General features: G+C 37.8%; 2 protein-coding genes across 2 annotated transcripts; one reads left to right on the forward strand and one right to left on the reverse strand.

The window, feature by feature from the left end:
- Window positions 1–17,395: 17,395 nt before the first annotated feature.
- On the reverse strand, window positions 17,396–29,412 carry wdr3 (WD repeat domain 3). Its single transcript, XM_039652901.2, has 27 exons — window positions 29,254–29,412; window positions 28,072–28,258; window positions 27,769–27,978; window positions 27,571–27,689; window positions 26,430–26,508; window positions 26,139–26,234; window positions 25,888–25,983; window positions 25,683–25,784; window positions 24,756–24,853; window positions 24,541–24,642; window positions 24,226–24,456; window positions 24,044–24,137; window positions 23,386–23,487; window positions 23,177–23,262; window positions 22,949–23,087; window positions 20,595–20,651; window positions 20,393–20,493; window positions 20,015–20,126; window positions 19,597–19,731; window positions 19,213–19,263; window positions 19,070–19,135; window positions 18,899–18,991; window positions 18,682–18,732; window positions 18,291–18,334; window positions 18,046–18,174; window positions 17,815–17,908; window positions 17,396–17,711 (listed from the first exon to the last, which is right to left on the reverse strand). The coding sequence occupies exons 2-27, from the start codon at window positions 28,243–28,245 to the stop codon at window positions 17,556–17,558; spliced, it is 2,817 nt and encodes a 938-aa protein (XP_039508835.2). The 5' UTR covers window positions 28,246–28,258; window positions 29,254–29,412; the 3' UTR covers window positions 17,396–17,555.
- Window positions 29,413–29,904: 492 nt separating this feature from the next.
- Window positions 29,905–51,377, forward strand: gdap2 (ganglioside induced differentiation associated protein 2). Its single transcript, XM_039652586.2, has 14 exons — window positions 29,905–30,148; window positions 31,295–31,518; window positions 33,597–33,736; window positions 33,915–34,068; window positions 34,228–34,316; window positions 34,418–34,494; window positions 34,771–34,930; window positions 39,626–39,776; window positions 40,325–40,401; window positions 41,550–41,626; window positions 42,074–42,213; window positions 43,725–43,779; window positions 44,525–44,668; window positions 50,154–51,377. The coding sequence occupies exons 2-14, from the start codon at window positions 31,322–31,324 to the stop codon at window positions 50,193–50,195; spliced, it is 1,503 nt and encodes a 500-aa protein (XP_039508520.1). The 5' UTR covers window positions 29,905–30,148; window positions 31,295–31,321; the 3' UTR covers window positions 50,196–51,377.
- The last annotated feature ends 9,571 nt before the right edge of the window (window positions 51,378–60,948 follow it).

Raw genomic sequence — 60,948 nt, forward strand, 5'->3', positions numbered from 1 at the left:
GGATTCTGATAGAGGGCCATGAGACTTAGACCTGAGTGCAAAAATGGAGGCTCTAGCCCCTTCCAGAGCTGAGATATCGAAACTCAAAAATTCGGCCCGAAAAAAAAAACGACAGTGGTACCCCTTACGTTTTTTTTTTTCGGGCGAAAAATTAAGTTTCTCCAATCTTCCCAAAACTCTGGATTCTGATTTAGGGCCATAAGACTTACACCTGAGTGCAAAAATGGAGGCTCTAGCCCCTTCCAGAGCAGAGATATCGAAACTCAAAAATTCGGCCCGAAAAAAAAAACGACAGTGGTACCCCTTTCGTTTTTTTTTTTCGGGTGAAAAATTAAGTTTCTCCAATCTTCTCAAAACTCTGGATTCTGATAGAGGGCCATGAGACTTTAACCTGAGTGCAAAAATGGAGGCTCTAGACTCTTCCAGACCTGAGATATCGAAACTCAAAAATTCGACCCGAAAAAAAAAATGACAGTGGTAACCCTTTCGTTTTTTTTGGGGGGGCGAAAAATTAAGTTTCTCCAATCTTCTCAAAACTCTGGATTCTGATAGAAGGCCATGAGACTTTAACCTGAGTGCAAAAATGGAGGCTCTAGACCCTTCCAGAGCTGAGATATCGAAACTCAAAAATTCGACCCGAAAAAAAAAAAAAAAACGACGGTGGTACCCCTTTCGTGTTTTTTTTTCGGGCGAAAAATTAAGTTTCTCCAATCTTCTCAAAACTCTGGATTCTGATAGAGGGCCATGAGACTTTAACCTGAGTGCAAAAATGGAGGCTCTAGACCCTTCCAGAGCTGAGATATCGAAACTCAAAAATTCGACCCGAAAAAAAAAAACGACAGTGGTACCCCTTTCGTTTTTTTTTTTTTTTTTTGGGCGAAAAATTAAGTTTCTCCAATCTTCTCAAAACTGTGGATTCTGATAGAGGGCCATGAGACTTTAACCTGAGTGCAAAAATGGAGGCTCTAGACCCGTCCAGAGCTGAGATATCGAAACTCAAAAATTCGACCCGAAAAAAAAAAAACGACAGTGGTACCGCTTTCGTTTTTTTTTTTTTCGGGCGAAAAATTAAGTTTCTCCAATCTTCTCAAAACTCTGGATTCTGATAGAGGGCCATGAGACTTTAACCTGAGTGCAAAAATGGAGGCTCTAGACCCTTCCAGAGCTGAAATATCGAAACTCAAAAATTTGAACCGAAAAAAAAAAAAAAACGACAGTGGTACCCCTTTCGTTTTTTTTTTTTGGGGGGCGAAAAATTAAGTTTCTCCAATCTTCTCAAAACTCTGGATTCTGATAGAGGGCCATGAGACTTTAACCTGAGTGCAAAAATGGAGGCTCTAGACCCTTCCAGAGCTGAGATATCGAAACTCAAAAATTCGACCCGAAAAAAAAAAAAGACAGTGGTACCCCTTTCGTTTTGTTTTTTTTCGGGTGAAAAATTAAGTTTCTCCAATCTTCTCAAAACGCTGGATTCTGATAGAGGGCCATGAGACTTTAACCTGAGTGCAAAAATGGAGGCTCCAGACCCTTCCAGAGCTGAGATATCGAAACTCAAAAATTCGACCCGAAAAAAAAAAAAAAAAACGACAGTGGTACCCCTTTCGTTTTTTGTTTTTTTTTCGGGCGAAAAATTAAGTTTCTCCAATCTTCTCAAAACTCTGGATTCTGTTAGAGGGCCATAAGACTTAGACCTGAGTGCAAAAATGGAGGCTCTAGCCCCTTCCAGAGCAGAGATATTGAAACTCAAAAATTCGGCCCGAAAAAAAAACGACAGTGGTACCCCTTACGTTTTTTTTTTCGGGCGAAAAATTAAGTTTCTCCAATCTTCCCAAAACTCTGGATTCTGATAAAGGGCCATGAGACTTAGACCTGAGTGCAAAAATGGAGGCTCTAGCCCCTTCCAGAGCTGAGATATCGAAACTCAAAGATTCGGCCCAAAAAAAAAACGACAGTGGTACCCCTTGCGTTTTTTTTTTTCGGGTGAAAAATTAAGTTTCTCCAACCTTCCCAAAACTCTGGATTCTGATAGAGGGCCATGAGACTTAGACCTGAGTGCAAAAATGGAGGCTCTAGCCCCTTCCAGAGCTGAGATATCGAAACTCAAAAATTCGGCCCGAAAAAAAAAAACGACAGTGGTACCCCTTACGTTTTTTTTTTCGGGTGAAAAATTAAGTTTCTCCAACCTTCCCAAAACTCTGGATTCTGATAGAGGGCCATGAGACTTAGACCTGAGTGCAAAAAATGGAGGCTCTAGCCCTTTCCAGAGCTGAGATATCGAAACTCAAAAATTCAGCCCGAAAAAAAAAACGACAGTGGTACCCCTTACGTTTTTTTTTTTTTTGGGCGAAAAATTAAGTTTCTCCAATCTTCCCAAAACTCTGGATTCTGATAGAGGGCCATGAGACTTAGACCTGAGTGCAAAAATGGAGGCTCTAGCCCCTTCCAGAGCTGAGATATCGAAACTCAAAAATTCGGCCCGAAAAAAAAACGACAGTGGTACCCCTTACGTTTTTTTTCAGGCGAAAAATTAAGTTTCTCCAATCTTCCCAAAACTCTGGATTCTGATAGAGGGCCATGAGACTTAGACCTGAGTGCAAAAATGGAGGCTCTAGCCCCTTCCAGAGCTGAGATATCGAAACTCAAAAATTCGGCCAAAAAAAAAAACGACAGTGGTACCCCTTACGTTTTTTTTTTTCGGGCGAAAAATTAAGTTTCTCCAATCTTCCCAAAACTCTGGATTCTGATAGAGGGCCATGAGACTTACACCTGAGTGCAAAAATGGAGGCTCTAGCCCCTTCCAGAGCTGAGATATCGAAACTCAAAAATTCGGCCCAAAAAAAAACGACAGTGGTACCCCTTGCGTTTTTTTTTTTTCGGGTGAAAAATTAAGTTTCTCCATCCTTCCCAAAACTCTGGATTCTGATAGAGGGCCATGAGACTTAGACCTGAGTGCAAAAATGGAGGCTCTAGCCCCTTCCAGAGCTGAGATATCGAAACTCAAAAATTCGGCCCGAAAAAAAAAACGACAGTGGTACCCCTTACGTTTTTTTTTTCGGGTGAAAAATTAAGTTTCTCCAACCTTCCCAAAACTCTGGATTCTGATAGAGGGCCATGAGACTTAGACCTGAGTGCAAAAATGGAGGCTCTAGCCCTTTCCAGAGCTGAGATATCGAAACTCAAAAATTCAGCCCGAAAAAAAAAAACGACAGTGGTACCCCTTACGTTTTTTTTTTTTGGGCAAAAAATTAAGTTTCTCCAATCTTCCCAAAACTCTGGATTCTGATAGAGGGCCATGAGACTTAGACCTGAGTGCAAAAATGGAGGCTCTAGCCCCTTCCAGAGCTGAGATATCGAAACTCAAAAATTCGGCCCGAAAAAAAAACGACAGTGGTACCCCTTACGTTTTTTTTTCAGGCGAAAAATTAAGTTTCTCCAATCTTCCCAAAACTCTGGATTCTGATAGAGGGCCATGAGACTTAGACCTGAGTGCAAAAATGGAGGCTCTAGTCCCTTCCAGAGCTGAGATATCGAAACTCAAAAATTCGGCCCGAAAAAAAAACGACAGTGGTACCCCTTACGTTTTTTTTTTCGGGCGAAAAATTAAGTATCTCCAATCTTCCCAAAACTCTGGATTCTGATTTAGGGCCATAAGACTTAGACCTGAGTGCAAAAATGGAGGCTCTAGCCCCTTCCAGAGCTGAGATATCGAAACTCAAAAATTCGGCCAAAAAAAAAAACGACAGTGGTACCCCTTACGTTTTTTTTTTTCAGGCGAAAAATTAAGTTTCTCCAATCTTCCCAAAACTCTGGATTCTGATAGAGGGCCATGAGACTTACACCTGAGTGCAAAAATGGAGGCTCTAGCCCCTTCCAGAGCTGAGATATCGAAACTCAAAAATTCGGCCCGAAAAAAAAACGACAGTGGTACCCCTTTCGTTTTTTTTTTTGGGGCGAAAAATTAAGTTTCTCCAATCTTCTCAAAACTCTGGATTCTGATAGAGGGCCATGAGACTTTAACCTGAGTGCAAAAATGGAGGCTCTAGACCCTTCCAGAGCTGAGATATCGAAACTCAAAAATTCGGCCCGAAAAAAAAACGACAGTGGTACCCCTTACGTTTTTTTTTCAGGCGAAAAATTAAGTTTCTCCAATCTTCCCAAAACTCTGGATTCTGATAGAGGGCCATGAGACTTAGACCTGAGTGCAAAAATGGAGGCTCTAGTCCCTTCCAGAGCTGAGATATCGAAACTCAAAAATTCGGCCCGAAAAAAAAACGACAGTGGTACCCCTTACGTTTTTTTTTTCGGGCGAAAAATTAAGTATCTCCAATCTTCCCAAAACTCTGGATTCTGATTTAGGGCCATAAGACTTAGACCTGAGTGCAAAAATGGAGGCTCTAGCCCCTTCCAGAGCTGAGATATCGAAACTCAAAAATTCGGCCAAAAAAAAAAAACGACAGTGGTACCCCTTACGTTTTTTTTTTTCAGGCGAAAAATTAAGTTTCTCCAATCTTCCCAAAACTCTGGATTCTGATAGAGGGCCATGAGACTTACACCTGAGTGCAAAAATGGAGGCTCTAGCCCCTTCCAGAGCTGAGATATCGAAACTCAAAAATTCGGCCCGAAAAAAAAACGACAGTGGTACCCCTTTCGTTTTTTTTTTGGGGGCGAAAAATTAAGTTTCTCCAATCTTCTCAAAACTCTGGATTCTGATAGAGGGCCATGAGACTTTAACCTGAGTGCAAAAATGGAGGCTCTAGACCCTTCCAGAGCTGAGATATCGAAACTCAAAAATTCGACCCGAAAAAAAAAAACGACAGTGGTACCCCTTTCGTTTTTTTTTTTTTTTTCGGGCGAAAAATTAAGTTTCTCCAATCTTCTCAAAACTCTGGATTCTGATAAAGGGCCATGAGACTTTAACCTGAGTGCAAAAATGGAGGCTCTAGACCCTTCCAGAGCTAAGATATCAAAACTCAAAAATTCGACCCGAAAAAAAAAAAACCACAGTGGTACCCCTTTCGTGTTTTTTTTTTTTTCGGGCGAAAAATTAAGTTTCTCCAATCTTCCCAAAACTCTGGATTCTGATAGAGGGCCATAAGACTTAGACCTGAGTGCAAAAATGGAGGCTCTAGCCCCTTCCAGAGCTGAGATATCGAAACTCAAAAATTCGGCCCGAAAAAAAAACGACAGTGGTACCCCTTACGTTTTTTTTTCAGGCGAAAAATTAAGTTTCTCCAATCTTCCCAAAACTCTGGATTCTGATAGAGGGCCATGAGACTTAGACCTGAGTGCAAAAATGGAGGCTCTAGTCCCTTCCAGAGCTGAGATATCGAAACTCAAAAATTCGGCCCGAAAAAAAAACGACAGTGGTACCCCTTACGTTTTTTTTTTCGGGCGAAAAATTAAGTATCTCCAATCTTCCCAAAACTCTGGATTTTGATTTAGGGCCATAAGACTTAGACCTGAGTGCAAAAATGGAGGCTCTAGCCCCTTCCAGAGCTGAGATATCGAAACTCAAAAATTCGGCCAAAAAAAAAAACGACAGTGGTACCCCTTACGTTTTTTTTTTCAGGCGAAAAATTAAGTTTCTCCAATCTTCCCAAAACTCTGGATTCTGATAGAGGGCCATGAGACTTACACCTGAGTGCAAAAATGGAGGCTCTAGCCCCTTCCAGAGCTGAGATATCGAAACTCAAAAATTCGGCCCGAAAAAAAAACGACAGTGGTACCCCTTTCGTTTTTTTTTTTGGGGCGAAAAATTAAGTTTCTCCAATCTTCTCAAAACTCTGGATTCTGATAGAGGGCCATGAGACTTTAACCTGAGTGCAAAAATGGAGGCTCTAGACCCTTCCAGAGCTGAGATATCGAAACTCAAAAATTCGACCCAAAAAAAAAAAACGACAGTGGTACCCCTTTCGTTTTTTTTTTTTCGGGCGAAATATTAAGTTTCTCCAATCTTTCTCAAAACTCTGGATTCTGATAAAGGGCCATGAGACTTTAACCTGAGTGCAAAAATGGAGGCTCTAGACCCTTCCAGAGCTGAGATATCAAAACTCAAAAATTCGACCCGAAAAAAAAAAAACCACAGTGGTACCCCTTTCGTGTTTTTTTTTTTTTCGGGCGAAAAATTAAGTTTCTCCAATCTTCTCAAAACTCTGGATTCTGATAGAGGGCCATGAGACTTTAACCTGAGTGCAAAAATGGAGGCTCTAGACCCTTCCAGAGCTTAGATATCGAAACTCAAAAATTCGACCCGAAAAAAAAAACGACAGTGGTATCCCTTTCGTTTTTTTTTTTTTTTCGGGCGAAAAATTAAGTTTCTCCAATCTTCTCAAAACTCTGGATTCTGATAAAGGGCCATGAGACTTTAACCTGAGTGCAAAAATGGAGGCTCTAGACCCTTCCAGAGCTGAGATATCGAAACTCAAAAATTCAACCCGAAAAAAAAAATCGACAGTGGTACCCCTTTCGTTTTTTTTGTTTTTGGGCGAAAAATTAATTTTCTCCAATCTTCTCAAAGTTCTGGATTCTGATAGGGGGCCATGAGACTTTAACCTGAGTGCAAAAATGGAGGCTCTAGACCCTTCCAGAGCTGAGATATCGAAACACAAAAATTCGACCCTGCAAAAAAAAACGACAGTGGTACCCCTTTCGTTTTTTCTGGTTTTTTTTTCGGGCGAAAAATTAAGTTTCTCCTATCTTCTCAAAACTCTGGATTCTGATAGAGGGCCATTAGACTTTAACCTGAGTGCAAAAATGGAGGCTCTAGACCCTTCCAGAGCTGAGATATCGAAACTCAAAAATTCGACCCGAAAAAAAAAAAAATGACAGTGGTACCCCTTTCGTCTTTTTTTTTTTTTTGGGCGAAAAATTAAGTTTCTCCAATCTTCTCAAAGTTCTGGATTCTGATAGAGGGCCATGAGACTTTAACCTGAGTGCAAAAATGGAGGCTCTAGACCCTTCCAGAGCTGAAATATCGAAACTCAAAAATTCGACCCGAAAAAAAATAAAAACGACAGTGGTACCCCTTTCGTTTTTAGTTTTTTTTTCAGGCGAAAAATTAAGTTTCTCCAATCTTCTCAAAGTTCTGGATTCTGATAGAGGGCCATGAGACTTTAACCTGAGTGCAAAAATGGAGGCTTTAGCCCCTTCCAGAGCTGAGATATCGAAACTCAAAAATTCGGCCCGAAATAAAAACGACAGTGGTACCCCTTACGTTTTTTTTTTCGGGCGAAAAATTAAGTTTCTCCAATCTTCCCAAAACTCTGGATTCTGATAGAAGGCCATGAGATTTACACCTGAGTGCAAAAATGGAGGCTCTAGTCCCTTCCAGAGCTGAAATATCGAAACTCAAAAATTCGACCCGAAAAAAAATAAAAACGACAGTGGTACCCCTTTCGTTTTTTGTTTTTTTTTCAGGCGAAAAATTAAGTTTCTCCAATCTTCCCAAAACTCTGGATTCTGATAGAGGGCCATGAGACTTAGACCTGAGTGCAAAAATGGAGGCTTTAGCCCCTTCCAGAGCTGAGATATCGAAACTCAAAAATTCGGCCCGAAATAAAAACGACAGTGGTACCCCTTACGTTTTTTTTTTCGGGCGAAAAATTAAGTTTCTCCAATCTTCCCAAAACTCTGGATTCTGATAGAAGGCCATGAGATTTACACCTGAGTGCAAAAATGGAGGCTCTAGTCCCTTCCAGAGCTGAGATATCGAAACTCAAAAATTCGGCCCGAAAAAAAAACGACAGTGGTACCCCTTTCGTTTTTTTTTTTTGGGGCGAAAAATTAAGTTTCTCCAATCTTCTCAAAACTCTGGATTCTGATAGAGGGCCATGAGACTTTAAACTGAGTGCAAAAATGGAGGCTCTAGACCCTTCCAGAGCTGAGATATCGAAACTCAAAAATTCGACCCGAAAAAAAAAAACGACAGTGGTACCCCTTTCGTTTTTTTTTTTTTTTCGGGCGAAAAATTAAGTTTCTCCAATCTTCTCAAAACTCTGGATTCTGATAAAGGGCCATGAGACTTTAACCTGAGTGCAAAAATGGAGGCTCTAGACCCTTCCAGAGCTGAGATATTAAAACTCAAAAATTCGACCCGAAAAAAAAAACGACAGTGGTACCCCTTTCGTGTTTTTTTTTTTCGGGCGAAAAATTAAGTTTCTCCAATCTTCTCAAAACTCTGGATTCTGATAAAGGGCCATGAGACTTTAACCTGAGTGCAAAAATGGAGGCTCTAGACCCTTCCAGAGCTGAGATATCGAAACTCAAAAATTCGACCCGAAAAAAAAAAACGACAGTGGTACCCCTTTCGTTTTTTTTTTTCGGGCGAAAAATTACGTTTCTCCAATCTTCTCAAAACTCTGGATTCTGATAAAGGGCCATGAGACTTTAACCTGAGTGCAAAAATGGAGGCTCTAGACCCTTCCAGAGCTGAGATATCGAAACTCAAAAATTCGACCCGAAAAAAAAAAAACGACAGTGGTACCCCTTTCGTTTTTTTTGTTTTTGGGCGAAAAATTAAGTTTCTCCAATCTTCTCAAAGTTCTGGATTCTGATAGAGGGCCATGAGACTTTAACCTGAGTGCAAAAATGGAGGCTCTAGACCCTTCCAGAGCTGAGATATCGAAACACAAAAATTCGACCCGAAAAAAAAAAACGACAGTGGTACCCCTTTCGTTTTTTCTGTTTTTTTTTGGGCGAAAAATTAAGTTTCTCCAATCTTCTCAAAACTCTGGATTCTGATAGAGGGCCATTAGACTTTAACCTGAGTGCAAAAATGGAGGCTCGAGACCCTTCCAGAGCTGAGATATCGAAACTCAAAAATTCGACCCGAAAAAAAAAACGACAGTGGTACCCCTTTCGTTTTTGTTTTTTTTTTGGGCGAAAAATTAAGTTTCTCCAATCTTCTCAAAGTTCTGGATTCTGATAGGGGGCCATGAGACTTTAACCTGAGTGCAAAAATGGAGGCTCCAGACCCTTCCAGAGCTGAGATATCGAAACTCAAAAATTCGACCCGAAAAAAAAAAAAAAAACGACAGTGGTACCCCTTTCGTTTTTTGTTTTTTTTTCAGGCGAAAAATTAAGTTTCTCCAATCTTCTCAAAGTTCTGGATTCTGATAGAGGGCCATGAGACTTTAACCTGAGTGCAAAAATGGAGAATCTAGCCCCTTCCAGAGCTGAGATATCGAAACTCAAAAATTCGGCCCGAAAAAAAACCGACAGTGGTACCCCTTACGTTTTTTTTTTTCGGGCGAAAAATTAAGTTTCTCCAATCTTCCCAAAACTCTGGATTCTGATAGAAGGCCATGAGATTTACACCTGAGTGCAAAAATGGAGGCTCTAGTCCCTTCCAGAGCTGAGATATCGAAACTCAAAAATTCGGCCCGAAAAAAAACCGACAGTGGTACCCCTTACGTTTTTTTTTTCGGGCGAAAAATTAAGTTTCTCCAATCTTCCCAAAACTCTGGATTCTGATAGAGGGCCATGAGACTTACACCTGATTGCGAAAATGGAGGCTCTAGCCCCTTCCAGAGCTGAGATATCGAAACTCAAAAATTCGGCCCAAAAAAAAAAACGACAGTGGTACCCTTTACGTTTTTTTTTTTCCGGGCGAAAAATTAAGTTTCTCCAATCTTCCCAAAACTCTGGATTCTGATAGAGGGCCATGAAACTTAGACCTGAGTGCGAAAATGGAGGCTTTAGCCCCTTCCAGAGCTGAGATATCGAAACTCAAAAATTCGGCCCGAAATAAAAACGACAGTGGTACCCCTTATGTTTTTTTTTTCGGGCGAAAAATTAAGTTTCTCCAATCTTCCCAAAACTCTGGATTCTGATAGAAGGCCATGAGATTTACACCTGAGTGCAAAAATGGAGGCTCTAGTCCCTTCCAGAGCTGAGATATCGAAACTCAAAAATTCGGCCCGAAAAAAAACCGACAGTGGTACCCCTTACGTTTTTTTTTTCGGGCGAAAAATTAAGTTTCTCCAATCTTCCCAAAACTCTGGATTCTGATAGAGGGCCATGAGACTTACACCTGATTGCGAAAATGGAGGCTCTAGCCCCTTCCAGAGCTGAGATATCGAAACTCAAAAATTCGGCCCAAAAAAAAAAAACGACAGTGGTACCCTTTACGTTTTTTTTTTCCCGGGCGAAAAATTAAGTTTCTCCAATCTTCCCAAAACTCTGGATTCTGATAGAGGGCCATGAGACTTAGACCTGAGTGCAAAAATGGAGGCTCTAGCCCCTTCCAGAGCTGAGATATCGAAACTCAAAAATTCGGCCCGAAAAAAAAACGACAGTGGTACCCCTTTCGTTTTTTTTTTTTTGGGGCGAAAAATTAAGTTTCTCCAATCTTCTCAAAACTCTGGATTCTGATAGAGGGCCATGAGACTTTAAACTGAGTGCAAAAATGGAGGCTCTAGACCCTTCCAGAGCTGAGATATCGAAACTCAAAAATTCGACCCGAAAAAAAAAAACGACAGTGGTACCCCTTTCGTTTTTTTTTTTTTTTCGGGCGAAAAATTAAGTTTCTCCAATCTTCTCAAAACTCTGGATTCTGATAAAGGGCCATGAGACTTTAACCTGAGTGCAAAAATGGAGGCTCTAGACCCTTCCAGAGCTGAGATATCAAAACTCAAAAATTCGACCCGAAAAAAAAAACGACAGTGGTACCCCTTTCGTGTTTTTTTTTTTTCGGGCGAAAAATTAAGTTTCTCCAATCTTCTCAAAACTCTGGATTCTGATAGAGGGCCATGAGACTTACACCTGATTGCGAAAATGGAGGCTCTAGCCCCTTCCAGAGCTGAGATATCGAAACTCAAAAATTCGGCCCAAAAAAAAAAAACGACAGTGGTACCCTTTACGTTTTTTTTTTTCCGGGCGAAAAATTAAGTTTCTCCAATCTTCCCAAAACTCTGGATTCTGAAAGAAGGCCATGAGATTTACACCTGAGTGCAAAAATGGAGGCTCTAGTCCCTTCCAGAGCTGAGATATCGAAACTCAAAAATTCGGCCTGAAAAAAAAACGACAGTGGTACCCCTTACGGTTTTTTTTTCGGGCGAAAAATTAAGTTTCTCCAATCTTCCCAAAACTCTGGATTCTGATAGAGGGCCATGAGACTTACACCTGATTGCGAAAATGGAGGCTCTAGCCCCTTCCAGAGCTGAGATATCGAAACTCAAAAATTCGGCCCAAAAAAAAAAACGACAGTGGTACCCTTTACGTTTTTTTTTTCCCGGGCGAAAAATTAAGTTTCTCCAATCTTCCCAAAACTCTGGATTCTGATAGAGGGCCATGAGACTTAGACCTGAGTGCAAAAATGGAGGCTCTAGCCCCTTCCAGAGCTGAGATATCGAAACTCAAAAATTCGGCCCGAAAAAAAAAACGACAGTGGTACCCCTTACGTTTTTTTTTTTCGGGCGAAAAATTAAGTTTCTCCAATCTTCTCAAAACTCTGGATTCTGATAGAGGGCCATGAGACTTAGACCTGAGTGCAAAAATGGAGGCTCTAGCCCCTTCCAGAGCTGAGGTATCGAAACTCAAACATTTGGCCCGTAAAAAAAAACGACAGTGGTACCCCTTACGTTTTTTTTTTCGGGCGAAAAATTAAGTTTCTCCAATCTTCCCAAAACTCTGGATTCAGATAGAGGGCCATGAGACTTACACCTGAGTGCAAAAATGGAGACTCTAGCGCCTTCCAGAGCTGAGATATCGAAACTCAAAAATTCGGCCTGAAAAAAAAAACGACAGTGGTACCCCTTACGTTTTTTTTTTTTACGGGCGAAAAATTAAGTTTCTCCAATCTTCCCAAAACTCTGGATTCTGATAGAGGGCCATGAGACTTAGACCTGAGTGCAAAAATGGAGGCTCTAGCCCTTTCCAAAGCTGAGATATCGAAACTCAAAAATTCGGCCCGAAAAATAAAAACGACAGTGGTACCCCTTACGTTTTTTTTTTTGGGCGAAAAATTAAGTTTCTCTAATCTTCCCAAAACTCTGGATTCTGATAGAGGGCCATGAGACTTAGACCTGAGTGCAAAAATGGAGGCTCTAGCCCCTTCCAGAGCTGAGATATCGAAACTCAAAAATTCGGCCCGAAAAAAAAACGACAGTGGTACCCCTTACGTTTTTTTTTTCGGGCGAAAAATTAAGTTTCTCCAATCTTCCCAAAACTCTGGATTCTGATAGAGGGCCATGAGACTTAGACCTGAGTGCAAAAATGGAGGCTCTAGCCCCTTCCAGAGCTGAGATATCGAAACTCAAAAATTCGGCCCGAAAAAAAAAACGACAGTGGTACCCCTTACGTTTTTTTTTTTCGGGCGAAAAATTAAGTTTCTCCAATCTTCCCAAAACTCTGGATTCTGATTTAGGGCCATAAGACTTACACCTGAGTGCAAAAATGGAGGCTCTAGCCCCTTCCAGAGCAGAGATATCGAAACTCAAAAATTCGGCCCGAAAAAAAAAACGACAGTGGTACCCCTTTCGTTTTTTTTTTTCGGGTGAAAAATTAAGTTTCTCCAATCTTCTCAAAACTCTGGATTCTGATAGAGGGCCATGAGACTTTAACCTGAGTGCAAAAATGGAGGCTCTAGACTCTTCCAGACCTGAGATATCGAAACTCAAAAATTCGACCCGAAAAAAAAAATGACAGTGGTAACCCTTTCGTTTTTTTTGGGGGGGCGAAAAATTAAGTTTCTCCAATCTTCTCAAAACTCTGGATTCTGATAGAAGGCCATGAGACTTTAACCTGAGTGCAAAAATGGAGGCTCTAGACCCTTCCAGAGCTGAGATATCGAAACTCAAAAATTCGACCCGAAAAAAAAAAAAAAAAACGACGGTGGTACCCCTTTCGTGTTTTTTTTTCGGGCGAAAAATTAAGTTTCTCCAATCTTCTCAAAACTCTGGATTCTGATAGAGGGCCATGAGACTTTAACCTGAGTGCAAAAATGGAGGCTCTAGACCCTTCCAGAGCTGAGATATCGAAACTCAAAAATTCGACCCGAAAAAAAAAAACGACAGTGGTACCCCTTTCGTTTTTTTTTTTTTTTTTTGGGCGAAAAATTAAGTTTCTCCAATCTTCTCAAAACTGTGGATTCTGATAGAGGGCCATGAGACTTTAACCTGAGTGCAAAAATGGAGGCTCTAGACCCGTCCAGAGCTGAGATATCGAAACTCAAAAATTCGACCCGAAAAAAAAAAAACGACAGTGGTACCGCTTTCGTTTTTTTTTTTTTTCGGGCGAAAAATTAAGTTTCTCCAATCTTCTCAAAACTCTGGATTCTGATAGAGGGCCATGAGACTTTAACCTGAGTGCAAAAATGGAGGCTCTAGACCCTTCCAGAGCTGAAATATCGAAACTCAAAAATTTGAACCGAAAAAAAAAAAAACGACAGTGGTACCCCTTTCGTTTTTTTTTTTTGGGGGGCGAAAAATTAAGTTTCTCCAATCTTCTCAAAACTCTGGATTCTGATAGAGGGCCATGAGACTTTAACCTGAGTGCAAAAATGGAGGCTCTAGACCCTTCCAGAGCTGAGATATCGAAACTCAAAAATTCGACCCGAAAAAAAAAAAAGACAGTGGTACCCCTTTCGTTTTGTTTTTTTTCGGGTGAAAAATTAAGTTTCTCCAATCTTCTCAAAACGCTGGATTCTGATAGAGGGCCATGAGACTTTAACCTGAGTGCAAAAATGGAGGCTCCAGACCCTTCCAGAGCTGAGATATCGAAACTCAAAAATTCGACCCGAAAAAAAAAAAAAAAAAAACGACAGTGGTACCCCTTTCGTTTTTTGTTTTTTTTTCGGGCGAAAAATTAAGTTTCTCCAATCTTCTCAAAACTCTGGATTCTGATAGAGGGCCATGAGACTTTAACCTGAGTGCAAAAATGGAGGCTCTAGACCCTTCCAGAGATGAGATATCGAAACTCAAAAATTCTACCCGAAAAAAAAAAACGACAGTGGTCACCCTTTCGTTTTTTTTTTTTTTTTTGGGGCGAAAAATTAAGTTTCTCCAATCTACTCAAAACTCTGGATTCTGATAGAGGGCCATGAGACTTTAACCTGAGTGCAAAAATCGAGGCTCTAGACCCTTCCAGAGCTGAGATATCGAAACTCAAAAATTCGACCCGAAAAAAAAAAAAAAAACGACAGTGGTACCCCTTTCGTTTTTTTTTTTTTCGGGCGAAAAATTAAGTTTCACCAATCTTCTCAAAACTCTGGATTGTGATATAGGGCCACGAGACTTTAACCTGAGTGCAAAAATGGAGGCTCTAGACCCTTCCAGAGCTGAGATATCGAAACTCAAAAATTCTACCCGAAAAAAAAAAACGACAGTGGTACCCCTTTCGTTTTGTTTTTTTTTTGGGGGCGAAAAATTAAGTTTCTCCAATCTACTCAAAACTCTGGATTCTGATAGAGGGCCATGAGACTTTAACCTGAGTGCAAAAATCGAGGCTCTAGACCCTTCCAGAGCTGAGATATCGAAACTCAAAAATTCGACCCGAAAAAAAAAAAAAACGACAGTGGTACCCCTTTCGTTTTTTTTTTTTTCGGGCGAAAAATTAAGTTTCACCAATCTTCTCAAAACTCTGGATTGTGATATAGGGCCACGAGACTTTAACCTGAGTGCAAAAATGGAGGCTCTAGACCCTTCCAGAGCTGAGATATCGAAACTCAAAAATTCTACCCGAAAAAAAAAAAAACGACAGTGGTACCCCTTTCGTTTTGTTTTTTTTTTTTTTTGGGCGAAAAATTAAGTTTCTCCAATCTTCTCAAAACTCTGGATTCTGATAGAGGGCCATGAGACTTTAACCTGAGTGCAAAAATGGAGGCTGACTAAATGTCACGTTTTTAATGAAGCAGCCTATAAAATGTCTATTTTTCCGGTGTCCTGTGTCTGTTGGCTCCTCGTTTAAGCAAAAGGTACGCTAAAAACAACGTATTACATCGACGTTAAACCACGTTAACCGTGTTAACCATAACCTTTTAAATACTCGACCTGCTTAGCAACGGGAAGAAACTCCTTCAGTGCCCAACCCATATCAGGACAAGACGTGAATGCCAGCTGGGACTGATAGAAGAAAAAAGGTGAGAGAGTGAATAAAATGTGAGTAAGGTAGACAGACAGAAAAAAATATGTGTATTTACTGCATTGGAAAAGCAATGCTGCCACCCAGTGGTCATTCACGTTAAATTAATAAAACATAAACCATTTAAATGTTAACATTCCCAACCGTTTTTCCTTGAAGCACTGATTACTGAAAGGTACCAGCCAAACACATACACGTCTCATACTTATTTTCCTTCTTTCCCCCTCTCTTCACACTCAGCAATCCTACTGTGAATGCTTAAACCATAAATACAATGTTGCCCTGCTCTGTTGTTATATATATATATATATATATATATATATATATATATATATATATATATATATATATATATATATATATATATATATATATATATATAATGGTTATCTCTAATGTTTTTGTACATTTACACTGTTATTGTGTATTTGTGTTGTACTGTTTGTAATGTTTACATATAAAGAGATATACCTGTACATCAGAATAACTCAAAACAGTCACCCACTCATTTTTTATTTTTTTTTAACTCTGATGATTATTTTCATTAAGGAGTGATACATTCACTGATCTCCAGTCGAAGTAATATAGAAGAAAAACATGTTATGAGGTGAAAGGAGGGCAGTAGTCAGTCAGATGACTCAAGGATTGGGGAATTGTGGAGATGTCAGGAACATTTCATACACACTCTTTCCATGCTGTGGATGTTATGGGTGCTCTGTTATTGCTATGAAAAATATTAACCACAATATAAAACTAAATTATTTCTGGACTCACATATATAGAAATTGGTTCAGGCCTAGACCACTATTATTCTGTTGTGCTCCCAACTAAAGCAGGAGGTAAAAGGTTATGAGTTCAGACATCTGAGAGAGGGCCTGATACCTCCAACATGCTAAATATAGCATTACACACACACGCACACACACACACACACATGTATATATATATATAGTGTGTGTGTGTTTAAATGAATGTGCTTTTCCATAAAACCACGGATGTGTTTGATTAGTATGTCCTCTTCGATGAAGATTAGGCCTAACACATGACAGAACATGTTCTCGGGCATTTAACTTTAAACTTTTTCGGAGGAATTTTTAATATTGGTAGGTGTGACATTTATAGCTTTGAGACCCAGACCGGTCCCATAAAATGCTGCAAGCCTTTTTACGGCTTTATAAATATACACTTCATTTGCTTTTTTCATTACTGTTAGATTGAACAAGTCTGAAAAATGGTGCTTTGAGGGATTTGTTTCAGACACTGATGATTAGGATGTTAACACACAGCAGGAGCGTGAGGTGTGAGAGGTGGGTGAAAATCACTGTTAAGACCGAGGAGCACTAAATAATAGTGAACTTTGTTGCTAAAACCAGCCACATCAGTTTCCAGGTGGTGAATTATGAATCCCACATACGCATGAGCTTGTAACTGTAAATTCAGGCCAGGTTATGAGCTCAGTAAAGTCAGTTTGGATCTCCCACCAGATTAAGAAAAACGCCACAGCCTAGCCAATACAAAAAGATTGAACCAATTTAATTATTTCTTCACTATTGACAGTTCTTGTGTTTTTATAAGTTTGCAGTGGTCAGTGAAAGTGAGAAACTGTAAAATGATGACTCACTTCCTTATCTTTTTCACCACATTATGCATAAAAGAAAACATATGGGCATTAATGTTGGGTGAATCAGGTTAATCCGGGACAGAGGTAATGTGGAGCACATAAAACGATATACCCATCACAATACAAAAAGTTCACCAAAAATGTCCCACAATACCATAATTTAATCTTGACCTCAACAATGGGCTATATGCACGCATAAATTCCGCATTTGACGCAAGGATGCTCGTCCATTTCCGGTTATGGAGATTAAAGCGGAGGAAAACCGAGGAAAACGAGGCATCCCTAATGCTTCACCGGAAATACCGCCATTGCAGTCATATAAGGAACTATCATGATTCATATGTGGTCCTTGCCTTTGTAACACATCCTTTATGAAATGAACTGAATGCCAGTACATCATATCATGTGCATGAAAGTTTTCACAAAATAAAACAGCTGTGAAACACCTCATTTTGTTCTGTAGCTTCTCCTTGTTGGTGCTGCTGCACTTTTGAGTTGCAGCACTAGCATTGACCCACCAGTAAGAAACCTCACTTTAAACCTTGCATTGTGCAATTGTTGTTGTTTTTTTAATTATTATCCTGTAAAAACCTCTAAAATCCTAAAACCAGGTTACATTAACAATGCTGTTTAGCATTTTCTTAGCTAATATAACAAAACTAAGATTATTTTAAAGAACACAACAGCCTCTGTGAATTAATTTGCAGAGAAATTCAACTTTATGGACTTTAGTTAAGCAGGTACAAATGACATTTGAACTTATAAAAACATTAGCAAGATGTTTCTTCAGAATTGTAAAAGCACAAAGCAATGCATTCTGTTATAACAGTAGAAAAATGTCAGCTTTGTCATTGTTTCATGTGATTGTAAGAACGGCTCTTTCACGTTTCCTCCTCTTTCTCCTCTTCTCTATAAAACGCTCTGTGGCATCAGCAAAGAACATCACGTCCTCTTTGCTCTCCATTTCACGCTGCAGGAACTGAAGACCAGCGCTGTTGAAACCCAGGACATCCTGAAAACACGGACAAGCAAGAACACACATGCTTAAACAATCTGAGAGGTGTGTCAGGGTTGCTAAATTCATCATGTTCACTGGCACTGAAAGCGGGACTTACCCTGATCTCTCGCACTTTAGAGATTGTGTTGGCCCGTAACTCATCAATAACTGACAGCAGCATCTGATTGCTGGTGATCTGACCAAAATTGACTCTAGGAAAATGAGAGAACAGTTAGTCAGGAGCAAAATCAAATGGGCCTGTTAATTGAGAAGACAAATCAACATGAATAAACGTAAATTAAATTTAAATAAACAGTAATGTGTTAATGCAATATCTACGGATGAGTACCTGAGCAGGAAGAAGAGGCAGCGGCACACTAGCTCCACCTCCAGGCCCTGCTTTACGTAACCGTTGAAAAGCTGCAGCAGATCCGGGACATAGGGAAACGGCAGCACCAGCAGAGACAACTCCAGCTCACTATTAACACAGAGAGATCAAGAGAATAACAGACTGACCCATAAAACATAACAGATGGGAAGATGCATGTGTTTTGAGTTAGAGTGCTTTTGCCTGGGCTGGTGAAGAGCTCTTACCTGGACCGAACCTTCTTCATCACTTCCAGAACATATCGAGAGGGCTGCAGAAATAAATGGAAATCATGGAAAATATGAGTGATGAACCTTGCATTTTAAGAACATTTTCAATTTAAAAATAATAATAGCTTTTATTGTGATGTATTATTAAAAACAACCCACTGATATCAAAATCATATTATTAAAATTATGTTATGGTCAACAACCGATAAATATATCATATTAAAATCTTTTATGTATGATTTTAGTTTTTGCAAGTGAATTCAGACATCACAACATTCAACAGTGTTATCAAATTATCCAATACATAACTTTTCAAAAATGATGCATATATATTGTGGACCTCTTATTATTAACCAAAATATGATAACCAAACAAAACACACACTCACAGAGATATTTCCAAAAGCCAAAAGGATGGGGTTCATTTTAGGGGGTGGTAACTGCAAAAAAGCAAAAATCAAACTAGTAATTCACCTGCATCGTTGGATTAAAATCCATATTTTATGGTATTTAACAAGTTCCAGTCCTAATCATGTGCAGAATAAAAGAGAACTTAAATTCAAATTAATGTAATTTAAGTGTGCTTTTCTCTAGAACACATCATACCTCCTTCCCTGCTGCTTCACAAGCGGCTCTGTGCTCCTCCAGCTTTTTACTTTCCTCTCTATAGAGCTCAACGGCCTCCATTATTCGCTCAGCCTATAGAAACAGAACACGAGTGTCATTTCTCCATTACTGAATTTAAAGAAGAGGAGCTGTACAGTTCTGCAGACTTACAGCTTTCACTGTCTCAATGGTTTTCTTCCCAGCAGGCTCTGCTTCTCCTTTAGTTTCTCCAGGAACCTGCAAGATACATAAGGAAACACTGAGACCTGGCAGAAACTTAGGTGACAGAACTGATCTCAAGCAGAGCCACTTACCACAGGTTCACCACCTTTAGCCAACGACTCCTCGTATTCTGCTTCCCTCTCCTGAGGAGAAAAATAGTAGACAAGTCAGCGAATATATTCTAATGTTATGTACAGTTTTTTTATGTACAGTTTTTTTTACAGATATACTTTTAATGATGATATACTTGGGTTTTTTGGGAGAATGAAAATGCCAATAAAGTTTCTTCTGCTGTGCGGTAGGCATGTGCCGGTATCAAATTTTCATGCTGCGTTTTATTGATTGAGCTTTTATCACGGTATACAGTATTATCACAATATTGTATATTAATGCACTTGAAGCTGACAGAAGTCTACCAGAGCTGTAAAGGTAGATCTTAAGATCATTATTTAATTCCATAACAACCAAGCACTCACCATTTCCTTCTCCTCCTCAAGGATGATGGGCTCCCTCGTTCTCTCCCACAGCCTCATGGACTTGTCATGAGACGAGGAGACGATGTGGTCTCCATTGGGGCTGATGGCCAAGCACCAGACCTCACGATGATGACCCTGAAGAACATATGCAGGGGGTCACGGGTATGAGAGGCTACAACAGTAATAATACAACAGTTCCAATACATCTTTGTCTGTGATTACATTGATTATGGCTTAAGCAAAAGCAGACTGCAGCTTACGTAATGCAATCAGCCTCTGCGGCATATTGACCAGACTCTTATTATAAATCTAATCCTTTCAATATAACAGCAACTTCCACCTCAGTGACCTTTGGAAAACTCATTTCGGCTATGGAAAAATGCCTATTGAACGCTGTCCAACTATCAGAGAAGGTCACCTCCAACGTCTGGATGTGCTCAAACTTGTCAGCGTCCCACTGCTTGATCCTTCTGTCCTTTCCCGCAGTGAAGAACAGATGGGTTTTAGGGACAAACTGAAGAAACATGACACTATAGAAGAAAAAACAACAGGGAAAAAACAGTGAATGAAAAATAATGACCATCAAGGCTGATGTCATCCAGCGACTACAGCTGGAGAGGTGTCAACAGCATAGGCAGGTGACACCTGACCGAACACTAAAATCATTGCAGTTGTCAACAACTGGTATCACTAATATATACTTTCACTAATATAACTGAACACCATATAGGTAATATGACAGGGAACCGACTGTGCCAGCAATGTGTCACTATACAAGCTGCAGAGTTTTTATTACCTGTCGTCATGGGCAAACATAGAGCGATGACAGTCTCCGAAATCCAAACCCCAGATCTTCACGTTTCTGTCTGCTGAGCCAGTGGCTATTAAAGAGCTGTCCTGCAAAACACGCACAGCAAGCCACAAACAACATTTGAGCACAATTACGCCATCCGTCAAAATGACTTGCGGGATTGTGTAGTGTTGGTCAGTGCACTCACATGAGAAATGTCCAGGCACAGAACGGGCAGCTTGTGTCCATACAGCGACAGGAAGAACTAGAAGTTGAGACAGAGGGAAAATATCTTATTAAGCACAGCTCACATCCTCTAACGGTCTTGTTATTTTGGTTAGAGTTGCTGAACACTATGCATAATGACATCATATTACATTAGTAGCCTTTGGTTAGTTTATATTATGCTGACATTTCTAAGATACTGTGGCCACATTAACAGTTGGTAGTATGCATGTAGAATTGGAATTCAATTGCCTTTACTCAAAACAAAGGTGAATTGAATTGCAATTGAGTTGGGTAAAAAGGGAAATGACAACGACTGATTCCGACTCTATGGTCAATCAAATTAAGTTCATTTTATTAAATATTTTATTTATGAGATATAAATTAAAATGAAAAGACATTTTAAACATCTTTTTCCACACGAGAATGAAGCATAGATGAATGAGGTAGTGGTATAAAGCAATCATTTACTTTGAAAAAAAAAACAATACAGAAACATTTTAAAATAATTGCTTTTTAATTTAAATAAGCATTTTATAGAAGTGTGTGATATAATTATAATAATATAATATAAATATAAAATAAAATTGTATCTATACATCTATCAATTTATCTATTCATCCATCAATTAATACATCAGGCTTAATCCTAATCCTTTCGGATCCCCCAAGGTGGATGTTAATATATATTAGGGCTGCAACTAACGATTATTTTGATAATCGATTAATCGGACGATTATTTTTTCGATTAATCGATTAATCGGATAAAAAATTATATTCCATTTTTTTGTTTATTATAACAAAATAAAACCCTAAAAACCACACTCTTTTGTGTGTTAAACAATCTACTTAATACAGACAACTTCATTATAAAGAGAAACAACAAATAAAATATATATATATGACCATAACCTATGACAAAAATGCTATTGTAAACTAGATTAGTGGATAACTCAGCAAAACTTAGAAGTATCACAAGTGCACAATAATTTTATAAAATCTGAACATTTAGTGAAAAAAAAAACATTCCTTAGTGGGGAACAAATAAGAGACAATAAGTGTAGCACTAACAATGGTAAAACGTACACATTGCTCTTTGTATTGTTGTTATACATTCATGAAAAACATCGTAAAAATCAGATGCACAAGTTCAACTGTTTTAAATGTAAAGCACAGCTGTTTAGTGAGGAAGCAAAATATAATAGATAGGACAGAACAAGAAAGGCTATTAATAAGCTTTCATTGCGCAAAAGTATTATGACATGATCATGAAAGAGCTGCACAAAGTGCTTATGCTCATCGCGAGCGCTGAATGAACACGGAGTCACAGGGCGGCGCGCAGTTCTTCAGTGTCCGCCGCATTAAGCACCAAGGAAAGAGAAAGACATATTGACTGTGTATTACACCGTATCTATGCAATAGTTTATTGAGACTTTTCTTTTAACAGTTTTAAATTTCAGTTAGGCTACTGTGCACGTGAAGAACAATTATACTGCGCCGACTCTATAGTGTTGTGATCTAACAGACACTCAGTAGAAAGTGATCAAGTTACAGCAATAAAAGTCTAGCAAGATAGAAAAACCATCATAGACCTTTATCTACGGATCAATTATAATAATAACATTGAATCATCTTGGAAAGAGATCATCATGTGTTAACTGTTGTAACGCGACGGGCTGTTTGAACACCGAATAGAGAATGACTGACAGCCGCAGTGGAGGGAAAAGCTTAGGTTAACTTGAATTTAATGACTTAAATATACATTTCTATCTCACATTATACTATAGTATGGCTTCATAAAGTATACACGATTAACGTAGGTCACCTATTTTGGTTTCAAAACGGCGAATTTACCGAAAGGTGAATGATTTTCGTGTATGCTGCATATTGATAGCGGTTTCCTGATGCCCGCAAATTAGTTCAAACTCACGGAATCAAGAGCGCGCATGCGAGACAGAAGATAATGTGCTCCAAACCGTCCGTGTTGCGCGCGCGAGACAGGGAAGAGCGGCGAGGGAGAGAGACTGCGTGTGTGCCTCATGAAGCGCATGTAAGAAGCGCATGTTCCATGTAAACAATCCCCGTGACGTAATCAGACCAACTAATCGATAATGACATTCGTTGACAACGATTTTCATAATCGATTATAATCGATTTTATCGATTAATTGTTGCAGCCCTAATATATATCTTTACTGATGGTGAAATATCCCTCAGTAGATGTAATTCAACTTTAACAGCAGCCTTTTTTTACTGTTCAATCGTACAAATTTAACACACGAGATGCCACATTTTGCTGTGAAGTATCGTAGTGTTATAATGGTGTTCTTGTGGTTTACCTTTAGTGTGTCTGTGTAAAAGATCTTGACCGTACAGTCGAGAAGAGAAACAGCCAGCAGTCTCTGGTCAGGACTGTAGCGCACACACAGCACATCCTCATCCAACTGCAGGGTGCGTGTATGCTTTACCGTCAGTTTCCTGTGGATTACACAAAGCAATAATACATTAAAGCCAAGAAGAGAAACCTGGCAGAGAGCTGTGATTTGTATCACAGATGCTAAACTCACTTGCTCATTCCAGAGTCCTGATCCTTTATGAGCTCAAAGTCCCAAAATTTCACAGTCTTGTCAGCACCCCCAGTTACAATCCCTCTCTGTATAAACACACACAAATCAACTGAAAAAAGCAGACTATGTTCACATAAAGCTGAAATCCTCAGACACTGTGGTGTTTTATAGGGAATAGAAGTTAGTTTGCTGAGAGATTGATATTATACCTGGTCTGGAGAGAGACACATGGACCAAAGAGCTCCATCATGTGCATCAGTCGTCTCTAGAAGGCTTCCTGAAGCCAGGTCGAAAATCTGAATCTTCCCACTCTGACAAAAAACAAATACGAAACTAAATAAGGAATAAACTACACAAGAAAAAGAAAAAACAAATACAAAAGAACTAGTTTTTGTAATGTTTTGCGCAGAAAATTCAGGATCTTGTCTTAAAGGAACAGAAAATAACAAATATTTTAAACTATAAAACATTCACTTGTCAGTGACAATGACTTCCAACCTGGCACAATGTTTTTACATACCAAGCTTGTTATTGATAAAATAAAATAACTAAATTAAAAACTAGTTTAATATCAGTGTTCCTCACAAAACAAAGCTAGGATATGGCTGTTGAAGACTTGTAGCATAGTGCACAAGTCGTATGAAATACTTTACAGGGTTTTTTGCTTTTTTTTTTTTTTTGGGAAATTGACAGCCCAGTCAGTCTACCTTTTTTGTAAGAAAAAGAGCAGCTCACGTCTGCAAAACAATTCCTTTAGTGTTCCACAAAAGTTCTGTAATGAAGTTTTATTGCAATGTATTTAAACTTTGATCTCTCAAACTCTTTTAAACTCATTGATTGACGTTAGAGAGATGAATAGTTACATACCTTCGTTCCTAAGATAATCTGCCTGTCTCCAGGAACAAATAACGAGCAGAGAGCATATTCACATCCCATGGTACGAATGACCTGTAAGGTGGACCTGGCAGAAGAAGATACTTCTGGTTAAATTTTTTTTTTGTCAAAATCTATAAACCTATGCAAAAATGTAAAATATTTGACTTAATCACCTGTTCCACACTTTGACCGTCTCTCCAGAGGCGGAGAGGATGGCTATGTTATCTGAGCTGAAGGCCAGCGTTCTGACATCTGTACGATGACCACTCAGTGTGAGCCGAGAGGTTTTTGTGCCAGTAGGACTCTTCTCTTTGGTCTTCAGCGTATATGTCTCCACTGTGTTATTCTGCAGAAGAAGAGCAAACTTCATCTCTCCATTAGGAACCATAAGGCAGTCCATTGATCTAAAGATGAAAAAAAAACATATTATTATTACTTTATAACACGTAGAAGGGGGACTATGCTTGGATCTAGAAGTACTCTCTGACCTGATCTTGGAAGACGCTTTTATGTTTGCCAGTTTTTGGATCTCATCACTCAACTTTCTCTCCACTACAGGCTTAGGTACATCCTCTTTTTCTTCTTGAGAGCTGCAGAACATAACAGTTAATCAAAATACTATTCTTTAATTATTGATTATGTATTAGTCAGAACTGAAGAAGTCAATGACAGCTTCACATTTCAAAACAGAGGTCTCACATACTTTGCTTTTTTCTTGGCTTTCTTTAGTTTTCGCTCCATTTTTTTCTTCACCTGCTCCTCTGTTAGAACAGTAAAGACTTCAAGTGTAGCATCCAGGCCCTGTGGCGATATAGAAAAAAGTTATCAGATTATACAGACTCAGGCCTTGTCCACAATGATATATTTTCATTTGAAAAAAAAAAAAAATGTGCCTGTTATGTGCAAATTACTTTCACACTGTTGCTAAAGATATGTTACTCTGTGCACTATTCATATCACATTCCTGCAAAGATGACAGAAAATGTACTCGCAATTGCTGTCCTGCAGCAAAACAAGGCAGCAGGTTTGCGTTTTAGACAAAACATTTAATGGTGAATGGTGAGATATTTGGTAAATAAAATTATCCTGCCTGAAGAATAGCGTGTTTATGTCTGTTCTGTCTGTATCATCTCAGTGAGCTTTTATAAAGGTTTACAAACCTTTTATAAAGGTTTATTCGCTGAAAGGTGAAATTAGCATTTTTTCAAGTTTCAGTGTGAATGAGAAACTTTTGAAAAATGCTTGAAAAAGCTAGTGTGGACAGACAGCATTTTGGAATGAAAATGCCATCATAAAATGTATCCGGATTAGTGTAGAAATAGTAATTCCTCATCGCTGGATGAAAGCTTTCCTACCTATAAACTACTCATACTCTGAAGAAGTTAAGCTACATTGCAAGCAGCTAACTAAACAGCAAACTAGATCTTCATTTTTATTCAGATTTATTTACGCACAATTCGAACAAGCATATTCACTAAAACAATCAAGACATCCCAGCACTACATATGAATCTGTGAATGGCTTTTGTTTCAAATGAACTGATTCATGTGAGAGTTTGAATAAGAAAGAAGGAATGTACATTTTCGGCTAATTATTGCGTAGCTGTCAAGTTACAATGAAATATACTTACATGGCATGCTAGCACATTAGCCTTGGCATCTGTGACCAAGGATACAACCCTGTCTCTGGCTTCCCTCAGAATAGAACCGACTTTCTTACAGCTGACTATCCGCTGTAGACAGAAAGCAGATCTTTGGTAAACATTTGAAGGTCATCCACTGCCATCCACTGAATACATGAACTGAATAGAGTGAACAGGATAGAAGAAATATTACTTCTTCTGGCTCTTCATCAAGTCCTTCCTCATCTTCCTCCTCATCCACGAGAAGAGTTCTGACTTTCTTTTCCTGTGGTTCCCCCACTTCTTTACACTGTGAAGACACTTTTGGTGTTATTCAGAACACATTAAAATGAGATCAGTGCCAATTCTCTGCACAAGACCAAAGATCACATTCAAGACTGCTGGAATGTAATTCATCCTACAACCTACATACACTGTAACCCAGCATTAGTGATATTTCTTTACCTCCTCGATGTACTGAATGTCCCAGGCTCTGAGTTCACTGTCAGCAGACCCTGTAAGCAACCTGTTCTCCTGATTCAACAGGACCATTCCCCAAACCTACAGAGATCGGACAAAGTTGCACTGTATTTCCACACTAACAGACAATGTTGGAGATTTATTCTCCAAAAGTGAAGTAAGAAAACACCTTATGAGCAATTACACCAGCTCTATGTCCCTCTAGGATTCCAAAGCGACTAAAAATTTAATTTAGTGTGTTGTGCTAATTATTTCAGAAGGAGTGATCTTAATTACCTCACTGCGATGTCCCACCATAGTCTTGAAACAATGCTGAGTGTCCAAGTCCCACCACTTTACAAAACTGTCCTTCGAGCTGAGGAAACACAACACACACAGAATTAGATCTGGAGCAACACCAGCTCATTACTGTGTCTCTGTCCTGAGACCAATCCAGACACTTCAGTTACAATTATTCATTCAGCATGAAGTAGTTTCAGAAAACAAAGCAGTAGGCAATTAAAATGTTTATTTTCCAGAAAATAGTTGCACAATATCAGTGAGAAAATATGTTTACGTTCCTGAGTGGTAGCTAGAGTGGTAGCTAGAGGTGTCGTGTAGTGATACATAGAAACGTTGGGAGAAGCGGTCATGGCCGTGTTTCATCATGAATAAAACACAGCTATTGACCAATCAGAATCAAGGACTGTAACTAACCGTTTTTAAGCCATATTTTATTATTACATTTAAAGGTAATTGTCTCTGTAAAGGCAAACATTCTAAACACATTCTAAATGTTAGAAATGTATTGCTAAATTTTCACTTTGTTAATTTATTTCACTTCTACAAAAATCTGCCAAATGTCTTCTTTAAAACAAGACCAATCTTACATCTATATTCCAAAGCATTCTTGAATTACAATCATTTAAGTTCGAAATGTGCAATTCCATGTCTATTCAAAAAAAAGTGGGGTGACAGTAAACAGGCTAAATCATTTAAGACTGATCTTATGAGGACACTCGACAAATCCTACATTTTGGCATAATTTGTGTGTGTTACGGTTTGTTCAAGCCCAAAAGAGAACTCGATACTGACACGCGTCTTTTCTATTTGTGTGTATTTGTGTGTGTGTGTTCACATTAATAAGACCATGATCATACAACGCTAGTCAACAGGTAACAGAAAAAAACGGATACTGCGTAATTGTGTTTTTTTTGTTGTGCCGTGGTGGGCAAGTGAACACGTGTAACATCGGCAACACCGACTACCGTAGCAAGCCTAGTATGTGTGAATCGGTAAATGTGCTTTACCTCTGTTTTGCAGGTCAAGGTTAATTGATATAATAATATATATATATAACATTCATGTCCATCACACAATAATATAAAGTATTTTAGAGCGTTGAATTCATTCAAATGAAATGTAAAGGCTGATTTACCTTGTAATCAGCAGGTTTTTGTTCTCCAAGAACAAAACTTGCGTGACTGCATCTTTATGTCCTTTGAGTCTGTACAGACCACACTCATTGATTATATCCCACACAATCACATCAGTGTCCTGCAACACAACAACATAGAAAATGGCTTTAGTTCATGCAAAAATGTACACGGTCAACAACCAAAAATTGTAGTCTTACTCTTGATCCGGTGACAAGACGGGCACCCAGTGCATCATATCGAATGACTGAGACAGCTGATTTGTGTCCACTGAAGGAGATGTTACTTTCACCATTCAGCAGACTAAATATACGTACACCTCCATCCTCATAACCCACCGCTATGTGAACACCATCAGGAGAGGGACACAAATATGTCACTTCATGCTTTTTACCTTCAAGTATAAGAACCTGATAAATTAAAGGGGAGAGAAGGTGAGTACAACATTCAGAAATGTATATAAACTAATAAGTCAATGTACTAAGTGATATTTAAAAACACACCTTCTCAGCTTTGCGGATATCCCATATAAAGACATGTTCACAGGCTCCCACAGCGACATATCGACCTTTCTCACCCCCCTTGAGGGTCACAAACATGATGTTTGCCTTCTGACTGCCAATCACCCCGAATACAGCACTCGCCACATAGCGCAAGTACTGCTTAGTTAACCCCATGGCAAACCAGAGACTGCAGACACAAAATAACAGTAAGGGCTTTGGGTGAGATGTTTCACTACCTTAATCTAGCAAACTGTGCACAATTTGTCATGGAACACACATTTAGAAAAGGTCCATCATGCTACATATAAAATTAAAGGAGTTTTATATCAAAGCATATACATTTCATAATTGGTTGCTAATGTATGTAATGAATGAGTAATGAATAAATGTAATACATCTGTAACATATAAACATTTACAGTATTTGTCTCAATATTAGCCATGAATTTCCCCCCAAAATGATAGTATGTGTATCAGATGCTTCTCCTCCAAATACTATTATATTGTCAAAAGCTTGTCAGAAATTATATTTTTATATTGAACTTGTGGTGGCCAAAATAAATGATTAAGATTTCTATATGTAACACTACTAACAGTTAATCATTATGATCACAACTTGTAATAATTGCTGAGGGAGCTCATTGATTATGCCTAAAATTAATACTGACCACATTTATATTATCTTTGAACAGTACATTTCTAAAAAAAAATGGACATTACTTAGATACAGTCACCTCTGATCACAGATCACCCAAAACTGTAATGTAGAAACATGCATTTTCTATAAAGCGGATTTGGGGCAAGTGCCACTTCACTACTTTAAATCGTATTTTTCATCTCGATGACAGCATTAGACCTTATATCAACAGAGTTGTGGTTGTGAAGTTGCTCGTGCAATTATATTTAGGTTATTCGGCTGGACCAAATGAGACCCATAAGAACCTTTAAAAAGCTGGGATTGCCAGTTATAAAGTAAATTAATTAAACGAGCAATCTACAAACTGAAGAAAGCTTAACCTAAAAAGTGAGCAACTATTACTGCAACACCACGTTTTCAGGTCCATGCGACGACGAACATAGTTTACAACGTGAACCCCATGCAGTTCGTTCAATAAATGCAATCTTAATATGCAGGTATTAGAAAGTTACAAAATAAGCCACTGTGTATATAAAATGTACTTACATGCTTTATCAATTAGCTAGATGTCCTTTATGAAAATGTTACTTCTGTGGATGTAGAAAACATGCTTCCAGTCGCAAAGTGTGACATCCAGTAAAGACAAAAGTGGTAGACTACCGAGAAGAACCACGATAAAGACAAAAGTGGTAGACTACCGAGAAGAACCACGATAAAGACAAAAGTGGTAGACTACCGAGAAGACCCACGATGTCACTTCACAAAGTATTTTAGGAATTTACGTTTTGATGGACATTTATGTCATAATAAAATATATCATTAACTTAATCATAATTATTTCCACTCCTTATGTCATGTCATGTCATGTTTATTTATACAGCACATTTAAAAACAGCTTCCGCTGACCAAAGTGCTGTACATATAAAATCAGTTAATCAATGTGTTTTATTTATCTGTTCTTCTTCTTATGAATTATGTGCACACTTTCGATTACTTCGGTCTGTGAAGTCATGTTGCTGTCCATGAGGCTTAGCAATGTGGTTATAATTAAAACATTTATTAAATTTGTTTATTCATTATACTTTTGTATGATTATTTTAATTTAGCGATGACAGTAGAACGTCGATTAAAATCTATGTAGTATTGGATCGACAACATGACGACTGTCCCTGGTCCCTGCTGAAATCCCGGAAGTGATGAATTTTCTCCTCGTGAATCAGCTGATCAGGAAACTCGCTGAATGTTGCAAACACACGATCTGTTAACCACAAGCACATAAAATAACTTTTTAACAATGGCTTATTTAAAGGCGGAAGCACAGGAGGATGACAGTGATTACCAGCACAGTCTTTAACGGATTAATTTGAGCTAACGTGGTTTTGTTTTTGCAGAAGGCAGGACTGAATAGTTTTTTGGGTTTTTTTTCACCAGTGGACATCTGGTAGGTTGCTCGTCATTGTGATTGATTGTGGTTGCAATGTGTTGCATTTTCATCAAGTCGATATTCGCCCTTTCTATTCTCCTTAAAGCAATATTGTGCTGCGTGGTTTATATGTGCTTATTGCAATCGAGTTGAGACTTTTATATATTTGAACAAACTCTTGCTTTGTTGTTGTCGATGGAATCTAATTTGGGGACTCGACCTTTACACATGCAGCTAATTTCTGTTGAATAGCTTATCTGTTTATGGAGTCCAGTCTGTCTTCACTGATATAGCCTCTCTGTTGTGCTTGAAACGTTCATAAACACTACACTCCTCTCACTGCAGCTTCTACTACACCAGGCTGAAATTATTGCTGACAACTTTTACAGCTCTAGTCACAATTTGGAAGATTGAAATGGCATTACTTTTAAACACCCACTTTTTATTTGTAATGCTGAGTTATTGAGTGTTAAAAACTGGTATGTTTATCTAGGTTTGAAAAACACAAAACTTCCCTGTAGTGGTTGTCAGGAGGTCCAGGGCCCACTAGGGGGCCTTAGCAAACTTATGAGATGACTTAAATGATTTAAATGGTTAATTTTAAAGGGTCATATAATGGTACATGCACTTTTTCAAGTTGATTGTACTGAAATGTGTGTTGGCAGTGCCTGTACAACCGTAATGTAATGATAAAAATCCATCTAGTGTTTTTGTTTTAATGTTCTTAAATGTTTTCCCCTGCCTCAAATCGAGCCATTCGACCATCTGACATCAAACTATCGGACGCCCCTCCCACAATTGTACTATTAAGCATAAAACATATCATTTCGAATGAAAAAACGAAGAGAAAATCCAAAAAAAAGTCAAGGGTACAAGTCTGTGTACCCATTCCAATCAAAGGAACTACTCATCCCATAAACCACTGCGCCTCACTGAAGCCGCCGTGAAAAAGCCTTTTGAGTGACTTCCCAATCTGACGACGGCCACATGAACTTTTTCCTCCTGTGAATGTTATATAGTGAATATGCAGGGAAACTCATTTTCCTTGATTTACTGAAGCTTATATGTAAAATGCATTTGCAGCTGACATCTGTATGTGTTATTGCTAAAATGGCCCAGGTCACACTACAGTCTTGTGTGTAAATGCTTCTCTGTGTCTTTCAGTTCCAAATTTGTCAGTAAAGCAACATCATGGATCCCTTGGGAGCTCGTTCCCAGTTTGTGGAGGTCCAGAGCCTCTACACATGGGACCAGCCTCAGGGAGTCCAAGATGAGGTGGATGGAGAAAATCACTCAAGGGAGGAGGAAGACACGCTGACAAATCATGTCAACTCCTTAACTTCCCCTTTCCCCTTCAGACAAGACATCAACAGCAAGATTGTACTATTGTGAGTGTTGTTTACGCTGCTATTGATATTCCTCATCTTGTGTTTTTCACAGATTCTCCACAAACCTCTGTAGTTATTTAAGCACATATTATTGCTTAATAGTTTGTTTTTTTGCTGTACCTTCAGCCTTAGCCCTGAAAGCCAAAGCATCAAATGCTTTTCTTTTGTTATCGGAGTTTAATAATTTAGTGCTAACCCTTTCCTTTTTTTTCTCCACCCACTCTGCTCTTTGCATTAGCTATTTGCACCAGATCTTTAGCGCTTTAGTCATTCCCTCATGCGCACAAATCCCCCTTATAGCTCAGTCACATGCAACCATCCGAGAAGTCCTTGCTGTGCTTTCTGATAGATGTAGCTGTGTTGGCGCAGGATCAAATTCATAGTTTCTCTTTGTTTTTAAGGAAGGGGAATTTTTTTTCATTTAACTTCTCTATGAAGTCTATGAACCAGTCCTTCTGGAAGTTCAGGCAGGAAAAGAATTCAGCAGTGCACTTTGTTTTGTGCTTGTTCATAGTGACTTTATCCTTTCATTTATTGTATTTCCATTGTTGTTGTTTGTTAATTTTTTCTGTTGAAAATAAAATAGCACAATAATAACACTTAATGTTATAAAAAACAATTATTTATTAGTGTTGTTAGTATTATTTAGGTTACCCTTTAGTATTAGTATTAGTATAATACTATTTAGTATTATAGTAGTATATAGTACCCTTTTAGTATAAGTTAGTTTAGTATTTGAAGAGTTCAGATGCAAAAGCCTCTAAATGCCATTTGAAATTTTCTTCTTTAATGATGATTTTTGTCAAACTTGTATATTTAAGTTCAGTAATTTCACTTAAATAACAATTAATAGGTAATTATCATTGCCATTTAAGTGAAATCACTGAACTTAAATATACAAGCTTGATAAAAATGATCATTCTAGAAGAAAATTTCAAATGGCACTTAGAGGCTTTTGCATCTGAACTCTTCATTTATTAATATTTTGAGCTTTTACTTTTAAAGTGTTAGTAATTTTTATAATCTTTATTTTTTTAGTAGTTCAGTTTTTTATAACTTTAGTACTTAAACATTTCAGTTAGTTTCCAGGGTAACATTTCTACTTTCTAATTTCTTTCCACAGTTTCACAGATAAGGCTTAAGTCTAGTCCCAGATTAAAACGCATGTTTAAGCCGGTTTATCAGAAAGCAAACCGTTTATACTGCTGGTTTATCCTGAAATCAGTATTTCAGCACCATTGTTTTATCTCAAGATGCACACCAGTAATCTTTTTTTCTAAGGCATGTTTATAAAAGCTACTTAAATGTCATAATTAAACTAAGGACTAATCCTGGCTGAATCTAAGCTCTGTTTGTGAAACCGGGCCTTAAATAAAAAATAAAAAAAGTCTTCAAGGTTTTCATTTAATTTCAGCTCTGTTTCAGTTACCAAAAATTATTTTTAAAGGTCCCCTGACATGAAATTTTCACTTTCTGAGGTTTTTAACATTAATATGTGTTCCCCTAGCCTGGATAAGGGCTAGAAATTTCAATTGTTGCAAACCGAGTCTTTCTCTGCCTTTGAGAAAATGAAAGCTCAGATGGGCTGATCTTGAATCTCCGCCGTATGATGTCATACGGAGGAAAGGTAACCTCCCCTTTCTCTGCTTTATCGCAGAGAATTTGGCTCGCCCATCAGTAAATGAGCTAGGAAGTATGAATGTACAAGCGTGATTTAAGTTTTTCCTCAAGAGATATCATGGCTTGCAAATGAGCCAAGTATGGCAGTTGATCAGTGTTCGGATGTACAAATGACTTCACATCGTTTCTTTTAGTAGGATGAAAAAAAAAATCATATTTAATTTGTGAACGAATTATACAGAAAGCGATCAAAGAACAATCTTTCCACATAGGCGAGTTTATCAGGACAACTCGTTATGAAATCAATGACGCACGTTATACTGTCTTATTGTATGCGTGTATGTATATGTATGTATGTATAATGCTATGTTTGTATTCATAGATTTTTCTCACCTTATATGATTTTCTGGATGTTCTTCTGTATGTGATATGGGTTATATCATCCCCTCATTTTATAGTAATGGCGATGTGGCATCTTTAAACTGCACTGCAATCGTCAATACCAGCAATGAGACCCTAACGGACAAGAACCCTGTTTCAGACAGTATCCACAGATATGCAGGACCTGAACTACGAGATGAACTACTCAAACTGAAAGGTAGAGGGTGCTACTTGGCTAGCAGATGAAGAACTGTTACTTGTCATGCATCAAAATTTTATCTAACTATTAAAGATTTAATATTATTAAGTGCTGTTTGTTATACAGTTTTGGGACAAATCTTATCTCATCATTTTGTTGGAGTGTAAATTATATGGCAGTGCTAATTTTTTTCCAGGATGTCGGACCGGTGAAGCAAAAATGACAGAGGGTTTCAACTTGGCTGCACGTTTTATCGTTCACACAGTTGGACCCAAATATAAAGCCAAGTACCGGACAGCTGCAGAGAGTTCTCTATACAGCTGTTACAGGAACGTCATGCAGTTGGCCAAGTAAGCTGGATCATTGCACAATTTTTGAGTAAATTAAAAATGTCTGCTGCTAAATGGATGATTTTTTTTAACCAACCAACTAACTGACTGATGTAAACCATGTATAACTGAAGTCAAAAGAAAATATTTTAGTGTATGTTTATTTTGTTTCTGTCGCAGGGAACATGCCATGGTGTCTGTGGGTTTGTGTGTGGTTAGCACGGTCAAAAGGGCATATCCACTTGAGGACGCCACACATATAGCTTTAAGTAATTTACTTTTACTTGTATTATATAAAGCAAGTACATCAAACTAAAGAAATTCAGAAGGATCTTATCAAAATGTGTTTCCCCCACATTTATGATTCCAGGGACTGTTCGTAGATTTCTAGAGAATCATGGTGAAAACATTGAGACAGTGGTGTTTGCTGTTTCGGATGTTGAGGAGGTGTGTGCTGTTTCATTTTCACTTCATCCTTTAATTCTCGACTGTGCTCTCTCATATTATTATGACATTTTTATTTAAAGACCAACTTTTGTTGTGTTTGTGGGTGAAACTGCTGTAACCTGAGTGTGAACTACAGCACAATGCAGTGGAGATTTATGCCCCTTTTCAACAGATGCTAAATTAAAACGTTGATTTGTATCAAGTTTCTGCTTTTTTAGTCTGTGTATGAATAATTGATTGAATCTTGATGTGTTTGTTATTGATTTCTGTTTCCAGCCAGTGTACAGGAAGTTAATGCCGTTGTATTACCCACGCTCAAAGAAAGAGGAGAGAATCGTTCTCCCTCTCCTCCCTGCCGACATTGGCAATTCTGAGGGTGAGCCCGTAGTCCCAGAGAGACAGATCCGCATTGCTGAAAAGCCTGGAAATCTAGAGGGTGAGCTCAAATAATTTTTCAATGTAACATATTTGTATATCTTTCAGATAAAATATTTTTAATTTTTGAAAGAAGTCTCTTCTCACCAAGGCTGTATTTATTTGATCAAAAGTAATAGTGATTTTGCGATTTAAAATAACTTTTTCTTTTTTAACATATTTTACAATATAATTTATTCCTCTAATGGCAAATCTGAATTTTCAGCAGCCATTAAGGGGTTGTCACACTGTACTTTTCATTCCACAGACTTCCATTCATAGCATGCAAGTTTGGTGAACTTTGACCTTTGAATAAGACAAGTTTATGACCAAAAATAGATAGAATAAAGGCACAATATGTAAAAACAAATTTCGCCACAAGAGGGCGCAGTTTCCAACAATAACAAAGGCGTAGGTTGATGATGCAGTGATGAGCTGAATGATGGCACTTGCTGTCAAGCTGATTTTTTGACGTTACAGTGGTATGAAGCAGGTCGTGATTGCTAAAGAGACTATTTATTATTTATTATATAGAAGAGTTATTACACACGAGTCCTGCGGATATAAAGGAATAAGGACATTTAATTCTACTGAACTGCCCACAAGTGCTGGATTACTCACAGGTCAGTTTATTAGACAAATTATACTTGTGAGGGAACGCAACACTGCTTCACTTGGTCTAACATTACACTATCATACTAAACAGCATTTAAATGTGTTTTGAAAGTTATAATGTTATACTACATGTTAGTTCGTTTGCTATACGAAACTAGCAGTAAGCTAGATCAACATTTAGAATAAAATACTGACCATATTCTAACATTTCATCATGTTGAGCTAATGTTATATAAAATTGATTTGTTTTATGTACATTTTCTCACCTGTCTAATAAAGCTGTCAAGACGTGATTTCGTGAAGCTCCGTCAAGTCCAAGTTAGTCGCGTACGTAGAGCTCTCGGCATCTCAAAAACGCCACGCTGATGTTGATTGCCGAAGTAATGACATCACTTTGTAGGACAACTCAGAAGTTAGCGGCGCATGGGTTCCCTCAATCGAAAAGCTATGCATTTTCTCAATTGACTTTTGTAAAACCGCAAAAAATAAGAACTGTCGAAGAAAAGAGTTGTGACCCTTGCATGTTTTGTCTATCAAGATAATGTTTACAAGTTAATCTAAAATTTTAGTCATTTTGAAGCCTATATAAAGTTTAAAAAAAAAAACAAGCAGACACAATAAAATTTAAAAAACCATAAGCAGGTTATAACTGGTGTGTTTTAGATCAAAACGTTAAAAACTATTTTTAGAGGCTTTGTTAACCACAGAACTTTTTTCAGGCGATTTAACAAAAACCTATTAAAAAACCCATAGACTTTAGGGCGAGGGAACATGAAGTGCTGAAATGCTAACTCACTTCCGCATTTTGGCCTACAAAGTGACGTCATAACTTTGGCACTCTATTGATCCTCATTTTAGTTCTCTGTGTTTGCCCCAAAGTCAGCTTTAAAGAAAGTTTAAAAGAACAGCATTTGTTTGAAATACTAGAATATTTTGTAATATAGGCCTATTATACATTTCTTTGCTCTAAATGTCTGTAATGTAATTGTTTTTCTAATACTGCCACTTCCAGTATTATATTGCATTCTTAATAAAAGTATGTCTTTATTTATTTATTTAAAAGAAAAATCTTACTGACCTTACTTACTGAGACTTTTAAATGGTTGTGTATATTTCTTCAGATTACCAAACAGCCAGTAGGAATACATGTTTGCCAAAAAGTTTGGAGAACATTTATCTGGATGACATGCATTTCTCATAAACACTGTCATGTAAAGGAGATTTATTATTATTATTAGTAGTAGTAGTAGTAGTATTTTAATAGATGTTCCAGAGATTATATTCTGCAGTAATATATTTAATTTACAGCATGGAAAAACAATTTTTTTTTTCCTCCCTCGCTATATCTTTTTCTGTTGTGGGTGTTTCATGATTTCAGATTAGTTGGAATAGTTTCTTTGTCCCTGATGGGCCCAGTGTGGATACAGCTAAAGTCAAGTGTGTGCGTCTATAGACACCAATGTTAACATGCCTATATGAGAATGAGTGTATTTTTGGCTTGCTTGCCATAGCACTCCGAACACAAGTGTATATTTATTTGTTGGTGGGAGATTAAACTTGTATATTTGTTGGCTTGCCATTATTTTAAGCCTATATCATGAGGACTGTGAGCCAGCTGTGTTAAGGTTATCAAGTCTCACTAGAGCTGTTGATCCAACTCAAACAGGCCACATAAGCCAGGTCCCATGTCAATAAACACTGCACTTTCCTGCCTGTCTTAGAATGCTTTAAACCAGGACATGGAAAGGCAGCCCAAGGTCTGTTAGCGTTTTCTAAGTTAATCTTAATATTCTGAATAACCTTATGTTATAGCAGAATAACCTTAATATTCTGCTTAATCAGTCTCGCTTTCATGTTTCCTTGAGCTATTCAGAATGACATGTAGTTCTTATCTGAACAAACATGATCGCTTAACCAAACTTACCTCTGCATACTGAAGTGGCACAACAGCTTCCAGACTCCCTTGTTAATATGAAGTTTTAGTACCTTCTGTGACACTGTGCCATCACAAGTGCCAACTTGATAAAAAGTTTCAAAGTGCTATTTCTCAGCTAGACATTAAGTCCAACACTAAACTCGCACCATTGGTTTAGCCACTGTTTCAGGCTTGTTGGGTTGCTCAAACAGAAACAGAACAATGTTTTTAAAGGCCCACAGTGTTTGCACTTTATTTTAAAAACCTGATTAATTTATCTTTTGTATTAATTTTTGAATGATGACTGTTTTCCCAGACACTCAACCTACAAAGCTGTTGGTTTAATATCTCTTGCATCACTCCGCATTCCCTTATTCTCACATAACACAAGAGGTATAATGCTTCGTGATCTGGTCATTACAGTTAAATAAATCCCACATGGTGATCAGGAACCTGACTCAAACACTAAGCCCCTTACTCAACATACTTGGCAATGGAATACCACAAGGTTCAGTGTTGGGCCCTTTCTAAAGCAGATTATGTGCAGTACAGAAAGTGTAGTATGCTTCTAAACTTAGTCACATTTCATAAATGTCCTGTTACTTATTTCGGTCTGAGGTTGGGCCAAAACTGAGTTGTTGTTTTTTTTGTTTTTTTTTTATGAGGATAAGAAGTGTTTGTTCTTATACAGTCTTTCGGAAAGACATTAAAGGACACATTTTTAATGTCTGTAACCCAGCTTTGCCGCACCCTGTCACTGATCTGGCTGATCTCTTCAAACTCTTGTCCTCATATATGCCCTTTCATCGTTTTGATGCAGGTCTGCTTGTCATTCTTAGAGTATTATTAAAGACAGCAGGTGACTTGTCCTTCACTAATGCAGCCCAGCTCTTATGGATTAGTCTATGAAGCCTTGCAAAGGTCTCAAAGCATGCCTCAAACCACCACACACTTCCCTAATCTGCCTTAGTTTTTCTGGGCAGTTTTTTCTGCCCAGTTCCCTTAATGCCCATTTATTTATTTATTTATTTTATAATTATGCTTTTTGTTATTCATGTTCTTATTACCCTCACAAAAAGCGGTGCTGTATGCTATGGATGTGTGTCAGATGGTAATGCCATTATATGCATTGCTTTCTTCATTTACCATAGAATATTAAAAAAAAAAACTTTCTTTTCTTCATTTGCTGTGCTATGGATATATTTCTATTTAATTGTTTACAATTTCCTTTTTTGATTAGATCATTGTCTTACACAAAGTTTAATCTCACATTGTGGCGATGTGCTCCTGAAATCCAAATCAATTTCAGCTAGAAGCCAGCATTCGTGCTCTCTGGTTCAGTGAGGCAGATGATAAAAGGACCGTTGCATTACAACAACATAATCTCATTCTTTCCTTCAATATACTGTAATGATTCTGGGCAAAGATAATCTTCAGGAGACATCTGTGTCTAATAAGTCGCTGTAGGTTTGCTAGCAGCTGACTGGCTGTGATCCTCTGATTTACCTGTTAGTGTCTCTACCATTCTGTCAAATATGTTTCTTTCATTTTTGGCTAAAGAAATAGACTATTGTACTTCCTGCTACAAAACTGTAATCTTCTTCTGCTCTTTTTGTTTTTGTTTATATATACAGTTATATAAAAATATATGAGCCTCTCTTGTTTTGTTGATTAAAAACTGTATAAGGTAAATGTGTTCAATTAAAAACTTTACAAACTGAAGAAATACTGACTGACGTGACCGTGTGGTTGAGCTGAGGAAATAAGAAAAGTTTAGTTTGTTGTTCAGACTGGACTTTCTTTTCAAGTCTGTTCAGATATGTCTAAGGTTGGCCCATATTGGAGATTTGGCATACACATGTAAACAAGAATAACAGATGAGGATTATTTTTATGTTTTTCCTGGCTGTGCATCACACACACCACTGTCTTTCCCAGCTCTAATTGAGGGTGGGAGGCCACGTCTGGTGGAATGTTCCACATTGTAGTGCTCATAGAACCGGGTAATTTTCATTCCAAGTGTGTGAGATTTTTTTTGTGTGTGTGTTTATCACAGCAAATGCATTTGTGCTTCAGCACACTTTTATGGCGCAATGGTTGCGCTTTTCTTTGAATATCCAGAACTTTGTGTTGTGCATGAATACATGGTAATAAGTTCACAATACTGATATTAATCTAATTTCTGCAGATGACTCTGGGGACGATTCACTGGAATCTGACTTGGGGCTGGTAGGAAGTCATGCATTTGCTCGTATGGAAGGGGATGTTGATAAGCAGCGTAAACTCATCCTTCAGGGCCAAATTTCAGAAGCAGCTCAGCAGAAACAGCACCAACGGAAGTAAGATGTCTTGTTCTCGCATTATAATGTTGCCTTTTACAACTACAAACCCCTTACAAATATTTACCATATTAGCTTCTAAGAAAATACTGTAGTTATTAACAGTACTGTACAGAAGTATGGCTGGGCTGTATGACGTGTTAAGCATGTAAGATACTTTTTTTTTTTTTTTTCTATGAAGAAAAAAAAAATCCTCATAAAATTATTCAAAATGTGTTTGGTCATACTGCCCACCCCTAGTAAGAAGCTTTTAAAAGCTTTCCTGTCATCATGTTTAATTACTTTTTTAATGAGTCACCACAGTTTTTCTGTACTACCTACAGTGAAACTTTGGTTACTATGGCAAATGTTTGAGTTACTGGAAGCTTGGCAGAACAAACAGCATCCTAAAAACTGTCAGCCATGTTTAGTTATATACAAACTAAGGAAGCATTTATATTTCATTACAGACATATTTATATTAGAGAACCATATACTCATATGTTTGTTATTTGTACATCACTGCAAATTACCTAGATGTGAAGCCTTAGTTTTGGGTATCTTTACAGCTATAACCGCTGGCTTTGCAGAGCTCGAGCAGAGGACCTCTCAGACATAGCAGCATTAAAGGCACTATATCAGACCGGTCAGTCTTTCTCTCTTTGAGTGTCTTTCTTGTATTTTCATAATGTGTGTTTTAATTGTAAAGCTGTCAATTTATCACAATACCTTTAGTACAGTCAATTACATAAATTAATAGCATTGACAAATTCGCTCATTTAATCATGGACTGACCCATATGTACATTTCATATTAAGGGATTTTCTCAAAAGCAAAGCATGTTTTTTTATCATTTTGTAATTCCTGCAAGGTTTTAAGGTGGATTTTTGAGTTTTTTTTTTAAATTAAACATTTAGTTAAAAGCCATATCAATTGATTTGATTAAAGTATTTAATCCTTTTACAGGCATAGTTCATGTATGTTGGTGTTATTGTAGTAGTATGATATGGTCTTTGTTTGGTCACATGTTCTCTTTGTGTTGCTGTATCTCTGTATATCTTTATGCACGTGTGGACTTTGTGTTCTCTCCATCTGTGTGTTTGCACTCTGGGCAGGAAACCTTTGTTCTGCCTCATTGAGCTCAACATCAGGGGTTCTGTAATCCATTTCTCTCGTTTCACAATTTCAGGATGAAAAATAACCACCAAAGTAACGGTTTCTGTGTTGATAAATATTCATCATCATCATCTATTTTTTTATTTTTTTTTTGCTTACCTCAGATAGTGTCAAAGTTCACTTCTCTGAGTTCAAAACTTCAAATGAATTTACCACAGACTGTACGCATTCTGTTTGTCTTGCTAAATTAAATCTTTAAGACTTACTTACTTTCCCAAAGGGGAGCAGAGTTTCTCTAGCTGTACACCTAAGCATGCATGTTCACTGTGCCATGTGAAGGTGGACTATATTAAAACAAATGGCTATGCACATCCAGATGTTTCTCATAATAAAATACAAAGCATTGATTTCAATATACATAACTCTTTCAGTTCTGCTGGATGAGTTCATTAAACAGGGTGAGGCTGAAATGTCTAACGCATTTCTTCAGATATGCTACATATGAGAATGCTGTCAGCAGAGGGATCAAACTAGGGAGCTGTGTCCTTCCTGACCATCTGCCCAGCCTTTGAGGCTCATTTAGGGTTAGGGACTCAGACACTTTATAATAGCTGTTAGGAAACATCCTTTTATAATATAGCTCTGTCATGAATCATGATGCATTTTTCTCATTTTCAGGTGTTGATATGTGTGGTAGAACGGTCATGGTTATTGTCGGCAGGAATATTCCAGTTACACTTATTGATATGGAGAAGGTAAAAGAGAAAATCCTCATACTTCCATTTGTCATGTTCTCTGTATGGCAGGAGAAAATCCAGTTGACCAATTGCCCTGTATTCAGTATATCTTACAGTATACCATATTTAATTGCCAAATTTAACAACAAATGCTGCCTAACCTGGTGAAAGGTCAACCTACATAAGGCGGGTTTAAAAGAATGTTTGGGTCTAAATGGTTATTTAGATGTATAAGATTTTTATTTGAGATCTGCATTTAGACTGAAAACTTTGAAAAATTTTCATTTAAAGGAACATGCCGACTTTTTTTTTCATGTTCAGAACACAGTTTAAGATATTTTAGATTTAGTCCAAGAGTTTTCTGTCTATGCTATGATATGGTCTATGCTATGTCTATGGAAGTCTATGCAACTATGCATTCTATGCATTTACATAGCTAAGTTAATTTCTGTGTTTGTGTGTTAGGCTTTGCTGTATTTCATCCACGTGATGGACCATATCACAGTGAAAGAGTACGTGATGGTGTATTTCCACACACTCACTGGTGAACACAACCACCTGGACACGGACTTTCTCAAGAAGCTCTATGACATTGTGGAAGCCAAGTAAGAGTTATTTCATTCTGTTCCAATAGAGATACTGCAAACCACCCACGTTTCCTGCTCTCTACAAACTTACAATGTTTTCGAGATGACTTGACCCAGTTTTGGCTGAGGTGTTCTTTCAAACCATAACTCACAGACTCCCATGGAAAAGCTAATCACAGTTTCATATAAATACTGGCTTGCTGACTTTGTTTTTATGAGTTTCTTGTGCCAAACAGTACTGTCTTTTCAAACCCCAAAACACCACATATGTTATGGTAATAATAAGGGAATGTCTATATCTTTGGCTTCCTGTTCGATGAATGTCATGAAGATTTATACACAGATACTCAACCCTTTTGTTGGTTATCACCAGCTTGGAAAGTAATTTGAAGTAAATCCACACAATGCTGAGTCATGTTTCCTCTGTTTTACCTGCTGTTTCTCTGAATTATTACTCTAAGTTGGCGCTCAAATGTGTCTGAGTTGATTGGTTTCACTAAGGAAAGTGAATAATATTCGTTTTGCTCAGAGCACTTTGGGAAATTTTGAAGGGTTTCTAGTTATCAAGGTTAGAACACTGAGAGTGATTGCAGTGACTTTGACACCTTGTAAAAATGAGGTCTCAATGTTCTCCTCTCACCCATCAAATGAGAAAGTCAACATACTACCACCAGAGGCCCACACTTGCATGGATGTAGCACCACAGAATGGCGATTGTTCTTTTAGTCAAACAGACCTCATGATTTTGGTTTCCCTGGCTTAGCAAAGAAGTTAGAGTCTTTGTTAAAAGTCAAAACCGTGGTAGGTGATTGGTAGGTCAGGCATTCATCATTTATTCGGGGGGACACTTCTCAGCATGCACTCAGAGGAAACCACAGTCTTGAAATAAAAAGCAGAAGTGCTCTCCAGCTCCAGTCCCTCACACTTTCCGTACATGGTGGAGATCAGTGTGACTCATAACTCTGAGAGCCAGGCCAGTTTGACTCGTGTCATTTATTATGAGGTATCAGCAGAGCAGATCATAATTGTATTATTTATAAGATATTGTACTAAGAAAGTGTTTTACAGTCATAATTCATGAGCAAGAGCGATGCGGTTCTGTAAGCACTCACGTCCATATTTATAGCTGAGCTAGTCGGTGATGCTATCACTCCTTGTGACCCCATGCTCAAGGTTTTTGGACTGAATGGGCCGTGTCCATCGTGGGAAAGGGGAAAGGTTGACAGACACGTCCCTTGCGCTTTTGGAACACCTCTCCGATTTTGGCAGTCCATATCTCTATTCATCTGTGTGTTTTGGCCAACAGCGTGCGGCTTGGATGTGGCTGCCCCGCTGGACTTAATTCACCAACATTTGCTCGTTCCTATAAAATGCACTTTATCTCTATTTCTAATGGGTTTATTGTTTTTGTTAAGGCAGTAATCGTTTCAAAGCCCAATGCGCCCGAGGAATTCACTGTTTGTGTAATTGGTAATTGGTTGGATGTGTTGATAATGTTTTTAAAACCAGGTTTACCTTTGTGTTTTCAGGTTTAAGAAAAACCTAAGGGCTTTCTACTTCGTTCACCCGACGTTCCGCTCCAAGGTAAATGTAATCAATTCATCAACTTGGATGTAAGTCCATTAAAGTCAGAACTAGATGCTCATCTCATTTTGAGCTTTTCTTTCCAAGCTTGTACGGGCCTATGGTCTGATTCACAGCGGTCAACTCCACATGTTTTGCATTGACTAAAAAAGACTATGTGCTTGTGTGTAACTGAATCTGTTGAAAAGCGTTTTTGAGACTACATTGAGATTCATGATGTGCCCGCACTAAGTGTTCCATAGTGTTCCACGGAACCTATTCAGGTAATTGAAGTGCTTATGAGAGCATGTTGCCCCTGCCAGACTTTGCTTTCATTTGTGAAATTATTCAACAATTATGCTTTGTGCACGCCAAATGTAGAGGAACCTCTGCAATTAAGTGTCAAATAATTGTTTAATTTAAAGTGCATCCATTTCAGTCAGAGAATGCTCAAGCCTTATAACAATCCCAGGTGTGAAATGTGTTCAAGCCTTATGGATGAGTCAGGAGAAAATGTTGAAAACACAGACTACAGCAACAGCTTTAGGAGCAGCAGAGTTTGCGGTTGGCAATTAAACACCAATTTTGTAGTCATTCATTTTCATGTATAAATGCTCATAAGTTTGACCTCCAGTTCAGTTTAAGCAATGTGTTTAATTGCCCATTTGTTACAAAAGAATAAGGGGAGGAGTGTCCTATTTTGTACCCTTTTCATGAAGAGTTCCATCTCTGTCCATCTAAAGCTTTTATTTATGATTCCCATCAGGTCTCTACGTGGTTCTTCACTACTTTTAGTGTATCAGGTCTTAAAGAGAAAGTCCATCATATAGAGAACCTGCAGCAGCTCTTCACCTGCATCCACCCTGAGCAGATCGACATCCCTCCTTTTGTCCTGGAGTATGACACACGGGTGTGTATTCAATCCTTTCACACACACCTCAGTCTTATCCTCAAACCTTTACCACACTACAGTTGAAAAGAGTTGATGATCTGATTTTTACTTATTCTTTCTCTATTTAATCAGTTTTAAATGCTGTCAACATTTATTCACAACAATGTTATTCAAAACCTTCATTTCTTTCTTCTCTGGAACACCATAGGGACATTTTTAATTTGGTTACTCAATTCCATGCAATTTTAATGAATATGAAGCACCATAAAAGTGGTTTGTACGACTGTATTTATGTTCCAAGTTTTCCGAAGCTAATGTATATAGGAGCTTTGTGTCAGGAACAGACTCAAATGTAATTATGGTTGAGACCCATCTGCATGTTGATAGCTTATAAAAGGAATAGTGGCATGCTCCTTCCATTCATAGTGCTAAGGTCTACTCCTTGGGCAAGAGTGATGGCCATTAAGCGTCTCATACTAGGGTAACAGTTGTATATACATGTTATTGTATATGGGTTTTTATAATATAATAAAATTAGATCAGTTATTTTTATCAGTATCCACAGAAGGCATTGGCTAAAACTCAATCAAGTCTAGTAATAACAGATTCAAAATCACATCTTACTGTTTTTGAATCTCTAACAAATGATCACTCAGCAGCACTAGATCTGAATTCTGCATGATTAATCGTTAAACGATTTTAATCCTAAATGGCAACAATTTGGCTCTATTAAACCTTAAACCAAAGCCAATATGATCACAGCCGAACATTCAAATATGTGTTGATGCTGGCAGAGAGAGCAGTTGTCATTTATAGGTATGAAACAGCTTCTCAAAAAGTCATCAGAGATTAGCCATGGTGGACTATAAGTTACTATGGTGATGAACACCGCTAAAACCAGAGCCACTTTCATGGTACCTACAGTGGGGGAAATAATTATTTGATCTCTTGCTGACTTTGTAAGTTCGCCCACTTACAAAGAAATGAAGGGCCTATAATTTTTATGTTAGGTTTATTTTAATGGATAGAGACAGAATATCAACCAAAAAATCCAGAAAAAAAACAAAACAAACACATTATATAGGTTATAAATTGATTTGCATTTCAGTGAGTGAAATAATTATTTGATCCCCAAGCAAAACATAATTTAGTACTTGGTGGAGAAACCCTTGTTGGCAAGCATAGAGGTAAGGCGCTTCTTTTGGGTGGTCACCAGGTTTACACGCATCTCAGGAGGGATTTTGTTCCATTCTCCTCTCTAAATCCTTAAGGTTTATTGGCTGCCGCTTTGAACCTCGAAGTTTTTGCTCACAGATTTTCAGATTAAGGTCTGGAGACTGGCTTGGCCACTCCCAGGACCTTAATGTGCTTCTTCTTGAGCCACTCCTTTGTTGCCAGGAATGGTATGTTTTGGGTCATTTTCATGCTGGAAATCCCATCCATGACCCATCTTCAGTGTCCTGGGTGAGGAAAGGAGATTCTCGTCCAAGATTTTGTGTTTCTATTTGAGAAAATGCATGTATAACCTTATGAAGGCTTCTCTCATTTCTGTGTTTGCATTTCGTCAAATTAATTTAATAGCCCTATGCACTTGTACATTGAAGTTCTTGCTTGAATGCTTTACCACAGACTATATACAAATTAAATACAATACTACTACATACTGTGAGCTTATAAAAGTCAGTTCAAAGTCAAAAAAGTTGCTGTTTAAATGCATAGTTAGGAAAATTAATCAGCTTAAACATGTAAAAGTTTTTTCTTGGTGCTTAAGGTAATTGACATGCTCAACTTGTGACCCATTTTAGATGCAATTTTACACAAATTCTTTAAACAAGTTTCCCTGTGTGACCTGTTCTTTAAATGCAGCCTTTAGCACAGTTTTATATTTTGCTCAAGCTGCTATATAAAACTATTTACTTATTTTTAAGGCCTTAATGAGGTCCTTTTTGTTTTGAAATGGATTGCATTTGGCTTGTGGAAAGGAGATGCTAAAATAAGTTCCTCGACGTGGAGAACATTGTGGTCCGTTTGAAATTTTGTGTTACCTTTTGTTACCTCACTGTTAAATCCAAGCAAATTGCTCACACTAATGTAATAAAAATATTTGTCACAGCAAATGGCCGACATTATCCATGTATTGATTGGGTCTATGTTGACTGGATTATTTTAGTGTATTTTTTTCGTCAATTATATTCATATAGCACTTTTCACAATATAGATTGCATCAAAGAAACTTCACAGTATCAATAAAAACAAAAAAAAACACACAAAAAAAACATAATAACAATGTTCGTTTCTTAGTGGAAAAACATCCACATTTGGTAGAGCTGATCAAGGGTAATACTGATTGGTTAATTCAATAAAAAGTTAAGTCATTCCTTTGCTCTTAGTTTTGCAGTTTCAACTACTCCACACCATTATTGGATTTTACCACACAAATATATCTTTTAAAACTCTGTGAACCTGAGTAGAAATTGCATCTGAAAAACTAAATTATATATCACTGTATGGTCCTATAAGCTTTGTAAATACTGTTTTGTTAAAATTATTCTTGTCTTTTATAGTGTTCATTAATTTTATTATTATTATTTTTTTTTTAGCTATGAAATTGATTTTTTGTTTTCTCTCCTAATCAGGGTTTATTAGTCACCTAATGCAGAATTATTTAGATATTTGTCTGTTTGTTGTGTATTGTGTTTGATGGTTCGTGGCAAACCAGTTTCCATATCAGGATTAATAAAAGTTATCAAGATTTTTCCATTCTATATTTTAGATGTTGTGTTTTGTTCCTGGGTTTAAAGGGCAGTGGATTAAAAATAAATGAAAGCGACAAAGGAAGACACACAGGTGAGGCAGCTGTGAAAAATCGATAATGCCACTAATGCGTTAAATGAATGGTCTTTCTCATGCCAGGTTCATGTCGCCCTGTATTTAAAAGCGCACAGATTGGTTGATTAGGATTTTTTTTTTTTTTTTTTTCTTGCTGGCTACGTATGTCTGTATTTGATTTGCATGTCAGAAAGACATTTTATACTTGTGCTTTGTCTGTTAATACAAACTCGATGACTTTTGGGGAGGAAATGCAAGCTTTTAATAATTAGTATGTCAGATTTTTGTTTTTATCCTGTGTTTGTAAATGTTGTCAAGTTAAGATGTTCAGATGATTCCAGAGAAATCATCTGTATCATCAAACACTAAATGCCTTAGATATGAAGCCCAATAGGGAATATTTCACATAATGTTTCTGTTGAAAGAAACCAAAGGCTTTAAAGCTTTCCTCTGAAAAACAGTTTTACTTGTAGACTCACTTGGACTCTGGGGTTTTTCTTATTTCTGGAAACTGTGACTTTGGAGATTTTCTAGTGGTTATTTTCATTAGGAATAATTATGGCCATTTTGTAAATGAATGTGGGTCATTAGAATGGATAAACTAATTTTCTCTTAATGCATCTTATTTTATGCCAGCATAGAGTGTGTTTTTGGTCTCCATGCCTTAGCCTTGGATCCACTCCTGGACTACCTTTGCTCAAGTGTTTCCTGTCATTCTTTGATTAATCAGGAAATTAATGGGCAGGAGGGCAAATGGCAGAATGAGTAAGCTTTTAATGCCAATTTCACTCCGCTTTCTCTTTCTGCCCATGTGAATAGAATCAGTGCCATGGAAAGTCCAGCCACAGTCACCTCAAATAACCCAGTCAACTTTCCGTAAAGCATTGAAAGGCCCCTGAAGGGTTTTTATTTTGGACTCATCCTTTACTGTGTTGGGTAGTAACGGGCTGTGTAATCTGGATTACATAATCAAATTGCAAAAAGTCTTTTGAAATAATTGACTTGAAATAATTGTTTTACAGTTATTTTTGATGGATAACATGATTGTATATTGATTATAACCAGACCACAGAAATAAAATAGTTTAGGAACACGTTACATTAAGTTTCCATTTGTTAACTAGTTAACGTGAACTAAGATAAATAAATTCATTAGAAACATTTTTCCTTGTTAATATTGTTCATGTTAAATTTCAGCATTTACTAATACATTGCGAAAATCAACAATTTTTATGTTTATATTTAATAGATGACGAAAAAACAGAGGTCCACACACTGAAATTGCAGCTCCATAGAGTTTAAAAGGCGCAAAGTTTCGACCAGTCAGATCTTCTTCAGGCACGTGAAAATGAAGATCTGACTGAACAACATGACATCATGACTTGTTGCGCTGTTTGGCAAATAAACTCTTTGGAGCTGCAATTTCAGTGTGTGGACCTCTATTTTCTTTGTATATCATTGTTTTCGATGTGCACACGTTTTCGATGTGCTTTATGCACAGCTGCACTACTTCCTGAACTTAAGCCAGCTCCTTGTTTCCTGTCTGTCATAATTGGCCAAACTTGATTAATTCAGGTGTGTCTGATTATTGTTGCCGTGACTACTGAGGTCAGGCACACCTGAATTAATCAATTTGTCCAATAATGGCAGACAGGAAACAACTGAGCTGGCTTAAGTTCAGGAAGTAGTGCAGCTGTGCATAAAGCCAGTTGACCACAAACAGCAATAACTTATTGGAAATCTGCAATGCACTCACATTCAAAATATTTAATCCACAAACTAATAACGGTTAATGAAAGAACTTAAATTGGTACATAAAGCACTTGAATATCATTTTTGCATGTTCTGGTGAAACTAATTTTATTTCTTTGAGGCTCTTTGTCTTAGAGTGTTAGTTTTGACAAATTAAAATGAGGCAAGATTTTTCTTGTGTGTGAATTTGAATGAATAATAAAAAAAGTATAATATGAAAGATTAAGTGGCATAATTTTATTTTTGTGAATTGTCAAAAGCACAAAATCAGATTTGAGGGAGAGAAACGATTGAGCGCTTCTGGAGCTGGAGAAAAAACAAATGCTCCTCCAACTACCTCCTCGTTTGAGCTAAAATCACACAACTGTGCTTTATTTATTTATTTATTTTTAATTATTATTATTAATTTCCTTAGCTCTTTGCAGAATCTCCTTTTGCATTAATTTGACCTGAAGGCCTAAAGCACTCCTGCTAGATTGACCTCACAGTTTCAGGAAGTGAATCATCTGCTGTGCTGAGAGTTATACAGTAGCATCGGACACTTAATAATTCCCAGCACATCACTTTCTCTAAGTGCTCATTTGGAATCCTCACATGCGTTCCTCTCCAGAATATCCACAATCCTTACCAAAAATACTTGAATAAATATTGGCCTACTTGATTTGTATTTCTATGGTAAATACAGCCTCTTGGTTCCGATGTACATTGCAGCTAGATTTAGATCTACCTTCATATTTGTGCCAAGCTCTCCAGGATGTAGGTGTGTCTTGAGCTTATGCTGTGGTAATAAGAAACCTCTTTCCAATTTGCCTTCTGTCTTTTTAGAGTGCATCAGTGCCCCTCAGCCAGTCTGTGACCAAACGTAACCTTCACTGTTTATCTTTATTCGACTGTGCTCAGGAATATCCTCTCTGCTCTTCCAGGTTAATAGCCCCTATTACTCGGCTCAGTCCTCAGGCCTGTGATGGTGGTCAGATAAACCCAACTCTGAGGAGTTCGACTGAACCAGCCTTTTCACCGGACAGACTCTCAACCCGATGAACCCGTGAACTCAAGATCGAGTGCGTCTCTGCCGTTCCTGACTTGCTACATTTTCTCTGTGACAGTGAGAGACCATTGATCAATAATGCTGTATAAACACAACCTGCTGTGAAACCTGCTGAACGTGCTACCGACTTGTACCAAACCTAAATGTCATTGAAGGAACCTCTGGCTTGACCGAAGCTGTTCTTGAACAAGACATGGGTGGGTGTGTGTGTGTGGTGTGGATGAGACTGAATAAACATAACAAACATACAAAACCAATATTTTGTACCAATGTGAAACACATACCAGTGCCTGCGTAAATAATGGCTGGTAATAGTAGAAACCATTCTGGTTTTCATTTCTCGTGTCCTGGCCAATCATTTGAAAGCCTTATTTTGCCATCTAAAGAGTTGTGTAGTTTCATTTCATTCCATGTCTGCACAGTCACCAGAGGGAGCGGCATTTCACATTTATCGTGAGTCTCTTTTTTTTCAGTCGCAAGCACTTTTATCGCTATTAAACAAACATCACTACTGATTCTTGAGCTTTGACTACAAGCAACTTGTTCTTGTGTGAACAGATGTGATGTTTGAAATATTGCTTTGTGAAGCTCTACATCCAGGTTGGCCTGTTGATTTCAGTTACCCTATTAATAACAGTATTTTTCTTCGTTTCCTGTCTAGATGGTACATCAGTGTTCTGGTGGGTTCACCACTAAAAACACTTGTGTGTCAGTTTGTATTTTATTTGGTGAAGCTGATCGTCATGCATGACCAAAGGAAACTCGTAGCCTGAGTGATGATCTCAAAGTGAAGCATTGTAAATAGATAATTGTAGATAATGCAGATGCTGTTTGCTACTATTAATTCTGGTTTGTTTTAGTCAAGCCGTACTATAGCGGTACAGTAATTAATGTGCTTAATTTTGTACCATTTTAAATTAAGTATGAGGTATGAATCATGATTATGAAGAGTTGAAAATGGAATATCAAAATGTGTTGTAATTGTTTGTATGAGTGTCTATTGAATTATTTTCTGTAAATTGCATGATCAGTGTATTTCTAGATTGAAAGACGAAATATGAAAATGTGTTTCAAATAAAAGCAGCCATGTGTTTTCTAATGTCTCAACTGAAAGTGGTTTTCTTTGACGCTCTTTAAAACTAACCACGTTTACATGAAAAAATCTAGTTAGTTAGTTTCATCATTAGCCGATAGCCGTACTTTATTGTGCTTAATACCCACGGGCAGATTCCCGAAATAGCTGGCTGCACAGTGTGTGGGGGCGCTTAGAGCGTTTGTGGCAACGGGACTTACACTCAGAGAGGAGTTTATGCGCGGTGTAACAGAATTTATGCATTTATGCACTCTGACACTCGAGCGGGCTGTGTCCGCTCTTTAGGGGTGGGCTCTGGGAGACACATGGAACATGTGGTGCTTTTGTGTATGGGTGAACAAAGGATTATGGGCACATTTTCTACACACGAGGCTATTATGCTCTTTTCGAGATTTTTCTGAGTCGCCGTGAAAACGGCGTTTTGGTGCTCGTAAGCGGGAAATGCTCTTTTACATGCAGAAATCTTTTCGAGATTTCTCTGAGTCGCCGTGAAAACGGCGTTTTGGTGCTCGCAAGAAAGAAATGCTTTTACATGCAGAGTATGCAAGGAAAAATCATACTGTCGTCGGCTGGCGCTAGCTTGCTGGACGGCTGAAGGTGGCGAAGACGGCCGGCTAAGTTACCTCAGACTCCAGATGCTCCGGTAAGAACCGCAGGAAATGCGAGGCATCTTGAAAAAGACGCTCGCGCTCTTTTAGATATAGAGTAAGCAAAGGAAATGATACTGTCGTCGGCTGGCGCTAGCTTGCAGGACGGTCGAAGGTGGCCGGCTTCCTCAGACTCCAGATGCTCCGGCAAGAACTGCAGGAAATACGAGGCATCTTGAAAAAGACGCTCGCGCTCTTTTAGATATAGAGTAAGCAAAGGAAATGATACTGTCGACGGATGGCGCTAGCTTGCAGGACGGCTGAAGGTGGCGAAGACGGCCGGCTTCCTCAGACTCCAGATGCTCCGGCAAGAACCGCAGGAAATGCGAGGCATCTTGAAAAAGACGCTCGCGCTCTTTTAGATGCAGAGTATGCCAGGAAAAGGATGACCCCAGATTGCCGGCCGGCATCCTCAGAATCCAGATGCTCCGGCAAGAACCGCAGGAAATGCGAGGCATCTTGAAAAAGACGTTCGCGCTCTTTTAGATGCAAAGTATGCCAGGAAGAAGCATGCCGTTTTAGGATGATGCTAGCTTGCAGGACGGCTGAAGTCGGCCTGCGTCCTCAGACTCCAGATGCTCGTCAGAGATGCCTTCTCAACTTCTTCACTAGACAGCAAATGCATGTAGTTTCGCTGAAGAGATGATAAATCAGTTAAACAGTGGGAGATCTCGCATATTTATACACTCGAGCCACGCCCTTTTTGGCGGGCTTTGACGCAATGAGAGCGTATCGGCTTCTCATTGGCCGCGAGTTCAGCCGAGTTCTCCCATAGGCTGTAGCAGTTCTCCCTGAGCGAACCAATGAGCTGCTAGCTAGCCCGCTCATCGTCTGCTGCAGTTGAACTGCGTTGACAATGGATACAAATTATTGGATAATTTTTTGGCTTCACCTTCTCAGAAAAGATGAATATTTCCCGTAGCGTAAGCTAGCTTACAGAATACGAGAGAACCTCTCGTAAGAGAACAATTATTTTGCATCCCCAAAGACTTGCATGGGATGCAAAATAATTTTGTGGGTTGTGGGAAAGCGGTAGTTTTGTCGGTTTTGTCTGGATCGTCTGGATGCATATTTTATCCGACAGATGGGCTACTCTTTTAATACTAATTCGATTCTTGTTTTGAACCAAAAAATTAACTCTATTACAGGATTTAAGTCAAAATTGATCAGTTCTAGAAAACTACAAAATATTTTTCACAATCGTTTTCCCATGCAGGCCAAGGCAGTATCTACAACCTTGAGTCTGTGAAAACATCACCTTTGCATATCTGGCCACGTCAATTCCTTCCCATCTCGTGTCTAGTCTAGTGGACAGCCCTTTTCATGTCCAGTCCATCCATATATTCTCAGTGGGATTGGTCAAATATCGCATTGTATAGCCTACTTCAGTCATGCTGTTTGTTTTTAATCATGTAAGCACTGCTGGTAAAGCAGCAATCCAGCAGAGTGCCAGTGTCTCTCACCGTGTGGCACATGTGGTGAGGAAAATGAAGCATGATTCTTTAACAGAGCTCTCACCATGTCTGAGGGGGTCAACAAAGCTCTGGACTGTAACACCTGGATAAGATTGCTTTGGCTTTTTACTGTGACTCAGAATGAGTATGACAACAACATCAGGAATCAGCAGGGGTATCTAGGAAATGAAGACATTACACTGCTTCTCATCATCGTGGCTAGTTTGACGTCTCACATGAGCTGTCCTTAAATAACCCTCCTTGCAGCAGTCTTTTTATAAAATGCACTAATCATGAGTTCTAATAATTCAGATAAAAAAAAGAAACATATCCTTTTTTTTCATGATCGTGTATTTCAAAGATAATTTTGTAAAAATCCAAATCAGCTTTACAGATCTTTTTTGGAAAGTGTTTTTCATGCTTTTGCAATGAAACATATCCAATTATTGCACATCAGTCTGTAAGACACTAACAGTTTAGCACTATAACACGCAGGCTAATGTTATGTCTCAGTTTTTAAATCGTTTTATGCACATACAAATAATTACATAAGATATAGGCTAATAGACATAAAAGCAATTGAAAGTGAGTTTAGATTCATTTTCATTCTGTCCACGGTTTTTCAATCATTTTGGAAGCCTGTCTAAAATGCTAAAGGCAAAATCCACTCGTCGTTTAAAACTGGTGACTTGCTTTCTTCTGTGATGAGGACAAATATTTATGTATTTCTTTATTTATTCAGTTTCGGGTGAACTATCCATTTATAGCAGGGCTTTGAATGTAAATTATGAGCTCATAGTTATTTTCTTTATCACAATGTTTGCTGACATCCAAATTTCTCATTGCACTAACAAACGCGCAACGAGCGATCCAAATAGCTACACTGAAACGATAAGGTTTAGGCAGAAGGAAATAAAACTGATTGATTGCAGCAGAGTGATTAATATGGTGATTGAACATAGATCAGATGCTAGTTCTGTTTCTTTTATCATTGCTGGAACTGGAAATGTGGCATTGATTAGGAGAGCATCTGCTTATTGTACTGCTCTTGTCCTGCTGTCATAGAGGGCAGGAGCGGGTCACCGCTGCGAGTGTCACTGCTGCTCAGTGGGGGGCAGCAGTACACATACATTTCTGGTTAGTTGCCTCATAATGTAGAATAGTAGGCTATATTGTTTACACGGACCCATTTATTGTAGAGTTCTGACTATAATGTTTCTGGGAAATGACTGTTCACGCAAGGAACGTTTTGGCGCAAAGATGTTTGTTTGAAATGCGAGAGAAAGATGAGGAAACTTCATGAAAGTGATGATGACAAAGCAAACAAAAGTCATTAACTGACTGACATTAATAAGGGGTCTAAGGTTGTAAAAGCACAAAATCGAAGCAAATTAAATAAACCCAGAGGTTTGGAAAATTGTTTTGTTTTCCTTCCATGCCTGCAGCACGAAACATGTCAATTCTAAAGTCTAGTGGCTAGGACTCTGTTGAGTAGGCCTATTTTAGTAGCCTCTAGACAACTTTATTTATTTGACAAAAATAGGCTTATGGATTTAGTATTTTTTGGTTTACAATCAACAGATTATATTACAACTTTTCCCAAATTTTGAAACCGTCATGGGGTTTAACAAATTATTACTATTTTAATCGAATACTGCAAATGTTCCTATATAACCATTAACACTTAATCCAGTGAATAGCTTGATATATATCTAATTTCAGTTTATTTCTGAAAGTAAGTTTAGGCATATCTTGAAGTCTTGGCAGAAACTGAATATTTCCACTGTTAATGCCGAGAGGAAAAGATAAAGGTTACCGTAGGCTAAAGGTGATCACTGACTGAACTATTAAAAAGCCTATAAATGGCTTTTCAGCGAAACAAACAAAATTAATTAACAAGTCATGAAGCAGCAAAAATATTAGTTAACAAAAAGCATTAGGCCTATATAAATGATACAAAAATAAATTTACATTTTTTTTAGAATTAACAAATTTAAGAACAATGTTTGAAAGCATGCATTAATCTAATGGTCATTTGCATTTGCCCTGGTCTCCCCTATAACATACAAAAATTGCAGAAGGTTAAGAAGTTTATTATTATAGACTTGTCAAACATAACATAGTAAAAAGTGTCATTGAAGACAATCACATGCAACAGGTGCAAAGTCAGTCTTGCTCAGTAAGTCTTGAAGACAGCTTGGGTTGTGTGACGGAGAGTGTGTGTGGAGCTTGAGGTTGCGGCTGAACACCATCAAACCAGGGGGAGGTGCAAAGGAACTTACTGAGGTGTAATATGTTTGTTTCTGAGATATGATTGTTTCTGAGAAATGCTACACACAAGGTCAAATACCCAGCCAGCTTTAGTTTAGAGTACTCCCCCTTACCCCACCCCACATTTCTCATTCTCTCTGTTTCAGCCACAAGAACATCTGGCATCCCTTCCTACATCTCTCACCTGTTTCTCAGGACCTTGAATACCTATAAATGGCACCTCTTGAAAGATGTTGATGCAGGCAGTTAGTGTTTGAGCAGCCTGCCCATTTCCTGGCCAGGAAAGACAGTTTGCTTAAGCTGCTTGATTTCTCAGAGGATTGATAAGTTTGCTGCTCTCACCTAAAGTATCATGCTGAACCCATGTGAACCTCTACAGTTTTACAGAAGTGCCATTGGAATCTTTTTCACAGATACAGCTCCACATATCACAAAGAGGACGTCATGTGTTTATTTTTTTTCTTTTAACTGTCCCTGACACACACTAGTTGTAACTTGTGACCATTACAAACATTATATATGAACCACATACGATTTATAATCTGGGAAACAGACGTTTTCATTGTTCCACTTACAAATTATAGAACTATTATCTTCATTTTGCCTCTAAAATGCAGTCTGAAAACAACTCTCAACTTAGCAGCAGTTATAACTTTGTGGGAGCAAAGTCTCAGTATTCAAAAAATGTAGGACTAATTTTAATTAAAGAGACGACTCAATGCCTGCGATATGTTATGGTGCCGTTTTATACATAAACAATATTTATATTTAATATTTATATATAAACAATATGAATGTAAGCCAGAGGAGAACTGGCCCCCGACTGAGCCTGGGTTCTCCCAAGGTTTTTTCTCCATCCAATCTGATGGAGTTTTGGTTCCTTGCCACTGTCGCCTTGCTTTTGGCTTGCTTATTTGGGGTTATTTAATATTTAATATTTAACAAAATTTTCGATCTGTGTTGTACTACTTTGATGTTATCACTGTGAAGCTGCTTTGTTTTACAATCTGTGAAAAGCGTTATATACATAAATGTGACTTGACTTGACTTAATTAAAAGTTGATCTGACAAGAGGCATACAAGTTGTGGAGAAACACATGCTCTCCCCAGCATAACAGAAACATGTTTTATACAACACAAAAATGCTGTTCTCTGCGCAGTCGAATGCCCCTTATAAATGATAGTACTGAAGAGAATGGAGAGGGAGGATTCTCTAGATATTGTACCGTGCTGTAAAGATAGTGCTGTGTGCTGTGCTTTCATTGTTTCCCTCTACATGTTTCTATCAGCACTATTCCAGAAATCAGTCATTGTTGGCCAACTATTTTCACTCATTATTGTTTTCCCAGTGGCCTCCAGTAACAGAATTGCAAATTCGCACACACTCCTCGGTAGGAAGGCTACTGATTTTGAATAAGTACTTCACCACCACAAAAAAGTATATTCAATATAGTATGTTATCTGTACGTAGTACATGTTCTCATCATCATACCAAAGTCAGATATTCATATGCACACTTCAGAATCTCAGTAGGTCATCCGGGTACTTTTTTGCTTATCCTTTTACTGTGAATTCAGACATGCCACATATACTGTGTTTCGCCTACTACACTGTAATATATATATATATATATATATATATATTCAAGATATCACAACGTTTTTTTTATTTTGTCAAATCAACTTAAATAATTTATTTAGTTCAGATAACTTATTACTTTGAGTTTCTGATGATTAAATCAATCGCCTTCATTGTATTAACTTAGTTTTTCCAGTTCAATCAACTTACATTTTTAAGGCAACCAGTTTACTTAATTTAAGTTAAACCAACAATATTTTTTTTACAGTGTATTTAGGAAATATACGATTTCACATGCAGCCTGTGAACATGCAGTAACTGTCCTGAGCCCTTACACACCTGCATGTTTTTACCTTTTATTTTGAGTGTGGAATATGGGAGAGCTCCAGATGTTACCACGTGAACTATAAAAAGATTCCTCCCACAACAGTGTTAACGCACAAAATTAAATGCAACCATAGAAATGTTACGAACAGAATTTTCCCCAAACAAGTGGCATGTTAACGAACAACAGTGGAACCAATACTAGGATTGGTATATATTTTTTGTATAAACGTAATAGATTACTTAATTAGATTATGATCATTTCCATGAATTAGATATTCACTTTCATTGAAACCTATAGGTTGAGTGAAATCATAAAAAATTGATTACACAATGTTTTTTATGACATATGTTCAATTAAAATATTGGCAATTAAACATGTAAATATTTTATTTATATGCTTGTATATAAGTCATAGAATTGTTTTTCCTTTAAATCAATAAAGATACATTACTTTCACTGGTATTCTGATTTGTCCGTCACCGGTTATTCAAGTATTTGTCTAAATTATCAAATCAATTTAAACTAACATTTTAAATGAAATTTGATAAACGTTGCTTTTATAAATATATTAAAATGAATAAGTATAAACACTTTGTGCTAAAACAATTACATTTACAAATGTTTCTAATTTATTTCATATACATAAAAACAAATTTGTTCATATAATAAAAAAGTATGCATTTAAAACTAATTATAATACAATTCTTAAATTAGAACATTAGCCATCAGAACGCCTGGACATTAGGCATTAGGCCTAAAATAGCCATTAGAACACCTGGAAGCATTTACAGTGTGCTTATTGAAAATGTAACGCAAGAGAAGAAACCGGTTAGGGAATTTCACAACACGCTTAGATAAGTTTTAAAGATCAAAACCCTTGTGCTACATTTTTATGTCAAGCTTCTTGTTAACCAGGGCAAATCTCGAGGTAAATGGAGACATGTCAAAGAATAGGGGATAAACATGTTTCATTTAGCCTAGCACATTATGTACAAAAAAAAAAAAACGTGCAACCAATCCTTTAAATGTTCAGCCCACTGAGACTTATATAGATCAGGACTATGAATATCAGCCAGAGAGCAGCTCCAGTCTGCAGCAGAGACTGCTGATTCATACTTGTGCTTTTAAGGGCAGCAGAGATGAACACCACATGGGCCAAAGAGCCCTTGGGAATAAACACCTCAGTGAACACTGATCATTCAAAACACTTGAAACTATCAGTCTCCACCATTACAAGAAAACACTGCAATAAAGTGTCCCTCCAGTTCAAACAGCAAATACTTAATTTCTTTCGCAAGTTTTTAGAAGCATATTTCACATATGGAATTAAGTAAAATGTATTTAACCAAGTTAAGTAAGATTAACAAAGAAAATAAACAATTTTTAACTAAGTTTGAGTAATTTATACTTTTTGAAGTTTACTTTGCAATACTGTTTCAAGTGCATTTTACTATAATAGAACACTGAATTAAACCATGCGTTTAAAGTGTATGCTTTACACTACTTTAAATTACTTAGATGTTCTGACAACATACCTACATAACATAAGCAATGTGGAACCCACTCAAACACAGCTCTCACAATTGGTACACAATAATGTTCACTTTCATTGGATCATTGGATTATGAATGAATTGTGTAGAAAATGTACAGCAGAATGTCACAATACAGCACATTACTAAACCTAACAAAAGCAATGATAAAACAGTGTAAATACAGCTGGGAAACTGAAATTAAACTACATTATTCACGCCCCAGTGCATGATGGGAACACCAGTATCACAAAGTTGCCCAGGTTTTATTTTCAGCAACTTAATAAGCTTAAATTGAGTACTAATATAGAATTTACTTAGTTCAGGCAAGAATTTAAAAACCAACTTATTCAGATAGACTTTACTTGTAGAACACTATCATTTTCAAAAACTTTACTTTCAAAGAAAAAGAGCATGAGAAGGAATGGGCTTTCAATACTTTATTTTTTCCCATTGATACACATTTTCCTTATTCTCAATTCCATCCAAAGGAAAATTATAGTGAGGTAAAAGTGCTTTGAAACAAAATGGCATAATGAATCTACATCAAAAATCACCACGCCGACATCAGAGAGCCGACATAACTACTTCAAAATAATAGTGCGATTTCCATTTTTCATTTTTTTTTTAAACTCACAATCATTAGCATCTTTAGACAAACATGACAAAAAAAGTGCTGAAATCCACAACTCCACTTGCAGCAGGGCTTCAAAAAGGTCTCAATCATCAAGGCTGGCACTTTAGACAAGCATATCCAAATCCAATTAAGCTCCCCTGCACACACACAGTTACAGATGCAATCAGAGTGGTAACATATGCTCCAACTCCTTTGTCAAATGAATAAAGGGTAACACTGGGAATATGGAATTACAGCAGACAGAGGGGACAAAGAAAATAAAAAGAACACCTTATGAATTCAATTCACACAAAAGCATGTTTTCCCATTTTCAACACTCCCTTTCCATGAAACATAGGCCTACTGTACACAGACTCTAAACAAGAAATAAACCAAGCCTCATCACACCATGCCTTATCTATGAAGTACATCTGCACAAGATAAAAATAACTAAACAAATGCTTTTTTTTTTTTTAGACTGTAATACACATGATCAATAAAGTACAGATTAAGGTGATATTTATGTTGGCCAACATCTACAGATCAAACAAGTGCCCTTTATACAGCAAAAAGGAGGGGGAAACCAGTTCTGAAACAGAAGTACTAGTTCCTGGTGTGCTGACATTTTACTTAATCTCAGTTGTAAGACAAAGCATTTCAAACAGTTCATCTTTTACTTTGCTGAACATAAGTTGTTACCATCAAGACTGTAGCCCTTTATGTCCCTGAGACAACCAAAAAAAAAAAAAAAAGAAAAAAAAAAAAAAACAAAAAAAAAAAACCTTGTAGCTTGTGTGTTCACAGGGCTTTGGAGTATGAAAAGGCCTATAAAGTGCATTTAATGAAATGGGTATTTTAACAATTTGGGCTTTGAGATTTTGAAAACGCTGTGCCGTGCACAGTACTTGCTTTGGTTAGGAGGATGACTAACCAAAGCAATGAGAACAACTGGAATGACCAGACAACTACTCAAAGAAGGGTGTTACGTGACGACTTGATACTCGATAACTGGCACTAAATGAAAATAAATAAATAAAAAATAAAAAAAACTTTGAATTCTTAGTTGCCCATGTCATTCATCATCCTTAACCTGTATTTAATGGAACCAAATTGTTTTGAAACCAGAGGACTGAGCTACAAGGTTGTTACATGC

The sequence above is a fragment of the Pimephales promelas genome, chromosome 7, assembly GCF_988280905.1.
Source record: "Pimephales promelas chromosome 7, fPimPro1.hap1.1, whole genome shotgun sequence".
Lineage (NCBI taxonomy): Eukaryota > Metazoa > Chordata > Actinopteri > Cypriniformes > Leuciscidae > Pimephales > Pimephales promelas.

Bases quoted from the DNA above. Each gene is read 5' to 3' on its own strand.
- gdap2 (XM_039652586.2), top strand. From the start codon at position 31,322: ATGGATCCCTTGGGAGCTCGTTCCCAGTTTGTGGAGGTCCAGAGCCTC. The intron at 34,069-34,227 runs GTAAGCTGGATC...TTTCTGTCGCAG, and splicing joins AACGTCATGCAGTTGGCCAA to GGAACATGCCATGGTGTCTG. The intron at 34,317-34,417 runs GTAATTTACTTT...TTATGATTCCAG, and splicing joins CGCCACACATATAGCTTTAA to GGACTGTTCGTAGATTTCTA.
- wdr3 (XM_039652901.2), bottom strand. From the start codon at position 28,245: ATGGGGTTAACTAAGCAGTACTTGCGCTATGTGGCGAGTGCTGTATTC. The intron at 19,136-19,212 runs GTAAGTGGCTCT...TGTATCTTGCAG, and splicing joins CTAAAGGTGGTGAACCTGTG to GTTCCTGGAGAAACTAAAGG. The intron at 17,712-17,814 runs GTAAGTCCCGCT...CCGTGTTTTCAG, and splicing joins CTAAAGTGCGAGAGATCAGG to GATGTCCTGGGTTTCAACAG.